This window comes from Coregonus lavaretus (assembly GCF_964263955.1).
Source record: "Coregonus lavaretus genome assembly, chromosome: 2".
Taxonomy (NCBI): Eukaryota; Metazoa; Chordata; class Actinopteri; order Salmoniformes; family Salmonidae; genus Coregonus; species Coregonus lavaretus.
This window is the reverse complement of record NC_139989.1, coordinates 33,584,554-33,656,642: the sequence shown is the minus strand read 5'-3', so window position 1 is coordinate 33,656,642 and position 72,089 is coordinate 33,584,554. Positions and strand designations below refer to the sequence as shown.

General features: G+C 44.6%; 2 protein-coding genes and 1 pseudogene across 5 annotated transcripts; 2 read left to right on the top strand and 1 right to left on the bottom strand.

Annotated features, from left to right (window-relative positions):
• The first annotated feature begins 24,672 nt into the window (after nt 1-24,672).
• Nucleotides 24,673-38,896, top strand: LOC311143597 (mitochondrial dynamics protein MID51-like). 2 transcript variants are annotated; one of them, XM_084179447.1, is made up of 5 exons: nt 24,673-24,761; nt 24,952-25,103; nt 28,374-28,551; nt 31,165-31,427; nt 31,618-38,896. In XM_084179447.1, exons 2-5 carry the CDS (start codon nt 24,957-24,959, stop codon nt 32,443-32,445), a joined length of 1,416 nt encoding a protein of 471 aa, XP_084035573.1. In that variant the 5' UTR covers nt 24,673-24,761; nt 24,952-24,956; the 3' UTR covers nt 32,446-38,896. The 2 variants fall into 2 exon arrangements, with proteins under 2 accessions (XP_084035573.1, XP_084035574.1); XM_084179448.1 differs by having other exon boundaries at nt 24,690-24,761; nt 24,956-25,103.
• Nucleotides 38,897-39,410: 514 nt separating this feature from the next.
• Nucleotides 39,411-46,997, bottom strand: LOC311143621 (cathepsin D-like). Of its 2 annotated transcripts, none has more exons than XM_084179480.1 (9): nt 46,465-46,997; nt 45,883-46,063; nt 45,492-45,615; nt 42,595-42,713; nt 42,121-42,320; nt 41,222-41,344; nt 40,753-40,897; nt 40,407-40,505; nt 39,411-40,158 (listed from the first exon to the last, which is right to left on the bottom strand). In XM_084179480.1, the coding sequence occupies exons 1-9, from the start codon at nt 46,530-46,532 to the stop codon at nt 39,997-39,999; spliced, it is 1,221 nt and encodes a 406-aa protein (XP_084035606.1). In that variant the 5' UTR covers nt 46,533-46,997; the 3' UTR covers nt 39,411-39,996. The 2 variants fall into 2 exon arrangements, with proteins under 2 accessions (XP_084035606.1, XP_084035605.1); XM_084179479.1 differs by having other exon boundaries at nt 40,753-40,915; nt 46,465-46,794.
• Nucleotides 46,998-64,390: 17,393 nt separating this feature from the next.
• LOC311143612 (cyclic AMP-dependent transcription factor ATF-4-like) lies at nt 64,391-67,394 on the top strand (annotated as a pseudogene). The gene is made up of 3 exons (XR_014615217.1): nt 64,391-64,535; nt 65,367-65,780; nt 66,038-67,394. The product of XR_014615217.1 is annotated as a cyclic AMP-dependent transcription factor ATF-4-like (transcript).
• Nucleotides 67,395-72,089: the final 4,695 nt, after the last annotated feature.

Genomic DNA, 72,089 nt, shown 5'->3' with positions numbered 1-72,089 from the left:
CGATGCAGGATGCCAAAGCACCGATGAGCTGGCAGGATTGCATGGTGAGGGAGTATGTCGGATCGCAGCGGCCATGCTTGTAGTGTCGCATATGGGTAGGGGTTACAAGAATGTGGCTGGCAGCAGATTCCCCAAGAGTCTGCCTCAGGGAGAGCTGCAAGGAAAAGTTGATCCAGGCATCGTACAGGCCCCTGTGACCCCGGAGGGTAGCAAAGACATCTGGGTAAGAGGGAACCTCAAATGTGATGATAGGATGAATTGCTTTAGGGGAGGACTTTGGAGGGTCTGTTTTAGTTATACCCTGTAGTGGGAATGCTAGGGGGCTTGGGGAGGAGGAATCAGCCTTGTTAAGATAGGCTGACCCATTGCTTCCTGTGTTGGCCTGGACTAGGTCTACATTAAGAGACTCAGAGAGATACCACACAGTCTCAGCCACTAACCCAGCCACCATTCCATCCAGTGCACTGTGCTCGAACACCATCCCTGCTGTGCTGTCTTTGAATACCACCAGGTTCACCACCTGTAGAAAAAGTATTAAAAAATAGTTTTTATTTTACTTGTGATACTTGTGATGTTTGCTTGTGATGTTGACCTAAAGAGGAAACTAGGTTTTCAAGTCTTGTGTCAGTGAGTTAATAAACTGAAGTTTGTTGGGTGTAATTACGTATGTCTGATGTGCAGTAAAGATCCACTTACAATTTGATTCAACATTGAAAAACTGATTTAACTCAATTATCTAGGGTATATTTTTGTCAACACAGAAATTCATGTTCCAGGTTTTAATGAGATGTATAATTTAAGACCATATCCTCATCCGGTAACCCGATGAATCCAGTTGATTCACTACAGCACCACTGTACTGTACTGTACTGTATTGTAGTAGTTGTCATCCACAATGACAGTACCACAAACATCCCATGCTGTACCTTGTCATAGTATCTCAGACAGGGCCCATCTCCTCCTCCCAGTCTGACAGCGTTGAGGGTGTCTGCCAGATCAGCTGGTGGATTGCAGTCTTCCAGGGAGAGAGCCACCACAGCACTCTCCATCAACCCCAGTGAGGCGGCCGCTGCCCCTCCTGCTCTCAGGATCTCCTCCCTCACGGCACTCCAGGCTTGCCGCTGCAGGGAAGAGAGGCCGCAGATGGCAGAGGGCTCGTTGTTCTTGGCAGCTCTATGTTGGCTCATCACATGAGCCACTTGACTGTAGATGTCAGGGAATGGTAGAGGAGACATAGGCCCTCCTGGGCTGGGACGCTGCAGTATGTTGACTGAAAATACCCCTCTAGCACAGATGACGATGGCATGGAGGCTGTCTGGGTATACCTGTAATACAAATAGCACATTAAGAAGTAGGAGATAATCACATTAGATGAAAATAAGACAAGGAAGTATGATGAACTGTTATCATTATCGTCAGAGATGGTGTATGAAAACACCCATAAACACTGAGTCAAAGTACTCTATTTATTTCCCAAAGCTTACTTTAATCTCATCTTGGGTCTTTCCAGGAATGCGGCTGGAAGCAAACACCTCTGATTGCTGTGTGCGCTCAGTTGGCCCCTCTCCCTCTACCAGCGAAGGCTCACTATACATCTTCGCCACAGCCCAGAGCAGAGCGGCAGCCCTCTCCAGTTGGGCACACTCCTTGGCTCTGGAGGGGGGCAGGACAGCGGGGATGGCTGTCGAGGTGGGCAGGGGGTCGGTACATGAGAGCAGCCGGCTCTTGAATTGCTCTGTCACCCAGTTCTCTAGACCAAAGGCGGCAGCTGCAAAGCACTTTTGGGCATCCTGCAGGACCTCCCTATGTTGGCTAAGGGTGTTTTTGTATTGAGGATAGAGCTCAGGGCTCAGGGTGAGCTGGAGCACACGGCCTGCCTCTTGTAAGGTGACATCCAGCTCTGGAATAGGGTAATCGAGAAGTGCCATCCTGTCCTGTCGATAGGGGGAACCTAATGCATTGAGAGAGAGAGGATGCACAATCAACTGAGTTACTGTAAAGACACTCAGGGAATTTGCCCCGATATTCCCTCTCAACCATAGTATGCAAAAACGTAACATACTGTATTAACCTGTATGATTACAAAGACTGTAATTCAATCAGGCTATTCATGTAATCTAGGAGAAGAGCTCATGAGACACACAGAGGACTCTTTATGGATTAATTTGGCTGACATGAATGGACAGTACCCTTAGTTTGTATGCCAGATCATCAGTAATACAATACCTCCTGTTAAGGTCAATGTATCCTTTTGAGATACAATGGGACTTCTCCTTTATCACACTGTGTGAGAGAGTGGCTACTCCCTCATCCCTTAATAATAAGAATAGCATGGTGTTTGTATTGCCAGTTGTCATGGGAATATGTCTCATGCTGCATGACCATGTTGGGGTAATTAGATTTGTGCTGATTCGCCTAGTCAGTCTCTCTTTACAATGCTGCCTGTTTTTCATTCTTCTAAGGCCAGATTCAAGTTCAGCTATGCCTCTGACCTTGTGATTACCAGGCAGTTACTAATGACTATAACTAAATTAAATTACAATTGATAGGTTTTATGTAATACCACCTTCATAAACCGCATAGGTAATATACACTACCAGTCAAAAGTTTGTACACACCTACTCATTCAAGGGTTTTTCTTTATTTGTACTATTTTCTACATTGTAGAATAATAGTGAAGACATCAAAACTATGAAATAACACATATGGAATCATGTAGTAACCAAAAAAAGTGTTAAACATATCAAAATATATTTCATATTTGAGATTCTTCAAATAGCCACCCTTTGCCTTGATGACAGCTTTGCACACTCTTGGCATTCTCTCAACCAGATTCATGAGGTAGTCACCTGAGTCACCTGGAATGCATTTAAATTAACAGGTGTGCCTTATTAAAAGTTAATTTGTGGAATTTCTTTCCTTCTTAATGCGTTTGAGCCAATCGGCTGTGTTGTGACAAGGTAGGGGGTGTATACAGAGGATAGCCCTATTTGGTAAAATACCTAGTCCATATTATGTCAAGAACAGCTCAAATAAGCAAAGAGAAATGACAGTCAATAATTACTTTAAGACATGAAGGTCAGTCGATACGGAAAATGTGAAGAACTTTTAAAGTTTCTTCAAGTGCAGTTGCAAAAACCATCAAGCACAATGATGAAACTGGCTCTCATGAGGACTGCCACAGGAATGGAAGACCCATATTTACCTCTGCTGCAGAGGATAAGTTCATTAGTTACCAGACTCAGAAATTGCAGCCCAAATAAATGTTTCACGTCACAGAAACATCTCAACATCAACTGTTCAGAGGGGACTGTGTAAATCAGGCCTTCTTGGTCGAATTGCTGCAAAGAAACCATTACTAAAGGACACCAATAAGAAGAAGAGACCTGCTTGGGCCAAGAAACACGAGCAATGGACATTAGACCGGTGGAAATGTGTCCTTTGGTCTGGAGTCCAAATTTGAGATTTTTGGTTCCAACCGCCTTGTCTTTGTGAGAAGCGGTGTGGGTGAACGGATGATCTTCACATGTTCAGTTCCCATCGTAAAGCATGGAGGAGGAGGTGTTATGATGCGGGGGTGCTTTGCTGGTGACACTGTCTGTGATTTATTTAGAATTCAAGGCACACTTAACCAGCGTGGCTGCCTGTCACGACTTCCGCCGAGGCTGCCTCCCCTCCTTATTCGGGCAGGTTTCGGCGTTCGTTGTCACCGGCTTACTAGCTACTGCCGATCCCATTCTCATCACTCCACTTGTCATGTCTTGTCTTGTCAATCATACACACCTGGTGCTCATTCCCCTAATTAGTATGTGTATAAATGTTCCCTCTGTTCCCTTTGTCTTTGTGAGTGATTGTTAATTGTGAGAGCGAGTAGCTCAGTTGATGTTGTTATTGCCAAGGTGGAATATTTCCCTTGTGATAGTTTCGTTTGACGCTGGGTGCGTTTTATTTATGTAAACGGAATAAACTTTGGACTTCGGTATTTTACCTCCTGCGCCTGACTCCTTCATTCACACCTCGTCACAGAATCACTCACCCGCTGAATGGAGTCAGTAGGAGAAGACCGCATGCCTGGAGTTGTGGCCAGGGTCCAGGAGCATTTCTCGATGCTGGCCAGCTTGGGTGAAGCGATGGAACGGGTTCTTCAGGTAGTACAATGCCTGGAGAGGAGAGGACCCGATCTATCGAGACCAGCTGGTCAACCGGATCCAGCCACCTACACCCCAGCCCCTGGAGGGATCAAGATATCCCGGCCACCGGCGTTTGAAGGAACGGCAGCGCGATGTTTGGGATTTCTGCTCGAACTAGAGCTGTATTTCTCCAGCATCAGGCCGGCGCCACTGGAGCGGGAGAAGGTATCCGTCCTCGATTCCTGCCTTTGTGGGAGAGCCCTGGAGTGGGCCAACGCAGTGTGGAACGAGGGAGGTGCCGCGTTGGAGGACTACGGGGAGTTTTCTCGCCTCTTTCGGGCCATTTTCGATCACCCGCCTGAGGGTCGAGAGGCGAGCGAACGACTGGTCCATCTGAGGCAGGGGACGAGGACCGCACAGGATTACGCGCTGGAGTTCCGGACGCTGGCAGCAGGGTCCGGGTGGAACGAGCGGGCCCTGATTGACCATTTCCGGTGCCACCTAAGGGAGGACGTCCGATGGGAGCTAGCCTGCCATGATGCCATGATATCGTTCTCCCAACTGGTGGACATGGCCATCCGGCTGGACAATCTGCTAGCAGCCAGAGGACGTCCTGGTATGGGTCTGCCCGTTCCCACTCCGGACGACTCTGACCCAGAGCAGATGGAGCTGGGGTGAGCCGCCGGTCGAGAGAGCGCAGGAGGACAGCGACCGTGCCACTCTGGTGGCACGAAGGGACAATCCACCTCACGTCGCAGTCAACGTTCCTTTGGGTCTGGAGGCGGTAGGCAGGGTACTCACGCATCACCCCAGGTGACGAACACCCAAACTTGTTCAGAGCCCTTTCCCGATCACCTGGTAGTTTCCCAGTGTAAGGCGCTAGTCGATTCAGGCGCAGCTGGGAACATTATGGACAGGGCATTTGCACACCATCAAGGCATTTCATTGGTTCCCCTATCCATTCCACTCCCCATCAGAGCACTTGATAGTCGACCATTAGGGTCTGGTTTGGTCACCATGATTACACAGGAGACGCATGTTGAGCAGATCACTTTTTTGATTATTGAGTCTCCTGCTTACCCTGTAGTCTTAGGTATTCCGTGGTTAGCCCTTCACAACCCCAAATTTTCATGGCCGCAGAGGGTTCTTACAGGGTGGTCGCGTGAGTGTCCGGGTAGGTGTCTAGGTGTTTCCGTTGGTGCGACCACGGTGGAAAGTCCAGACGGTACTCCCACCGTGCGCATTCCCTCCAAATACCTGATGATAATGATCTGGCGCCCGCGTTTTCCAAGACGCAAGCGACTAAATTACCACCTCATCGGGAGGGGGATTGCGCGATAAACCTTCGGGTAGACGCTGTACCTCCCAGGAGTCATGTGTATCCCCTGTCTCAGGTTGAAACGGAGGCTATGGAAACATACATCACCGAGTCCATGCGCCAGGGGTATATACGTCCCTCCGCTTCACCTGCTTCCTCAAGTTTCTTCTTTGTGAAGAAGAAAGATGGCGGTTTACGCCCGTGCATTGATTATCGACCACTGAATAAGGTGACGGTACGATTTAGTTATCCTCTTCCCCTCATCCCTTCAGTGATTGAGTCAATGCATTAGGCCCGTTTTTTTCACCAAATTAGACCTCAGGAGTGCCTACAACCTGGTGCGTATTCGGGAAGGGGATGAGTGGAAAACAGCATTCAGCACAACCTCGGGACATTATGAATACCTGGTGATGCCCTACGGTTTGATGAATGCTCCATCCATTTTCCAGTCCTTTGTGAACGAGGTGTTTCAGGACATGCTTGGTCGCGGTGTAGTGGTCTACATCGATGACATTCCGGTGTATTCCGCTACGCACGCCAAGCATGTGTCCCTGGTTCGCAGAGTGCTGGTCCGACTGTTGGAAAATGAACTTTATGCTAAGGCAGAGAAGTGTATGTTTTTCCAGCAGTCCGTCTCCTTCCTCGGATACTGCATTACTACCACAGGTGTGGAGATGGAGGGAGATCGCATTTCAGCCGTGCGTAATTGGCCGACTCCAACCACGGTGAAGGAGGTGCAGCGCTTCCTTGGCTTTGCCAACTACTATCGGAGGTTTATTCGGGGCTTTGGCAAGGTCGCAGCTCCCATTACCTCCTTGTTGAAGGGTGGGCCGTCCCGGCTCCGCTGGTCTGCTGAGGCTGATTTGGCCTTCAGTAGATTGCGGGGTCTGTTCACCTCAGCCCCGGTACTGGCTCACCCCGATTCATCACTACCGTTTGTAGTGGAGGTGGATGCGTCCGAGGTAGGGATAGGCGCTGTCTTATCCCAACGCTCGGGCACGCCACCCAAGCTCCGCCCCTGTGCCTTCTTTTCGAAGAAGCTCAGCTCGGCAGAGCAGAACTATGGCGTTGGTGATCGGGAGCTGCTGGCTGTTGTCCGAGCTTTGACGGTGTGGAGGCAATGGCTCGAAGGGGCAAAACACCCTTTCCTCGTCTGGACAGACAGCTGTAACCTCGAGTACATTCGGGCAGCGAGGAGGCTGAATCCTCGCCATGCCAGGTGGGCCCTCTTCTTCACCCGGTTTGATTTCACACTCTCATACTGTACATTCCGGGTACGAAGAACGTGAAGGCAGACGCACTGTCTCGGCTGTATGACACAGAGGAGAGGCCCAGAGACAACACCCCGATACTCCCAGCCTCATGCATTGTGGCGCCGGTAGAATGGGCGATGGACGCGGATATAGCGCAGGCATTACGCACAGCTCCATCTCCACTGCAGTGTCCAGCAGGAATGCAGTACGTGCCTGCGCTTATCCGTGTTCGTCTGATCTACTGGGCACACACAACACCCTCCTCTGGTCATCCAGGTATCGGTCGTACAATGCGCTGCCTGACTGAGAAGTACTGGTGGCCTACCTTGGCTAAGGACGTGAGGGTGTATGTTTCCTCCTGCTCAGTGAGCGCCCAGAGTAAGGCACCTAGGCACCTCCCAGCGGGTAAGCTACAACCTTTACCAGTTCCACAACGACCATGGTCTCACCTTAGTATTGATTTTCTTACTGCTCTTCCCCTCTCCCAAGGTAACACCACTCTCCTGGTCGTTGTGGATCGCTTTTTTCGAAGTCCTGCCACCTCCTTCCTCTGCCCGGTCTCCCCGAGGCCCTACAAACTGCGGAGGCTCTGTTTACTCACGTCTTCCGGCACTACGGGGTACCAGAGAATATAGTGTCCGACCGAGGTCCACAGTTCACGTCTAGAGTCTGGAAGGCGTTCATGGAACGTCTGGGGGTCTCGGTCAGCCTGACCTATGGATTTCACACCGAGAGTAATGGGCAGGTGGAAAGGATGAATCAAGATGTGGGTAGGTTCCTGCGGACCTACTGTCAGGACCGGCCGGGTAGTGGTCGGTGTTCCTGCCATGGGTAGAATACGCTCAGAACTCTCTCCGCCACTCCTCCACTAACCTAACACCCTTCCAATGTGTTTTGGGTTACCAACCGGTCCTGGCACCGTGGCACCAGAGCCAGACCAAGGCTGCTGCGGTGGATGACTGGTTTCGGCGCATGGAGGAGACATGGGACGCTGCCCAAGTTCGCCTCCAGCGCGCTGTGCGTCGTCAGAAGGCGAACGCTGATCGCCACCGCAGGGAGGCCCCGGTTTTCGGGTCTGGCTCTCGACCTGGAATCTACCCCTTCACCTGCCCTGCCGGAAGCTGAGCCTGTGGTTTGTGGGGCCGTTTTAAAGTCCTGAGGAGGATAAACAAGGTTATATACAGGTTGTTACTCCCCCTGAATACCGTATTAACCCCTCGTTTCATGTGTCTCTCCTCAGGCCGGTGGCAGCTGGTCCGCTCCAGGAGTCTGAGGTGCGTGAGGTTCCTCCACCTCCTCTGGACATTGAGGGGGCCCCGGCGTACTCGGTCCATTCCATACTGGATTCGAGGTGTCAGTATCTTGTGGAGTGGGAGGGGTACGGTCCGGAGGAACGGTGCTGGGTCCCAAGGAGGGACATCCTCGATCCCTCCCTGTTGAGGGATTTCCACCGTTGCCAGCCGACTCGCCCTGCTCCGTGTCCTCCTGGCCGTCCCCGAGGCCGGGGTCGGCACACTGCTGGAGCTGCGCGTCAAGGGTGGGGGGGTGGGGGGGGGTGGGGGGGGGTTACTGGCACGACTTCCGCCGAGGCTGCCTCCCCTCCTTGTTTGGGCAGGTTTCGCCGTTCATCGTCACCGGCTTACTAGCTACTGCCGATCTCATTCTCATCACTCCACTTGTCATGTCTTGTCTTGTCAATCACACACACCTGGGGCTCATTCCCCTAATTAGTATGTGTATACAGTGAGGGAAAAAAGTATTTGATCCCCTGCTGATTTTGTACGTTTACCCACTGACAAAGACATGATCAGTCTATAATTTTAATGGTAGGTTTATTTGAACAGTGAGAGACAGAATAACAACAAAAAAATCCAGAAAAACCCATGTCAAAAATGTTGTAAATTGATTTGCATTTTAATGAGGGAAATAAGTATTTGACCCCTCTGCAAAACATGACTTAGTATTTGGTGGCAAAACCCTTGGTGGCAAAACCCTCTTGTAGTTGGCCACCAGGTTTGCACACATCTCAGGAGGGATTTTGTCCCACTTCTCTTTGCAGATCTTCTCCAAGTCATTAAGGTTTCGAGGCTGACATTTGGCAACTCGAACCTTCAGCTCCCTCCACAGATTTTCTATGGGATTAAGGTCTGGAGACCGGCTAGGCCCCTCCAGGACCTTGATGTGCTTCTTCTTGAGCCACTCCTTTGTTGCCTTTGCCGTGTGTTTTGGGTCATTGTCATGCTGGAATACCCATCCACGTCCCATTTTCATGCCCTGGCTGAGGGAAGGAGGTTCTCACCCAAGATTTGACGGTACATGGCCCCGTCCTTCATCCCTTTGATGCGGTGAAGTTGTCCTGTCCCCTTAGCAGAAAAACACCCCCAAAGCATAATGTTTCCACCTCAATGTTTGACGGTGGAGATGGTGTTCTTGGGGTCATAGGCAGCATTCCTCCCCCTCCAAACACGGCGAATTGAGTTGATGCCAAAGACCTCAATTTTGGTCTCATCTGACCACAACACTTTCACCCAGTTCTCCTCTGAATCATTCAGATGTTCATTGGCAAACTTCAGACGGGCCTGTATATGTGCTTGCTTGAGCAGGGGGACCTTGCGGGCGCTGCAGGATTTCAGTCCTTCACGGCGTAGTGTGTCACCAATTGTTTTCATGGTGACTATGGTCCCAGCTGCCTTGAGATCATTGACAAGATCCTCCTGTGTAGTTCTGGGCTGATTCCTCATTGTTCTCATGATCATTGCAACTCCACAAGGTGAGATCTTGCATGGAGCCCCAGGCCGAGGGAGATTTGACAGTTCTTTTGTGTTTCTTCCATTTGCGAATAATCGCACCAACTGTTGTCACCTTCTCACCAAGCTGCTTGGCGATGGTCTTGTAGCCCATTCCAGCCTTGTGTAGGTCTACAATCTTGTCCATGACATCCCTGGAGAGCTCTTTGGTCTTGGCCATGGTGGAGAGTTTGGAATCTGATTGATTGATTCCTACTGTGGACAGGTATCTTTTATACAGGTAACAAGCTGAGATTAGGAGCACTCCTAATCTCAGCTCGTTACCTGTATAAAAGACACCTGGGAGCCAGAAATACTTTTTTCCCTCATTAAAATGCAAATCAATTTATAACATTTTTGACATGCTTTTTTCTGGATTTTTTTTATGTTATTCTGTCTCTCACTGTTAAAATAAACCTACCATTAAAATTATAGACTGATCATTTCTTTGTCAGTGGGCAAACGTACAAAATCAGCAGGGGATCAAATACTTTTTTCCCTTAATGGTAGGTTTATTTGAACAGTGAGAGACAGAATAACAACAAAAAAATCCAGAAAAACGCATGTCAAAAACGTTGTAAATTGATTTGCATTATAATGAGGGAAATAAGTATTTGACCCCCTCTCAATCAGAAAGATTTCTGGCTCCCAGGTGTCTTTTATACAGGTAATGAGCTGAGATTAGGAGCACACTCTTAAAGGGAGTGCTCCTAATCTCAGTTTGTTACCTGTATAAAAGACACCTGTCCACAGAAGCAATAAATCCATCAGATTCCAAACTCTCCACCATGGCCAAGACCAAAGATCTCGCCAAGGATGTCAGGGACAAGGTTGTAGACCTACACAAGGCTGGAATAGGCTACAAGACCATCGCCAAAACATCTGACCTCTGTGATTGCCAACAAGGGTTTTGCCACCAAGTACTAAGTCATGTTTTGCAGAGGGGTCAAATACTTATTTCCCTCATTAAAATGCTTATCAATTTATAAAAATGTTGACATGCATTTCTCTGGATTTTTTTGTTGTCATTTTGTCTCTCACTGTTCAAATAAACCTACCATTAAAATTATAGACTGATCATTTCTGTGTCCGTGGGCAAACTTACAAAATCAGCAGGGGATCAAATACTTTTTTCCCTCACTGTATGTAAACGGAATAAACTCTGGACATCGGTATTTTACCTCCTGTGCCTGACTACTTCATTCACACCTCATCACACTGCCACAGCATTCTGCAGTGATACACCATTCCATCTGGTTTGGGCTTAGTGGGACTATCATTTGTTTTTCAACAGGACAATGACCCAACACACCTCCAGGCTGTGTAAGGGCTATTTTACCAATAAGGAGAGTGATGGAGTGCTGGATCAGATGACCTGGCCTCCACAATCCCCCTACCTCAACCCAGTTGAGATGGTTTGGGATGAGTCAGACGGCAGAGTGAAGGAAAAGCAGCCAACAAGTGCTCAGCATATGTGGGAACTCCTTCAAGACTGTTGGAAAAGCCTTCCAGGTGAAGCTGGTTGAGAGAATGCCAAGAGTGTGCAAAGCTGTCATCAAGGCATAGGGTGGCTATTTGAAGAATCTCAAATCTCAAATATATTTTGATTTGTTTAACACTTTTTTGGTTACTACATGATTACAGCTTTGTTATTTCATAGTTTTGATGTCTTCACTATTATTATATAGTGTAGAAAATAGTAAAAATAAAGAAAAACCCTTGAATGAGTAGGTGTGTCCAAACTTTTGACTACTGTATAAGTTCAGAAATACATTAAACTGTAGAATTTAAGTACCAAATTGTCATATTTACCATAAAAAGAAACTAATAACACAGTTGTGTCACTTTTGTCAAAATAGAGCTTCATTAAAACCAGTTATCAGCAAACTAAACCAGCTTATTAGATCGTACTAATCATGTCACAGAATACATTTTTGGGAGAACAAGTGGGTATTTTGAATTTTCTCACTTGTATTATGGAAAAATAAATGTGTACAATTAACTTTTGAATGTAATATTAGCTCTCTTCAAGAGATCTATTCAAAATCTCAGGGCAACACAACCAAAAAGAGTATGGATTACAATGTGTAAGTTCCTCAAATGTGATTGTGACAACTCCACTGACAACCAATGCTATTATATTCTGCATGCCTAAAATACATGTAAAATAACAACACAGCTATTATATTAAAAACATTATGACCTCTGCCTAAGGCAACTTTGCAATCAATTGCAATGATTTAAACAATAAATAGTAGAGTAAATCATTTAAGTTTACATTGTCAGTGGTATGTCCTGAAGTCCCTACACCTCTCAACAGTATAAGCAAGGAGGCTGCCCTCCACTAAAGAATGTATCATACCACTATGACTCATTCAAGCGTGACTAACTTTAAAACATGCATTTCAAGGAAGACTAATATACTGGCTCAGCTTCATAGGTGAAAAACAAGGCAAATTTTAGGTACATAAAATAGCACGATGATCAACAACACAAGCACTCACAGATACATGGCTCTGGACATTACACTCTGGAATTAGGCTACACATAAGTAGATAAAGTTGTGTTATTCCTACAGCGATTGTTTCCACGTGTATAAGCTCATACAATGTAATTTATAAAAGTATAAACGAGTTTACCTCAATACCGAAAAGATATGCACGCTCCGTAAGATGCAGCGATATTCAGTGAACAGCAAGTTTTGTTGTACTACACAAACAAGGGTTGGCTATAATATGTACCTAGTGATTCCAATTAAGGAATTACATTTCCAGTCTCAATAGACGCTGGGTGAATCTGAGGCAGCCTCTCACTGCAAATACTCTCCCTAATGGAATGGCCAATGTCAATGTTCAACAAATGTTGGAACTCTTTTTAAAGGTTTTTCAGGTGCATCATTAGTTTGATGCTCTATGCTCTATTTCACCCAAACAGTCATTGACAGACAGTTTTCCACATTACATTTTAACCCTTGTGACTGAACATTAAATGCATTTTAACTGGTTTAGAAAATGTCTCCTGGAACATGCCTCCTGGTCTCCATAATTAGATTTGTAGCTACAGTAGAATAAGAGGCATGAGGCTGAATTAGTAATGACTGTCTCTCGCAATGTCTCGTGCCGTCTCCAGTTACAATAGTCTTAACGATTTAACACAATTTAGACCATATTCAAAAAAAAAGTTTACAAATATCACTGCTGCCAGTAACTTGGTTACCTGTGAAGTTCAGTTAGGTAGACTAACATTATCTGACTCACAAACATCATCCTTATGGCCGTAGGGCAAAATGTAATGTGAGAATTCTGTGGTTTATTTACTAATACAGACCACCATACATTCAATAATGTGACATAACTAAACTATAATATTTCCTTGGTGTTCTTGATTATGATCAATAGTATCCAATTGTGAAATATTGGAATAGCTCAGTGAATATTTTAGATATCTCATCCCTATTTCAGTAAATTAGCAAATTGCCAAAAAATGTCCATAAATCCAGTCAAAGTGTCAAAGAAGTGTGATGATCCTCCTGAGGTTTCACACCTATATTTATACTGATTAATGTTTTTTCTTATTGTGTACATAGTAAAACCCATGACTTGTTTCCCTTTCCCCTCCTTAGTGGTAACTGTTCTTAACATATTTCTCTGGTCAATGTAGTTTCACTTTCAAAACTGATGCTGTTCCCAAACCCCCCTGACCTCAGCTGCCCGAAACCCCCATGACCTCTGACCTCAGCTGCCCGAGACCCCCTGACCAAAGTAGGCCTCACCAGCCTTAGACAGACACACCTTAGACAGACCTGTGCTGTACATTTTTCTTGTAAATCAAATGTGATTCTTAGCCAGGTTTTTATCATTTAAAAAAAACTTTTAGACATATAGTAGATAAGGCATGAAATAAAACATTACTCCTTTCGTCAGTCTTTCTATTTGGAGTTGTGCTCTTGAAAAGACATCTAGCCGAAATGTGGGGCATTGGCTATGTTTCTGTTTGTTTAAGATTATGATTTTTTTAAAATAATATAATTAATTGTTAGCCTTTGGATAAGATTGATGACAACACAGATTATTGGGCCTTCTCATTTTCACTGAAGGTAATTTAGCAGACAAAGTACTCAGACATTCCTAATAGAGACAAACAGTATGTGATTGTTTGTGAGCTGTTTAGGTAAGCTAGTTGTGAGATTTCACCACTTAATGGTATTTGGTTCCCCAATTTCAGAAACCATTTTGCTTAGTTATGTGTAATTCCTAAGTAACTGTTTCTTCAATTACACAACAATAACAATGTAGATATTTATAAAAACAATAAAAACTAATTTTTATGTTTTGTTATTAGTTATATTATTTGATATTGAATACTGCACTGTTGGGTAGGGCTTGCGAGTTAAGCATTTCACTGTACTTGTGCATGTGACAAATGAAACTTGAAACTACCAGCAACACGGTGCCCAGCCTGTATAAGACACAATATCAAGTGTCAAGTATGTGTGCACAAAACAAAAATGTTACATTAAACAAATGAAATGCATTTAACACTTAAATGCATAATTAGCAATTATAACAAAGTACAGTTTTCACCTTGTCTCTCTACACAAACAATATTTAATAAACGCGATCGATAAAAGACAGTACTGCGCAGCCGTCTTCATTGACCTGGCCAAGGCTTTCGACTCTGTCAACCACCGCATTCTTATTGGCAGACTAAATAGCCTTGGTTTCTCTAATGACTGCCTCGCCTGGTTCACCAACTACTTCTCAGATAGAGTTCAATGTGTCAAATCGGAGGGCCTGTTGTCCGGACCTCTGGCCAACTCTATGGGCGTGCCACAGGGTTCAATTCTCGGGCCGACTCTATTCTCTGTGTATATCAATGATGTCGCTCTTGCTGCTGGTGACGCTCGGATCCACCTCTATGCGGACGACACCATTTTGTATACATCTGGCCTTTCATTGGACACTGTGTTAACAAACCTCCAAACGAGCTTCAATGCCATACAACACTCCGTAGCCTCGAACTGCTCTTAAACACTAGTAAAACTAAATGCATGCTCTTCAACCAAACGCTGCCCACCCGACTAGAATCACTACTCTCGGCGGGTCTGACCTAGAGTATGTGGACAACTACAAATACCTACGTGTCTGGTTAGACTGTAAACTCTCCTTCACATTAAGCATCTCCAATCATAAGTTAGATCTAGAATCTGCTTCCTATTTCGCAACAAAGCCTCCTTCACTCATGCTGCCAAACATGCCCTCGTAAATTTGACTATCCTACCGATCCTTGACTTCGGCGATGTCATTTACAAAATAGCCTCCAACACCCTACTCAGCAAATTGGATGTAGTCTATCACAGTGACATCTGTTTTGTCACCAAAGCCCCATATACTACCCACCATTGTGACCTGTACGCTCTTGTTGGCTGGCCCTCACTGCATATTCGTCGCCAAACCCACTGGCTCCAGGTCATCTATATATCACTGCTAGGCAAATCCCCATCTTATCTTAGCTCACTGGTCACCATAGCAACACCCACCCGTAGTCTGCGCTCCAGCAGGTATATCTCACTGGTCATCCCCAAAGCCAACACCTCCTTTGGCCACCATTCCTTCCAGTTCTCTGCTGCCAATGACTGGAACGAACTGCAAAAATCTCTGAAGCTGGAGACTCTTATCTCCCTCACTAACTTTAAGCATCAGTTGTCAGAGCACCTTACGGATCACTGCACCTGTACACAGCCCATCTGAAATTAGCCCACACAACTACCTCATCCCCAATTGTTATTTATTTTGCTAATTTGCACCCCAGTATCTCTATTTGCACATCATCTTTTGCACATCTATCATTCCAGTATTATACGAAATTGTAACTATTTTGCACTATGGCCTATTTATTGCCTTACCTCCATAACTTACTACATTCGCACACACTGTATATATATTTTCTGTTGTATTTTTGACTTTATGTTTTGTTTACCCCATATGTAACTCTGTGTTGTTGTTTTTATCGCACTGCTTTGCTTTATCTTGGCCAGGTCGCAGTTGTAAATGAAAACTTGTTCTCAACTGGCTTACCTGGTTAAATAAAGGTTAAATAAAAAAATAAAAAATTAACTTCTCCTTCTCCACCCCAGGAAAATAAATTGTGCAATGTCAAAAACTCGCTTTGTGAAAAAGAACTTCAGCCTGTGTTCATCCTGTAGTCGAACACTTCTTGAGTGAGCATCAACAATTTTACATTTATATTTACATCATTTAGCAGACGCTCTTATCCAGAGCGACTTACAAATTGGTGCATTTCACTTATGATTTTCTTTTGTTATGTGGGGGTGGGGGAGGGGAGGTAGAAGGATTACTTTATACTATTCCAGGTATTCCTTAAAGAGGTAGGATTTCAAGTGTCTCCGGAAGGTAGTCAGTGACTCCGCTGTCCTGGCGTCGTGGGGGAGCTTGTTCCACCATTGGGGTGCCAGAGCAGCGAATAGCTTTGACTGGGCTGAGCGGGAACTGTGCTTCTGTAGGGGTAGGGGAGCTAGCAGGCCAGAGGTGGATGAACGTAGTGCTGTTTGGGTGTAGGGTCTGATCAGAGCCTGAAGGTAAGGAGGTGCCGTTCCCCTCACAGCACCGTAGGCAAGCACCATGGTCTTGTAGTAGATGCAAGCCTCAACTGGAAGCCAGTGGAGTGTGCGGAGGAGCGGGGTGATATGAGAGAACTTGGGAAGGTTGAATACCAGACGGGCTGCAGCGTTCTGGATAAGTTGTAGGGGTATAATGGCACAGGCAGGGAGCCCAGCCAACAGCGAGTTGCAGTAATCCAGAAGGGAGATGACAAGTGCCTGGATTAGCACCTGTGCCGCTTTCTGTGTAAGGTAGGGTCGTACTCTGCGAATGTTGTAGAGCATGAACCTGCAGGATCGGGTCACCGCTTTGATGTTAGCGGAGAACGACAGGGTGTTGTCCAGGGTCACGCCATGGTTCTTTGCATTCTGGGAGGAGGACACAATGGTGTTGTCAACCGTGATGGCGAGATCATGGAGCGGGCAGTCCTTCCCTGGGAGGAAGAGCAGCTCCGTCTTGCCGAGGTTCAGCTTGAGGTGGTGATCCGACATCCACACTGATATGTCTGCCAGACATGCAGTGATGCGATTCGCCACCTGGTTATCAGAAGGGAGAAAGGAGAAAATTTATTTTGTGTTGTCTGCGTAGCAATGATAGGAGAGACCATGTGAGGATATGACAGAGCCAAGTGACTTGGTGTATAGAGAGAATAGGAGAGGGCCTAGAACTGAGCCCTGGGGGACACCAGTGGTGAGAGCACGTGGTGCGGAGACAGATACTCGCCCTGCCACCTGGTAGGAGCGACCTGTCAGGTAGGACGCAATCCAAGAGTGAGCAGCGCCGGAGATGCCCAACTCGGAGAGGGTGGAGAGGAGGATCTGATGGTTCACAGTATCAAAGGCAGCGGATAGGTCTAGAAGGATAAGAGCAGAGGAGAGAGAGTTAGCTTTAGCAGTGCGGAGAGCCTCCGTGACACAGAGAAGAGCAGTCTCAGTTGAATGACCAGTCTTGAAACCTGACTGGTTTGGATCAAGAAGGTCATTCTGAGAGAGAGAGCAGGAGAGTTGGCTAGAGACGGCACGCTCAAGAGTTTTGGAGAGAAAAGAAAGAAGGGATACTGGTCTGTAGTTGTTGACCTCGGAGGGATCGAGTGTTGTTTTTTTGAGGAGGGGTGCAACTCTCGCCCTCTTGAAGACGGAAGGGACATGGCCAGCGGTCAAGGATGAGTTGATGAGCGAGGTGAGGTAAGGGAGAAGGTCTCCGGAAATGGTCTGGAGAAGAGAGGAGGGGATAGGGTCAAGTGGGCAGGTTGTTGGGCGGCCGGCCGTCACAAGTCGCAAGATTTCATCTGGAGAGAGAGTGGAGAAAGAAGTCAAAGAATAGGGTAGGGCAGTGTGAGCAGGACCAGTGGTATCATTTTACTTAATAAATGAGGATTGGATGTCGTCAGCCTTCTTTTCAAAATGGTTGACAAAGTCATCCACAGAGAGGGAGGAGGAGGAGGATTCAGCAGGGAGGAGAAGGTGGCAAAGAGATTCCTAGGGTTAGAGGCAGAGGCTTGAAATTTAGAGTGGTAGAAAGTGGCTTTCGCAGCGGAAACAGAGGAAGAGAATGTAGAGAGGAGGGAGTGAAAAGATGACAGGTCCGCAGGGAGACTAGTTTTCATCCATTTCCGCTCGGCTGCCCGGAGACCTCTTCTGTGAGCTCGCAATGAGTCGTCAAGCCACGTAGCAGGAGGGGAGGACCGAGCCGGCCGGGAGGATAGGGTACATAGAGAGTCAAAAGATGCAGAAAGGGAGGAGAGGAGGGTTGAGGAGGCAGAATCAGGAGATCGGAGGGAGAAGGATTTAGCAGAGGGAAGAGATGATAGGATGGAAGAGGAGAGAGTAGCGGGAGAGAGAGCGAAGGTTGCGTTGGCACATTACCATCTGAGTAGGGGCAGAGTGAGTAGTGTTGGAGGAGAGCGAGAGAGAAAAGGATACAAAGTAGTGGTCGGAGACTTGGAGGGGAGTTGCAGTGAGATTAGTAGAAGAACAGCATCTAGTAAAGATGAGGTCAATGTCACGGATTCTGCCGAGGGTGCCCCTCCTCCTTGCTCGGGCAGGTTGCGGCGTTCGTCGTCACCGGAATACTAGCAACTGCCGATCTATGTTATATGAGTCTATGTTGCACCTGTTGTCTATGTCACACACCTGTTTCCCATTTGTGTAATCACGCCTACCCTATTTAACCCAGGTGCTCCCAATGTGTCTTGTGCGTGGTTGTTTTTCGTCTCGTGTGTCGTTTGGTGAGCGGGTTATTTCCTTCCTGTGTGAAGGTACTGCTGTGTTGTTTTCTTTAATCAAGTTCAGTAAAGTACGTTTCCTCGAGTTCTGTGTCCTGCGCCTGACTTCGATCCACCGCATTACACTGACACTCGTTACAGAACCACGCACCATCTATGGAGTCAGCAGGTACAGCTCGTCAGTCTGAATCTATGGAGGAACGTTTTCAACGACAGGAGAGTGTCATCCAGGCGCTCGGCACCGCCATGGAGATGGTAATGAACACGATGGACCGTTGGGAGAGAGGTGGCCTTCCCACACCTCCTCCAACCACTCTACCACCCATACCACAGTCCACCTCTTCTCCACCTGGGCCCAGTGGGATTCGGCTCTCGCTCCCGAGGGCATATGACGGTACACCAGCCGGGTGTCATGGTTTCCTGTTTCAGGTAGAGCTCTACCTGGCAACCATCCACCCGGCGCCCTCGGGGTACGACAGCGTGTCCGCCCTCATCTCCTGTCGGGCTGACGACGCGCACCACTGGCTTGGTGCGGGGAGCAGGAACGGGCCGGACCGGGCTGACGACGCGCACCACTGGCTTGGTGCGGGGAGCAGGAACGGGCTGGACCGGGCTGATGACGCGCACCATTGGCTTGGTGCGGGGAGCAGGAACGGGCCGGACCGGGCTGGCGACGCGCACCACTGGCTTGGTGCGGGGAGCAGGAACGGGCCGGACCGGGCTGACGACGCGCACCACTGGCTAGGTGCGGGGAGCAGGAATGGGCCGGACCGGGCTGATGACGCGCACCATTGGCTTGGTGCGGGGAGCAGGAACGGGCCGGACCGGGCTGGCGACGCACACCATTGGCTTGGTGCGGGGAGCAGGAACAGGCCGGACTGGGCTGGCGACGCGCACCACAGGCTTAGTGCGGGGAGCAGGAACGGGCCTGACCGTACTGGGAACACACACCACTGGCCTTGTGCGGGAATCAGGAACGGGCCGGACCGGACTGGTGACACACACCACTTGCTTGGTGCGAGGAGGTGGACTGGGTTTCCTCATAAACCTCTGCTCCCTCTGCTTCCTACTCTGTTCCTCTCGCCGTGCCTTCACACTCTCCTTCTCCCTCGTGACCAGTGGCCCCCGTAACCTAGCGGCCTCCTCTGCTAACCGGCTGAACCGCTCTATCGCGGCCTCCTGCTGCCTCGTCGTCCACGGCGTGAGCCCCCCCCTAAAATTGTTTTGGGCTTGTCTCTCCCCCGTGCTCATGGCCTCCATCCCTCTTGCCAGACTCTCACTCAACTCCTCCCAAGTCCATCCTCTCTCCTCGTCACGCTGCTTGATCCAGTCATGGTGTGATCTTCTGTCACGATCGTTACACGATGAAGAAGCGGACCAAGGCGCAGCGCGATAAGCGTACATCTTTATTACTTGTACACACAACGAACCAAAACAATTAACGATATGTGAAGTCCTAGGTTAAAGACACAAACCTTCCGGAACAAGATCCCACAAATAACTAGTGCCAACAGGCTGCCTAAGTATCGTCCCCTAATCAGAGACAACGAGAATCAGCTGCCTCTGATTGGGAACCACCCTGGCCAACATAGAAAACACGAACTAGAACACAACATAGAAAATCACACATAGAAAATCCACACCCTGGCTCAACATATAAGAGTCCCCAGAGCCAGGGCGTGACAGCTGCACTTCCCCGGAGTCACGTGTATCCTCTGTCACAGGCGGAGAAGGCGGCTATGGAAACATATGTCTCCGAATCGCTGAGACAGGGATCCATTCGACCTTCCACTTCACCTGTTTCCTCAAGTTTCTTTTTCGTGAAGAAGAAGGATGGTGGGTTACGCCCGTGCATTGATTACCGTGGGCTTAATCAGATCACTGTCAAGTACAGCTATCCCTTACCTCTGATAGCATGTATGACGGAATCACTGCACGGAGCGCGCTTCTTCACGAAATTGGATCTCAGGAGCGCGTACAATCTGGTGTGTATTCGGGAGGGAGATGAGTGGAAGACGACTTTCAGCACTACCTCAGGACACTATGAGTACCTCGTCATGCCATACGGATTGATGAATGCTCCATCAGTCTTCCAAGCCTTCGTCGATTAGATTTTCAGGGATCTGCACGGACAGGGTGTAGTGGTGTATATTGATGACATCCTCATATACTCCGCTACACGGGCCGAGCATGTGTCCCTGGTGCATAAGGTACTTGGACGACTGTTGAAGCATGACCTGAATGCCAAGGTGGAGAAATGCTTGTTCTTTCAGGAGTCCATCTCCTTCCTAGGGTACCACATGTCCGCGTCTGGGGTGAAAATGTAGAGTGACCGCATTTCGGCCGTGCGTAATTGGCCGACTCCAACCACGGTGAAGGAGGTGCTGCAATTTTTGGGATTTGCCAATTACTACCGGAGGTTTATCCGGGGCTTTGGTCAGGTAGCGGCTCCCATTACCTCATTGCTGAAGGGGGGACCAGTGCATTTGCGGTGGTCAGCTGAGGCGGACAGGGCTTTCAATCGTCTGAAGAGCCTGTTTACCTCGGCTCCAGTGCTGGCTCTTCCGGATCCCTCCTTGTCCTTCACGGTTGAGGTGGACACTTCGGAAGCTGGGATAGGTGCTGTACTTTCCCAGCGCTCGGGCACACCACACAAGCTCCGCCCCTGTGCGTTCTTTTCTAAGAAGCTCAGTCCGGCGGAGCGCAACTATGATGTGGGGGACCGAGAGCTGTTGGCCGTGGTCCAAGCCCTGAAAATGTGGAGACATTGGCTTGAGGGGGCTAACCACCCTTTTCTCATTTTAACTGACCACCGCAATCTGGAGTACATCAGAGCGGTGAAGAGATTAAACCCTCGCCAGGCAAGGTGGTCAATGTTTCTCACCCCTTTTTGTTTCACCCTTTCGTACAGGCCAGGCTCCCAGAATGCTAAGGCAGATGCTCTGTCCCGACTGTATGACATGGAGGAGAGTTCCGTGGAGCCCACTCCCATACTTCCGGCGTCGTGTCTGGTGGCACCGGTGGTGTGGAAAGTGGACGCGGACATCGAGTGGGCGTTGCGTAACGAACCCACTCCTCCCCAGTGTCCAGAGGGTCGTGTGTACGTCCCGCTGGAGGTCCGCAATCGGTTGATCTATTGGGCTCACACGTCACCCTCCTCTGGTCATCCTGGTATCGGTCAGACAGTGCATTGTCTTAGTGGGAAGTACTGGTGGCCCACCTAAGCTAAGGACGTGAGGGTTTATGTTTCTTCCTGCTCGGTGTGCATCCAGTGTAAGGCTCCTAGACACCTGCCCAGAGGGAAATTGCAACTCCTACCCGTTCCACAATGACCGTGGTCCCACCTATCGGTGGATTTCATGACGGATCTTCCTCCCTCACAAGGGAATACCACGATCCTGGTCGTTGTGGATCGGTTTTCGAAGTCCTGCTGCCTCATTCCTCTGCCCGGTCTCCCTACGGCCCTACAGACTGCTCAGGCCCTATTTACACACGTCTTTCGGCACTATGGGATACCTGAGGATATAGTGTCTGATCGGGGTTCCCAGTTCACCTTGAGGGTTTGGAGGGCGTTCATGGAACGTCTGGGAGTCTCGGTCAGCCTTACCTCAGGGTTTCACCCCGAAAGTAACGGGCAGGTGGAGAGAGTCAACCAGGAGGTGGGTAGGTTTCTGAGGTTGTATTGCCAGGACCGGCGGGGGGAGTGGTCGGCGTTCCTCCCCTGGGCAGAGATAGCCCAAAACTCACTCCGCCACTCCTCCACTAACCTTACTCCATTCCAGTGTGTATTAGGTTATCAGCCGGTTCTGGCACCTTGGCATCAGAGCCAGATCGAGGCACCTGCGGTGGATGAATGGTGTCTGCGCTCGCAGGAGACCTGGAACGCTGCCCATGTGCGCCTGCAGCGGACCATCGGGCGGCAGAAGGCGAGCGCAGAAGGTGAGGCTCCGGTGTATGCACCGGGGGACCGGGTCTGGCTCTCGACCCGAAACCTGCACCTTCGCCTGCCCTGCCGGAAGCTGGGTCGGCAGTTTGTGGGGCCTTTCAAAGTCCTGAGGAGATTGAACGAGGTATGTTATAGGTTACAGCTTCCTCCTGAGTATCGTATTAACCCCTCGTTCCATGTGTCTCTCCTCAGGCCGGTGGTAGCTGGTCCACTCCAGGATGGTAATCCATGTTTCCGTCAGCGCCAAGAAGTCGAGGGACTGGAGGGTAGCATAGGCTGAGATGAACTCTGCCTTGTTGGCCTCAGAATGGCAGTTCCAGAGGCTCCCAGAGACCTGGAACTCCACGTGGGTCGTGCGCGCAGGGACCACCAGATTAGAGTGGCAACAGCCATGTGGTGTGAAGCGTTTGTATGGCCTGTGCAGAGAGGAGAGAACAGGGATAGACAGACACATAGTTGACAGGTTACAGAAAAAGGCTACAATAATGCAAAGGAGATCGGAATGAAATGAACTAAACATCTGGGAAAGCGAGAGAGCGGGGCCTCCCTCACTTACGTTTCACTGAAACACTCAAATATAACTCTCCCAACTTCCACTTTAGAAATTATAATTGTTGTAAACTACAGCGGTTCAATGTTTTCTAGGAATAGACTCTAACTTAGTTTATTCAGCTAGCCAACAGAACATGTTACCAAACAGAACATGTCTCAAGTCATCATACAGAGGGAAATAAAACACAAAATGGGCTTGACTTTCTATTAACCCAAGATCACACAATACACACATCTTTCCTCTTGAGGGACTCTGTTGAATCTACCCATCTCAAGTGCCAGAGGGATCTTAGCTGCTCACAAACTGACCAATACATTACATATTAATATGAGTTTATTTTATTATATGTGTTACATGTATCCTTGTCTTGTCCTTGTAATCAGTGATGAAGCAAGAGGTGATTAAACAATTTCTCAAATTGGGATCAATAAAGTAATACTCTACTCTCCTCTGGCCTACTCTAGTCTACTCTACTAATATAGTCCTATTATTACATTGGATTAACATCATATTCATATATGTTTTCTCATAAGATTTTTTTTATAAAATGCTTTATTCCAAAAGATGTATAGGTTTGTAGGCTAAATAAGATTGAGTGCTGTAATGTCGCATTTCTCAACCATAAAAATAGTTACAACCGGATGTAGTAACCAGTGCCAAAATAAGTAGCCAATAGCTTCCGGTCTATCATTCTAACCCCGGCGTGAGGGGGAACTGTGTCTCTTGTTCTTATAAGGATACATCTTTGAAATAGTTTCTCAAAGGTAACTTCCGCGTTCTCTCTTGACAATGTAAAATGTTGTTCTGTCAATATCCTATATTTTTATTAAATTGACTGTGAGAATCAGCTCCTCAGTGCGTAAGGTCAGAATCGTTCAGAGGCTACTGTAGCAAGCTAACTAACGGTAGCTCGCAAGCTAGTCTAACCTTAAGTCATTTTTTAAAACTCGTAGCTACTAGCCAATCAAAGGGAACAATGTTCATGATACTGGTTTTGCTATTCTAGTGTCTAGCTAATTGTGAACTCACTTTTATCGTACAGTCTACACGGACAACAGCAGCTAACGTTTGCTAGCTAAATTGCTAAGGGGTGTTCTGCTTGACGAGTGCTAACGTAAACTATATAGCTAGCTAACGTTAGTTCAGTATCTTTGGTGTATCTTATGTGTTGCTCTGGTCTGACAAGGCTGACTAAACTCAACTCACGATTTCGAGTTGAGTTTAATCAGCTAGGCTGCATGCAGACTAGACAGGCGTAACATAGATACTGTTAGCTAGTTAGCAAATTAACTTGATGACTTGCTGCTAGCTAGTAGTGACAATAAACGGTATACTGACCACCGAATCTACAGCAGCAAATGACCATTCAGTGACACCAGTCTCATCTCTCATCTAATCACCCAAAATGGTTATCTAGCTAAATATGCCAAATCATATCACATAGTTAAGTTACTGTTCAGGATTATTATAGCCTAACTTGGTCCATGTTGTCCCTCTGCTTCACCAGTGGCAGATGCCTAGGTGACGGTGTTCGAAAATCAAAGCTAATACTTTCTTTTGCATAATGATGAGTACCTATTCTATTGAAAGCCACAAATAAACGTCCTCCTGTCTCTCTCTCCTCACAGGAGTCCTCCCCTCTCCATGTGCATCCCTAATGGGCGGCTGGACTCGTAGTGCGGTGCTGGAGCTGTACCGAGCACTGCTCCGTGCAGGGCGCCACCTTCAGTACACAGACCGCAACTACTACCGGTGCGCAGTGGCCCGTGAGTTCCGCCGCTGCCAGGCCCTGACCGTGCCGAGCGACAAGGAGGACGCGCTGAAGAGGGGCCAGTTCTTCCTCAGCAGTAGACTGGGGGGATTGATGTAGGTGTCGGTCAACCATCCAACACCACCTTTAGCAAGACGTGCTTGTGTCAGACCACTAACAGGTAAACTATTAAGCTATTTAAATGACCACCTATCCTATCGCTCTTTATAAGTTCATAATACATGTTTTGATAATAAAAGGTACACAGTCCTTGAGTTATGGTAATAGAACGTAAGACTCCTCACATCTGAATCAGTACTTTCTTTGTTCTTCTCTCATTACTTTTCCCTTCTAACTCTACGTTCACCTAGACAGAATGGCGGGAGTGAACGGTGAGCGTAAAGGAAAGAAGGATGACAACGGGATGGGCACAGCCGTTGACTTTTTGCTATCTAATGCCAAGCTTGTTCTTGGGGTCGGAGGAGCTGCCATGCTTGGCATTGCAACACTAGCAGTCAAAAGAGTAAGTGGGATATTCTCTAAGTTAGATCATAGCAATTATATTCTTGAAAGAATTCAATCCCCTTGACTTTTTCCACATTTTGTTACGTTACAGCCTTATTCTAAAATTGATTAAATAAAACAATTTCCTCATCAATCTACACACAATACCCCATAATGACAAATGTTTTAATACTTTTTTGCAAATGTATTAAAAAACTAAACCAGAAATACCTTTACATAAGTATTCAGACCATTTGCTATGAGACTCGAAATTGAGCTCAGGTGCATCCTGTTTCCATTGATCATCCTTGAGATATTTCTACAACTTGATTGGAGTCCACCTGTGGTAAATTCTATTGAAAGCCTCTGTAGCTCAACTGGTAGAGCACGGCGCTTGTAACGCCAAGGTAGCGGGTTCGATCCCCGGGACCACCCATACACAAAAATGTATGCACGCATCACTGTAAGTCGCTTTGGATAAAAGCGTCTGCTAAATGGCATATTATTATTATTATTATTATTATTATTTTATTATTATAAATTCAATTGATTGGACATGATTTGGAAAGGCACACAGCTGTCTATATAAGGTCCCACAGTTGACAGTGCATGTCAGAGCAAAAACCAAGCCATGAGGTCGACGGAATTGTCTGTAGAGCTCCGAGAGGATTGTGCCGAGGCACAGATCTGGGGAAGGGTACCAAAACATTTCTACAGCATTGAAGGTCCCCAAGAACACAGTGGCCTCCATTATTCTTGGAACCACCAAGACTCTTCCTACAGCTGGCCGCCTGGCCAAACTGAGCAATCGGGGGAGAAGGGCCTTGGTCAGGGAGGTGACTAAGAACCTGATGATCACTGACAAGCTCCAGAGTTCCTCTGTGAAGATGGGATAATCTTCCAGAAGAACAACCATCTCTGCAGCACTCCACCAATCAGGCCTTTATGGTAGTGGCCAGACGGAAGCCACTCCTCAGTAAAAGGCACGACAGCCGCTTGGAGTTTGCAAAAAGGCACTTAAAGACTCTCAGACCATGAGAAACAAGATTCTCTGGTCTGATGAAACTAAGATTGAACTCTTGGCCTGAACGCAAAGCGTCACATCTGGAGGAAACCTGGCACCATCCCTACGGTGAAGCATGGTGGTGGCAGCACATGCTGTGGGGATGTTTTTCAGCGGCAGGGACTGAGAGACTAGTCAGGATCGGGGGAAAGATGTACATAGAGATCCTTGATGAAAACCTGCTCCAGAGTGCTCAGGACCTCAGACTGGGGCTAATGTTCACCTTCCAACAGGACAACAACCCTAAGCACACAGCCAAGACAGCGCAGGAGTGGCTTCGGGACAAGTCTCTGAATGTCCTTGAGTGGCCCAGCCAAAGCCTGGACTTGAACCTGATTGAACATCTCTGGAGAGACCCGAAAATTGCTGTGCAGCGACGCTCCCCGTCCAACCTGACAGAGCTTAAGAGAATCTGCAGAGATTAATGGGAGAAACTCCCCAAATACAGGTGTGCCAAGCTTGTAGCATCATACCCAAGAAGACTCGAGACTGTAATCGCTGCCAAAGGTGCTTGAACAATGTACTGAGTAAAGGTTCTGAATACTTACAGTACCAGTCTAAAGTTTGGACACAGCTACTCATTCAAGGGTTTTCCTTATTTTTATTATTTTCTACATTGTAGAATAATAGTGAAGACATCAAAACAATGAAATAACACATATGGAATCATGTAGTAACCAAAAAAGTGTTAAACTAATCAAAATATATTTGAAATTCTTCAAATAGCCACCCTTTGCCTTGATGACAGATCGGCACACTCTTGGCATTCTCTCAACCAGCTTCATGAGGTAGTCACCTGGAATGCATTTCAATTAACAGGTGTGCCTTGTTAAAAGTTAATTTGTGGAATTTATTTCCTTCTGAATGCGTTTGAGCCAATCAGTTGTGTTGTGACAAGGTAGGGGGGTATACAGAAGAGAGCCCTATTTGGTAAAATTATGTCAAGAACAGCTCAAATAAGCAAAGAGAAACAACAGTCCATCATTACTTTAAGACATGAAGGTCAACATCAACTGTTCAGAGGGGACTTTGTGAATCAGGCCTTCATGGTCGAATTGCTGCAAAGAAACCAATACTAAAGGACACCAATAATAAGAAGAGAACTGCTTGGGCCAAGAAACACAAGCAATGGACATTAGACTGGTGGAAATGTGTCCTTTGGTCTGGAGTCCAAATTGGAGATTTTTTGTTCCAACCGCCTTGTCTTTGTGAGACGTGGTGTGGGTGAACGGATCTCTGCATGTGTAGTTCCCACCGTAAAGCCTGGAGGAGGAGGTGTGATGGTGTTGGGGTGCTTTGCTGGTGACACTTTCTGTGAATTATTTAGAATTCAAGGCACACTTAATCAGCATGGCTACCACAGCATTCTGCAGCGATACGCCATCCCATCTGTTTTGGGCTTAGTTGGACTATCATTTGGTTTTCAACAGACAATGACCCAACACACCCCCAGGCTGAGTAAGGGCTATTTTACCCAGAAGGAGAGTGATTGGGTGCTGCATCAGATGACCTGGCCTCCACAATCCCCCGACCTCAACCCAATTGAGATGGTTTGGGATGAGTCGGACGGCAGAGTGAAGGAAAAGCAGCCAACAAGTGCTCAGCATATGTGGGAACTCCTTCAAGACTGTTGGAAAAGCATTCCAGGTGAAGCTGGTTGAGAGAATGCCAAGAGTGTGCAAAGCTGTCATCAAGGCAAAGGGTGGCTATTTGAAGAATCTCAAATATAAAATAATTTACTACATGATTCCAGATGTGTTATTTCATAGTTTTGATGTCTTCACTATTATTCTACAATGTAAAAAATAAAGAAAAACCCTTGAATGAGTAGGTGTGTCCAAACTTTTGACTGGTAGTGTATGTAAATGTAACTTCAGTTTTTTTTATACATTGGCAAGAAATTATAAAACCCGTTTGGCTTTTTCATTATGGGATATTGTGTGTAGATGAGGGGGGGAAAAAACAATTTAATTAATTTTAGAATAAGGCTGTAATGTAACAATGTGGAAAAAGTAAAGGGGTCTGAATACTTTCCGAATGCACTGTATGTACATTATTTGTCCATTGTGCCAGTTCAGTTGTAGGCTAAATGTGATCACCTCTCACTATTTGGCTTCTGATCTCTATATCAGTAATTGTACTGTTTTTAACCACGAGTGGAAAACATGACCATTTCATGAAACATTCTAATGGACAATAAAGATGTTCAATTCAATCTCCTTTCAGATGTATGACCGTGCCATAAGTGCTCCGACCAGCCCTACTAAGATGGAACCATCAGGGAAAAGGAGCTGGGAGGAACCCAGCTGGATGGGCTCGACACCACGGGTACTTAACCATGACATGAAGTCAACAGTGAGCAGGTCACTGCAGACTCTACCCACCTCCAACTCCTTTGAACCAGGTAAGGTACACTAATGTATTTAGGGTGTCACACACGATAATGTTATTCCGCATTACAACTATTAAACATTGCTCATATAAGAGTTATGATCGTGCCGTTAGCTCACCCCACAGTGTGAAACGTTGCCAATAGCGCTGCTGAATTGTTACTTTTTCGGTGGAGCGACTGGTTAGTACGTTGTCAAGCAGGGCGGTTACGTGTGTTGGCAAGGCAGAGGATGCGAGATCAAGTACCGGTAAGGACTGGTGAGCTAGGAAGCTATACTGCTAAGCAGTACACTCACACTCGCACACATTGCCTATCTGTGTTCAGAGTGAGGCCTGAGCAGTAACACTTGGGATTGATGGAGCAGGTTAGTAGTGTGTTTCAGATGGTTTGACCTCATCTCTGTGCAGTGTTTTCTAATCCTTGGCTGTGTCTATTGATGACAGGATGGCTGATGGCAGGATGGCTGTACTTCCTGTATTGTGGGTGATACCACTGACTCTTAGTGCTTGTTGTATGAAGCTATAGGGTCGTTCCATTTGATTTCAATCCGTTTTTGACCGCATCTCTTTTGATTTGAACTAAACTTTCCATACATATTTGGCCATGGTAGAAGTGATCAGAAAATGACTTTTTGGACCTGAATGCCAAAACATTCAGGAGATAGAGGTGCTCGAAGTTGACCCAATTTTGCATGCCATACCATGAGACGTCCATGGTATTCATCACTTGAAAAGATTAACGGTTAAGCTTGATATCATTTTAAAAGCTTGAAAACAGGGTTGTCAAGCTATATTTATTATTATTTTTTGGAAAAAAATTAATTTCAATTATCTAAAAACATAAACTCAGATTTATTTTAATTTTCGCATATGTTGTAGTTTTATACCGTAATGTACATAATCTGAGGTGTATGTGTTGTGCCTGCCATTGGTTGAGACACAGCATACTCTTGAATACATTTTTACATTTACATTTTAGTCATTTAGCAGACGCTCTTATCCAGAGCGACTTACAGGAGCAATTAGGGTTAAGTGCCTTGCTCAAGGGCACATCGACAGATTTTTCACCTAGTCGGCTCTGGGATTAGAACCAGCGACCTTTCGGTTACTGGCACAACGCTCTTAACCACTAAGCTACCTGCCGAATACAGGGTGGGTGTCTTTTTAATCATAGAAATATAATTCATAGAATGGACCTATCCCTTCAGACCACTGCAATTTAGCTGGTACACCATTTAAATTATTTTAATTGACATTTTACATTCCAATTACTACCACAAAGATTGCCGCTGGTCCACCCACTGTCGAATGTCAACTTAAATGGGAATGTATATTCTATTATCTATATTTATATGGTTTTAATAGGTTTCCTATGGAAGACATTGTAATTGACATTGTAATTTAAAACAACTGATATTCCCATTCAAGTCAATGTTCTCCAATCATCTTCGTGGTACAATTGGAAAGTTGAAATGTCAATGTTATTCCCATTTTAGTAAATGTATCAGCCAAAACATTACACCCACTCTGTATTCAAGTGCATGCTGTGTCTCAACCGATGGCAGTCTCAACATAAACCTGTAAAATAGGATCTAAGCTACAACATATGTGAAAATCTGAGGTTTTTTTATTTACTTTTTTGTTTTCAAGAAATTACCAAATAGTTTGACAATCCTGTTTGTAAGCTTTTAAATTATATCAAATTGAGCCATTTATCTTTTCAAGAGATAAAGACATATAGTGGCTGTCTCATGGTATGGTGGGGTATGCAACATGGAGGTGCCCAAAATGTGATACGTCTCCTGAATGTTTTGGCATTCAGGTCCAAAAAATCACTTTCTGATCACTTCTACCATGGGCAGATATGGAAAGTTTTGCTCAAATGAAAAATGGGGTGGTGAAAGCTATTGAAATCGATTGGAACGACTCTACAGTTTTGTTAGTAGAAACCCCACTAAATATACTCCGATGGCTAGTTTCAATTGAGCTCCATTAGATATTTGTTATAAAGTTTAAGAAAATACCTCAACCAAAGTCTGGTATTTTGGATGGTTCTCTTATGCCGGGTGTACACTACTCAACTTTCAAAGTCCTAACATCGCTCAGCCGCTCACATTTAACGACTGTCTTTCGTGTTTTTTTGTTTGTCTTCCCAACGTATTGGTGCTCGTTCTGAACGATATGGCACAAACGTAGGGGGGGGGGGTCACACACAAGATTCTTCACTTGGTCGTGAGGATTCTCAATACCACACTGTCTCGCAAAAATGAAACTTGTCTGATCTCAACTAAAAACATTGTGTAGTGTACGCCCGGCTTTAGTGTTTAGGATACTCTCTGTAGGAGAGGATAGTCCGTAAAGCAACCTCTCTCGTGGTACTTGTTCCCATTAGTTGGGTTTGATTTCCTGTTGTCACCCCATAAATATCCTTCTTACTTTCGTTCTTATTTACCTCCCATTACCTTTCAACATATTTGTTTGATTTATTTCATTAGTGTAGTGTCTTGCATCATCAGGATGCTCAGCCCACATGGGCTTATAAAACACTGTATATGCCAATTTTAGTATTATTTTACCCATACCTGCACATTCCTAACCTCTGCCTGTCGTGGCTGTATCCCCTCAGACTGCATGCGGAAGGCGATGGGGCGGGGACGTAGTGCTGCAGGGCAGACCGACCTCCTCCAGGCCAGGATGCGCCTCTCCTTACAGGAGAAACTGTGGGAGTTCTACCAGGAGCGAGTGGCCATCCCTGCTGAGGAGCAGGCCACAGCCCGCCGGGCCGCCCTGGACATCTGCGCTGAGCTGAGGATCTTCCTGCACGCCAAGCTGCCCGACATGCCGCTCCGAGAGATGTACCTCAGCGGCAGCCTCTACGACGACCTGCAGGTAATAAGAGGGTGGTAGTAGTAAACTTGATTATCTTTTTACTTCGGTGCCCGTCTCTGGGTTTGAAATGTTATGGTTTCATAAGAATAACATCAATGTGCTCTAACGCTCCCTCTCTGACTCTGTTTCTGACTCTCGCTCCCTCGCTCCCCCCCCCCCCCCCCCCACCCTTTCTCCCACTTTTTCTCAGGTGGTGACAGCGGATCACGCTCAGCTCATGGTCCCTCTGACCCTGGAGAAGAACCTGTGGTCGTCAGTCCCTGGCGAGGACACCATCATGAACATGCCGGGTTTCTGGCTGATTCGCAGGGAAAACCTGGAGTACTTCCCCCGAGGCAGCAGCTACTGGGACCGCTGCATGGTAGGAGGCTACCTCTCCCCCAAGTCTGTCCTGGAGGTGTTCGAGAAGCTGGTGGCGGGCTCCATCAACTGGCCGGCCATTGGCAGCGTTCTGGACTACGTGATCCGGCCGGTGGTTCCCTCTGAGACTCTCACACTGGAGGTCCAGTACGAGATGGACCGCCATCTTTACGTGGACTTCCTGCCTCTGCTGGTGATGGACGACGGTGCCTCGCTGATTGCCAAGCCACACAGGCTGGCCGCCGAGCGCCACGAAAACCTGTGGCGGCAGAGCTTCCGCGTGGCGGAGACGGCGCGCCTGCGGGCCCTGGACCAGGAGGACGGTGGCTGCCGCTGCGCCTGCCTCAAGGTGACTAAAGCAGTGTGCAAGCTGAACCCGGCCCTGGCGCGCCTGTCGGCCAGTCAGCTCACCAACGCCATACTGCTGCTGAGCGGGAAGGAGGGCGACTGGACCCAGGAGGCGCTGGCCGACCGCTTCCTGCAGCTGCTTCGCTCGCTAGTGGGACACCTAGAGGCCGGGAGGCTCCCCTGCGCCCTGGTCCCCAAAGTCAACTTGTTCTGTGAGCTGACGCCAGTGGAGGTGGATGAGCTAGGATACACCCTCTACTGTTCCCTCTCTGACCCAGAGGGACTCCTAAGGACTCCTGAGTCTGACTGAGTCTGGTCACGGGTTCTAGGGTTTAGGACGGATGGTATAGAATTCTAACTAAGGCTCCATAGAGTCCATACTGCAGAAGAGGATATTTAATTTATATGTGCTTCAGACATGGACCATGTCCCCTGTGACCACGTCGCTGTGTGATTGATTCAACATCACGTCTCTGGAGTCCCTGTTTCATCGATCAATACGTTTCTCTTGTACTTTTTTTTTGGCGTAATTATGTGTGATAAAGTAGAAATGCAAAATCAACATTTTTGACATGCAGGCCATATCTGCTGAACTCAAATACAGGATCATCCAAATACCAGTTAAACCTCAGATGATGAAACCAGTCTCTTCATATGGTGCAGGTAAGCTGTTATAAATAGTACTGTTCAGAAGGGTATACTACAAAGCATGATCAAGGAGTTAGCCAGCTAACTTGCCTAGATATCCTGAAATAACTGTAGAATAATGGGCTTGGTCTAATTGGCTTAACCAAAAACACATACAGTTGAAGTCAGAAGTTTACATACACCTTAGCCAAATACATTTAAACTCAGTTTTTCACAATTCCTGACATTTAATCCTGGTAAAAAAAATCCCTGTCTTAGGTCAGTTAGGATCACCACTTTATTTTAAGAATGTGAAATGTCAGAATAATAGTAGAGTGATTTATTTCAGCTTTTATTTCTTTCATCACATTCCCAGTGGGTCAGAAGTTTACATACACTCAATTAGTATTTGGTAGCATTGACTTGGGTGAAACGTTTTGGGTAGCCTTCCACAAGCTTCCCACAATAAGTTGGGTGAATTTTGGCCCATTCCTCCTGACAGAGCTAGTGTAACTGAGTCAGGTTTGTAGGCCTCCTTGCTCGCACACGCCTTTTCAGTTCTGCCCACAAATTTTCTATAGGATTGAGGTCAGGGCTTTGTGATGGCCACTCCAATACCTTGACTTTGTTGTCCTTAAGCCATTTTGCCACAACTTTGGAAGCATACTTTGGGTCATTGTCCATTTGGAAGACTCATTTGCAACCAAGCTTTAACTTCCTGACTGATGTCTTGAGATGTTGCTTCAATATATCCACATAATTTTCCTTCCTCATGATGCCATCTATTTTGTGAAGTGCATCAGTCCCTCCTGCAGCAAAGCACCCCCACAGCATGATGCTGCCACCCCCCCGTGCTTCACAGTTGTGATGGTGTTCTTGGGCTTGCAAGCAACCCCATTTTTCCTCCAAACATAACAATGGTCATTATGGCCAAACAGTTCTATTTTTGTTTCATCAGACCAGAGGACATTTCTCCAAAAAGTATGATCGTTGTCCCCATGTGCAGTTGCAAACCGGAGCCTGGCTTTTTTATGGCGGTTTTGGAGCAGTGGCTTCTTCTTTGCTGAGCGGCCTTTCCGGTTATGTCAATTTAGGACTTGTTTTACTGTGGATATAGATACTTTTGTACCTGTGTCCTCCAACATCTTCACAAGGTCCTTTGCTGTTGTTCTGGGATTGATTTGCACTTTTCACACCAAAGTACGTTAATCTCTAGGAGACAGAACGCGTCTTCTTCCTGAGCGGTATGATGGCTGCGTGGTCCTGTGGTGTTTATACTTGCGTACTATTGTTTGTACAGATGAACGTGGTACCTTCAGGCGTTTGTAAATTGCTCCCAAGGATGAACCAGACTTGTGGAGGTCTACAAAAAATGTTTGAGGTCTTGGCTGATTTCTTTTGATTTTCCCATGATGTCAAGCAAAGCACTGAGTTTGAAGGGAGGCCTTGAAATACATCCACGGGTACACCTCCAATTGACTCAAATGATGTCAATTAGCCTATCAGAAGCTTCTAAAGCCATGACATTGTTTTCTGGAATTTTCCAAGCTGTTTAAAGGCATAGTCAACTTAGTGTATGTAAACTTCTGACCCACTGGAATTGTGAACAGTGAATTATAAGTGAAATAACCTGTCTGTAAACAATTGTTGGAAAATGACTTGTGTCAAGCACAAAGTAGATGTCCTAACCGACATGCCAAACCTATAGTTTGTTAACAAGATATTTGTGGTGTGGTTGAAAAACAAGTTTTAATGACTCCAACCTAAGTGTATGTAAACTTCCAACTTAAACTGTAAGTTTAGCTGTCTTAATGAACCAAAAAAATTGACAGTTATTTCTTGTTTATCAAAGTTGAACCTGCTTTGTAGTATACTTGGGTTAGGGCTCAGTGTTTGTTGAAGTGGTGATTGCTTCATTGGCTAATAATATGTAACCAATTTGGATTGAATGGTGTGGAATAAAGATGATATTTATTCATTCTAATTTGTGGGAATGGAAATTGGTCTATTTGAAAAATATTTTGGTTGCTCCATCCTCAGATTGCAGGTCTTTCAAACAGTGAGATTATGATGGGTAACATTAGTCTAATGCTAGTTAATATCATGTCTGAACAGGGGCATGAAAGAGAGATCTTAGTAGTCAAATGAACAAGCAATAAATAATCGGTTCTAGCCATGCATTATTGGTCTCTACATATGTAGCTTACTATTTAGCTGAGACTTGGATGCAGGGTGCTTATTGCACTCTGACATGAGATGCCAGTTCAGATGGACAGATAGTTTGGTGACACCGTCAATACAGCCACCCCTAACAAGGTAAATTGCCTTAAGCACTGTTGTGGTCCACTAGGAAAGAAGACCAGTGATTGGGACATGGCAGGGGGTTGTAGTACTCTAGCACTTATAGTACTGTAGCCTGGTATCGTACGGTTTGTGCTATAGCCAACTCTTCTCATTGTGATGTATGGCATTGGCATGGCAAGGCTAGAAGAGTTATATGGGACCTGGCTACACTTTGCCTACTCTACCACTCAAACTGTGTAAATGGATAGAATGTAATGTTGACAATGTGAGCCGCCCTGAAAGCAAATAAATTGTGTTAAGACTGAAATCTTGACATTCTTGAGTTTAAAAAAGAACATGTTGGAGCAGTTATTTGCCCCACTGGGTTTTAAAAAAAAAATGGTAAAGAGTTGACATTTTGGTTGAATTCCGTTCAAGTTGCAGTTATATTTCAGAAATTGTAGCAATCTTTGCAAGGGTGGAAGCACCCACTATAAGGCCTGAGGTAAAAATCACATAGAAACCTCGTATCTTCATGGTATTTAAGTTGCGGATGATATGTGTTTTCTAGGACTCCTCCCACAAGTTGTTGCCTGTTGAATTAAAGAATGAATGTTGAGAAATAACTATATACTTTTATGTTAGGAATGTGTGCTGTTTGCATGAGAAAATTAATCCTACATTGGGTTATTGTTACACACCCGTGTAGTGTCTGTTTATGACGTCAAATATGTCTTGTGACATTTTAAGATGAAATACTTGACCTATGTGTTCATTCATCGGTCTGTGTTATGTAAAACTGGTTGTTGCATACCTTGTATGAAACACATCTGCCATGACATTCTCCCACTCATAACACAAAATGGATGGTGTGCATTTGCAAATTAAACTTTGTGATAGTTGGGATGTTATGCTGAGAGCAAATTGATCAAAAACAGAGCAGCTCGGTTGCTGTGGAAAACTAACTTGTTTCCAGTTGAACATAAAGTATTTGTCAATTTGGCATTCAGGTCTGATCTTGCTTCAGCAGCCCCTTCTGGTATAAAGGTAACTGTTTCTCAGTCATGATACAATCATGATACATTGCCTTCAGAAAGCATTCATACCGCTTGACTTCCACATTTTGTTGTGTTCCAGCCTGAATTCAAAATGGATTACAGTGCTATAAAAAAGTATTTGCCCCCTTTCTAATTTTCTCTACTTTTGCATATTTGTGATACTGAATGTTATCAGATCTTCAACCAAAACCTAATATTAGATAAAGGGAACATACGTGAACAAATAACACAACAATTACATACTTAATTCATTTATTTAGTATGTAATTGTGTTATTTGTTCACTTATGTTCCCTTTATCTAATATTAGGTTTTGGTTGAAGATCTGATAACATTCAGTATCACAAATATGCAAAAGTAGAGAAAATTAGAAAGGGGGAAAATACTTTTTCATAGCACTGTACATATATTTTGTTCTCACCCATTTACAGACAATACCCCATAAATGACAAAGTGAAAACATGTTTTTAGAAAAAGAAATTGGTGAATTTATTGAAAATGAAATACAGAAATATGTAATTTACATAAGTATTCACACCCCTTAGTCAATACATCTTAGAATCACTTGGCAGCGACTATAACTGTGAGTCTTTCTGGGTAAGTCACTAGGAGCTTTGCACAACTGGATTGTACAATATTTGGACATTCTTTTTTTAAATTCTTCAAGCTCTGTCAAGTTGGTTGTTGATCATTGCTAGACAGCCATTTTCAAGTCTTGCCATAGATTTCCAAGCCAATATAAGTCAAAACTAACTAGACCACTCCGTAACATTCGATGTCGTCTTGGTAAGCAACTCCAGTGTATATTTGGCTTTGTGTTTTAGGTTATTGTTCTGCTGAAAGGTGTATTTGTCTCCCAGTGTATGGTGGAAAGCAGACTGAACCAGGTTTTCCTCTAGGATTTTGCCTGTGCTTTGCTCTATTCCGTTTCTTTTTTATCCTAAATAAAACTCCCTAGTCCTTGCCAGTGACAAGCAGACCCATAACACGACGCAGCCACTACCATGCTTGAAAATATGAAGAGTGGTACTCGGCGACGTGTTGTTGGATTTGCGCCAAACATAACGCTTTGTATTCAGGACATCAAGGTCATTTTATTTTCAAATTTTTTTGCAGTTTTACTTCAATGCCTTATTGCAAACAGGATGCATGTTTTGAAATATTTGTATTCTGTACAGGCTTCCTTCTTTTCACTCTGTGCCTCATGGTGAAATCCCTGAGCGGTTTCCTTCCTCTCCGGCAACTGAGTTAGGAAGGACACCTGTATCTTTGTAGTGACTGGGTATATTGATACACCATCCAAAGTATAATAACTTCACCATGCTCAAAAGGGATATTCAATGTCTGCTTAAAAAAAAATCCATCTACCAATAGGTGCCCTTTGCGAGGTATTGGAAAACCTCCCTGGTCTTTGTGGTTGAATCTGTTTGAAATTCACATCTTGACTGAGGGACCTTGCAAATAATTGTATGTGTGGGGTACAGAGATGAGGTCATTAAAAAATAATGTTAAACACTATTATTGTACACAGTGAGTACATGCAACTTATGTGACTTGTTAAGCACATTTTTACTCCTTTACTTATTTAGGCTTGCCATAACTAAGGGGTTGAGTACTTATTGACTCAAGACATTTCAGCTTTTCATTTTTAATTCGGGCTGTAACACAAAATGTGGAAAAAGTCGAGCGGTGTGAATACTTTCTCAAGGCACTGTATATCGTCTTCTGTCTTGTCATGGTGCGGCTCATTTCTCAAAGAGCTTCTTTGGCAGAGGAGAACCTGTGGGCTACGTTCCGATATCCACTTCATCAGACCACTTAGTTAGAATGCATGCCCAGCCCTATACATTGCTTCATTCTTAGTGGTATGTTAGTATGGATATGGGAACAAAGGTGTGTTTCCCTTTATTATTTATGATAGTTCCATTAACTTTACTCTTACAGACACGGGTGGGTAGGTATTTATTGGGTATTCAACTTGGTGCTCACTGTATGCATTTGTTAAGGGCTCTGGTCAACTCCATTGACATACAAGATCAACCCACATTGAAAGACAGCCAGGGTTAATCTGGTGTTGACCGAGTTGATGTCCAGCAGACAGGCAGGGATTTAAACCAGGTCAGGTGGCAGCTATAACCATCCCATGCAAAGATATCCAGTTTCAATCACAAGCCGCCTTCTTCAAGAGTGTTATACAAAGATAATGCATCTTTATTCCTAAATCATCACTTTTCTCATCAGTGATTGATTTTATTTTCCCAATTACCACAATATTGTCTCACACAGGTAGGTAGTGTATTCTGGTAGAAGTGGAGGGTGTGCTTGGTACAGTAGTGCATTATACAAGAAAATCTTCGACATGTAATGGAGACAGTTTAGTATTTTTGTATTTATTGTACATTTGTAACCAAAAAAGCAGAGTATTTATGTTTGCAATGCTACCACCACAACCATACGTAGTGTTCTGAATAAGTGCTTCATTCTGGATGTACTGATATTAATGGCTCAATCCATGATGGGACTTCCTATAAATAGAGGATATTTTTGTGTGCAGATTTGTCTTACTTTATTTGCAGACCTGACTTAAGCTACAAACATTTCTGTGCGGTTGTTGGTCATTTTGCCACGGAAGTTATGAAGCCCAAAGTAGACAACTACCTCTACCTTGTGGATTTCAGCCTAGTGACGATGTGCTTGCATGCAATGTATGTTTTTTTTCTTCTATTTAATTGTAGCTTTGGAACCGAATGGTACACAGCCCTTTGTATACTCCAATAATAAATGTTGCAGCAGATGTTTCTCGTGGTTGTTTTTCTGTGTACATTTAAAAAAGAGTAAGTCATTTCAAATCATGAGGCTTGTAGGGAAAATAATCTTTGGGTAGGATACAGCAGCAGGTGCAGCAACAGGTAGCTGGCTGCTGGCAGAGATGGAAATTAAGCTAGCCTGAGGCTAGTACTTTACAGACCAAGCTAGTAGAAATTGTTCCAACTAGTCGGTAAGTGACATTTCGTCAAGTTAAAAATGGCTTGCAATAGATTGAAACCGGCTAGTAAATCTGGTCTACTAACCCAGATGACCAGTGCCTAAAATCCTTAAATTCAATCCCTACACCTGTAAGAGTTAAACATGAAAGGGTGGGGTTGTGACGTTTGGTTGGGTCAATTTCCTTCCCTGCACTTGTATAGCTTCTTTGAGGGCACTTAACTCTAAGGGTGTCTGCAGAAGCATACAACTACTACCATATGTTTCATCCTGGATAAGAATGAAATTTAATAAAATGTAAATCAGTTAGAATCACTTGATGCTGTAATGCATGAACATTTTATTTAGGCAATAACAGAAGCATCATGGTATACTGTACCCTGGTCCGTAGTTACTCACTGGACATCATTGTTTTTGTTAAATCAACCTGAGTTTAATTTACATTGATATGCATTCAGTAATCTGCTTTCCAAAAACAAAAAAGTAATACAACAGTGCAGAAAAGAGACAGTATCACTTTGTCATCATACAAAACACCAAGCTGAAATGCCTACAGCAGCTCATATCACAGTTTCGATCTGCAACCATTTATTAATTATTCGCCAAACTCACATGGCAACACTTAGTCTTCAAATAAAATTTTTAAAACACAGCCCCCAAAAAAGTCACAAAAAGCAAAACAGGCAAAGACAAGGAACCAATCAAAGGTGCCCCTTTGGAGTTTCTTTTTGGGGGGTTTGTTCATTTTGGTGGTGTTTTTCCTCTTATAATTCAGCATGATCTGTGGGGATTTGAGAGGTACTAGCTCCACCTTGGTTTGGTAGGACCACTATATTGCTTATACCTATCAAATCTTTTCAGATCTCCACAAGTGGCTATGGGGTGGGGAATAGGGGTTGTTTCTCCCCTCTACTGGGCGGGGGCGAACCCCAAGCGGTCTGAGTCTCTGTCAAACACGCTGTAGTAGCGTCCAATGAACACATCTCCCAGGATCCACAGCGGTCCAGCCGGAGGAGGGATGTCCATGGCCATGAAGCCTGACAGACAGATTTTCAGACCCATCTGGGACTCCTGCAGCACATATGGGAGAAGCTTTGAATGATTTGTCACACTTCAACTTAACTACAACCTCTATTCAACTCATCTAGAGGTATGTCCACAGAATTAAATAGATAATACATTTCAAGATATAGTAAAATATATCTATGCATGCGAACTGATTAACTGTTTAATTCATGCTGATTGAAGTTGTCAAATTTCAGACTATTTTCTACTGGCAAGCAGGCCACAGTGAACACTGGTCAGGAGGTGTAATTTACCTTCAGGATATAGTCGTCTCCAGTCAAGTTGAACATCTTCCCTCCCAGGTTGAATGCGATGACGGGAAGAGATGGAACCTTCTTGCAGTCAATCCAATACTGAGAGGGAGTAAAGGGAAAAAAACAAGGGAAAAAGTTACAAATAACTGCATGTACTTCACAAAACGTAACTTCTGTCACTACAATACAAATGAACACGACTGAGATTACAAGAAAATAGAGCCTTACTGTGCATGATCGAAATCTTTTGTTGACCATTCAGGAGAACTAAAAGAGGTTGGAACTGAAAGAATGTACTTGTATGCTACAACAGGTAGACATTTAGTCTACAGACTCCTCTACCTACCTCTCCCATCAGTAGAGGCAAGGCTCCGATGGCTTTGTGCAGTGCCCGGACCTCCTCCACAGGCCCGGTGATGAGGGACGTTCCCGTGTCAACAATCGCCTGGCAACTGGCCTTGCACAGCGTCAGTTGGTTGCCCACTTCCACACTGCAGAGCACCAATTTGCTGTGATCACTCAAGAAATAATTATCCTTAACTACTTCTGTGTGCGATTTAAAAAAAATGATTGGTTCAAGGACATGCATCTGATGTAATAGAAGCAATTACTGGTACCATGAATGTCTTTGATTTTTTTTATTTACATGAAGATTGCCATTTTTCCATTCACTATAATGGGGGATCCTGTTTTCTGGAAACCGCATGCTATACTCCGTCGGCCTTGAACTTCATGGCTTCAATGAGGGGGCAGTCGTTCTCCCCTGGTATGGATATTATAATAGAGCATGTGTAGATGAGAACCAAGTTGCTTACCTGCTCATCTCGATCTGCCAATAAGCCTTGCGTGTGACATTGACATAGTGCAGGTCTCCAGTGTAGTGCAGTGGGTCCGTGCCGCCCAGCATCAGCTCTCCTCCTACAGCAGCTAATGGATCTCTGAGGAACAGGATATCAAAGGGGTTACAAGTTATAGATAAATATACTAGGGTGCACTGGAAGAGGGTCTTGATCGTCAATCTAATATCAGATGAGAAAATGTATCATTGCCTCAACCCCATTGAAGCTAGTGACGACACAAGAATACAAGGTTGTACAAATTATGAAAATGAATTTAATTAACCTGTGGTTTATGTTCATAGATTTTGCCCAAAAAAAAGGAAGCAATTTTAAAGCTGCAATATGTAACCTTTTGGGTGAGCCGACCAAATTCACAGAAATGTGAGTTATAGATGTCATTCTTATTGAAAACAAGTCTAAGAAGCAGTAGATATGTTCTGTGTGCGCTATTTTTTGCTTCCCATTCTTGTTTTTGCGTCTTTTACTTTCAGTTTTGTACACCAGCGTCAAACAGCTGAAAATACTATATTTGGGGTAAAATTGAAAATATATTTCACAGCAGTTTAGAATTGTACAATGATTCTCTACACTATAACGTGCTTGTTGTCACAAACTGAAATAAGGGTAACTATTTCAGTTTCTTGTTTCTGAGGAAATATGACAGCAAATGTAGTTAAAGAATTTCAGGATAACAGGAGCTCAAAATATCCCAGTTCAAATACAAGAAACTCCTTTCAGTTGACCTCCACCAACAGTAAACAGGACTGTTTAAAACATTTTTTTTAAACAAATCACAAGTCAACAAACCACACATTGACCTACGGCCCTCAGTAGGAATGTATTCAAAAAAGGTAAAATCCCTAAAACCAACCAACCTGCTAATATAGAAGGAAAATATGTTCTGAGGCAACAGTTTGGCAGCCATGGCGGTGTCAAACACAGGGGTTATCTTGTCGACAGATATGGTAGGGTAGCCCATGCCCAGCACCCCATCAAAGCGTGCCACTGCAAACGTGATGCCAGGTTGCTTCACGGCCTCACCAAACTGTTGACCAGCGACCTGCATGCCAGCCAACTGAGAGAGGGATGGAATGAAGAACAGGAAGTGTGAGGTACAAATCAGACTGTTCTTGAACACTAAAACAGTGAGGTTTACAGACAATAGACAGAGTAAGGAATGGTATGCAGACTATGCTCCACATTCCATCACGTAAAATGGACAGTGGTAAAATTACACAACAATGCTGTGGATTTGCCCACTTAAATTAGGAATGCAAATGAACAATGGAAAACGTGTGTGTGTGTGTGTGTGTGTGTGTGTGTGTACACACACAGAACAGTCCACTTACAGAGACAGTGTCCCCACTGATGAACCCAGACAAGCTGCCTCTGCCATACTGGATGGAGAACGTTGTGCCATTCTGAACGTATGTGCTCGACTTCTTGGAGTTATAACGATGGTGGAGCCCTAAGCAGAGGTGTACATAAAGTTGACAACTTTATCTCAGGTTTGATAAATGGCATTCATTTTCATACAAAACAAACATCTCTCATGATGCCTTAAAAATATGATTATGACTTCGAGTACAGCATGCCAAAACATGGAAGAGCAAAAAGGTATTTGCAACTTTGGCTTTTGCACCCATCTCATGATTATATGATAGGAGACTCAGCAGATAGTAAAACCATATAATGTTATGAGTGAAGCCACGGGAAGTAGTTTGGGGAGGAGGGGGGGTTGGGGGCGATACAAAAATAATAATATGGCCGCGCTGAAGACATCCATATTGCTGGCTAATACAGGACTAGTAAAGGCCCAATGCACTTGTGCGGAAAAAAAAAAAAAGCATACTTTTTCGTATTGGTGCCCCGTGGGAATCGAACCCACAACCCTAGTGTTGCAAGCACCATGCTCTACCAACTGCGCCACATTATCACAAACCACTTGATGTCTCAATGTACTCAATTACTGTATTGTGCATTGTTTTTCGTGATGGAAAGTCTACAGGTACAAACCTAGATGACCAGCCAATGTACAATACATTAATGTACATTTACATTAAAGTGGTTCGTAAGGATGGTAAATTAATACTGCACAAAAAGTGGTTGTTTTCCATGTTACTTGATCAAGAAAAATATTTAAAATGTATGTGGATGTTTTGAGTCTTTGCCCATAACGTTGCATCTTTTGATGTACAGTACCAGTCAAACGTTTGGACACACCTACTCATGCAAGGGTTTTTCTTTATTTTTACTATTTTCTAGAAAATAGTAAAAATGGTCCCGCAGATGAAGAAGCTGGATGTGGAGGTCCTGGGCTGGCGTGGTTTCACGTGGCTATTTTTACTATTAAAGAAAAACCCTTGAATGAGTAGGTGTGTCCAAACTTTTTACCAGTAGTGTAAGTATTCAGACCCTTTACTCAGTACTTTGTTGAAGCACCTTTGACAGTGATTACAGCCTTGAGTCTTCTTGGGTATGAAGCTACAAGCTTGGCACACCTGTATTTGGGGAGTTTCTCACATTCTTCAGTGCAGATCCTCTCGAGCTCTGTCAGGTTGGATGGGGAGCGTTGCTGCACAGCTATTTTCATGTCTCTCCAGAGATGTTTGATCGGGTTCAAGTCCGGGCTCTGGCTGGGCCACTCAAGGACATTCAGAGACTTGTCCCGAAGCCACTCCTACGTTGTCTTGGCTGTGTGCTTAGGGTCATTGTCCTGTTGGAAGGTGAACCTTCGCCCCAGTCTGAGGTCCTGGGCAGGTTTTCATCAAGGATCTCTTTACTTTGCTCTGTTCATCTTTGCCTCGATCCTGACTAGTCTCCCAGTCCCTGCCGCTGAAAAATATCCCCACAGCATGATGCTTCACCGTAGGGATTACATTTTAGTCATTTAGCAGATGCTCTTATCCAGAGCAACTTACAGTTAGTGCATACATTTTTCATACTGGCCCCCCGTGGGAATCAAACCCACAACCCTGGCGTTGCAAGCGCCATGCTCTACCAACTGAGCTACAGGACGTGAGGATTATGCCACTAAAATGTGTAGTTGCGTCAAGTTTTGAAGGAGCGTGCAATTGGCATTCTGACTGCAGGAATTAATGTTAATTTCTCTACCATAAGCCACCTCCACGTCCTTTTATAGAATTTGGCAGTACATCCAACCAGCTTCACAACAGCAGGCCACGTGAAACCACGCCAGCCCAGGACCTCCACATCCAGCTTCTTCATCTGCGGGACCATCTGAGACCAGCCACCCGGACAACTGATGAAACTGTGGGTTTGCACAAAAAGAATTCCTGCACAAACTGTCAGAAACCGTCTCAGGGAAGTTAATCTGCGTGGTTGCCGTCCTCACCAGGGTCTTGACCTGACTGCAGTTCGGCGTTGTAACCGACTTCAGTGGGCAAATGTTGACCTTCGATGGCCACTGGCACGCTGGAGAATTGTGCTCTTCACAGATGAATCCCAGTTTCAACTGTACCGGGTAGACGGCAGATAGTGTGTATGGCATCGTGTAGGTGAGCGGTTTGCTGATATCAACGTTGTGAACAGAGTTCCCCATGGTGGCGGTGGGGTTATGGTCTGGGCAGGCATAAGCTACGGACAACAAATACATTTCATCAATGGTAGTTTGAATGCACAGAGATACCGTGACGAGATCCTGAGGCCCATTGTCGTGCCATTCATCCAACGCCATCACCTCACGTTTCAGCATGATAATGCATGGCCCTATGTCGCAAGGATCTGTACACAATTCCTGGAAGCTGAAAATGTCCCAGTTCTTCCATGGCCTGCACACTCAGACATGTCACCCATTGAGCATGTTTGGGATGCTCTGGATCAACAATGTGTTCCAGTTCCTGCCAATATCCAGCAACTTGGCACAGCCATTGAAGAGGTGTGGGACAACGTTCCACAGGCCACAATCAACTCAATGCGCTGTATGAGGCAAATGGTGGTCACACCAGATACTGACTGGTTTTCTGATCCACGTCCCTACCTTTTAAGGTATCTGTGACCAACAGATGCACTGTGATGTGAAATCCATAGATTAGGGTTTAATTTATTTAACTTGACTGATTTCCTTATATGAACTGTAATACAGTAAAATCGTTAAGTTTATATTTTTGTTCAGTGTGTATTTTTTATTATTCATATATTATTATTTTATTTTTTATTACTCTCAGCACCCCTACTTCCCGTGGCTATGTTGAAGTGCAGTGAAGGCAATAATAGACTGACTCACAGCATGCAATATCCAGGAAGGAGCAGTGAATGGAGGGCACCCATAGGTTGGAGGAGCCGGTGTCAAACAGCACAGTAAAGTCCTGGGGTGGTGTGCCTATGCTGATCACCCCATAGTACTGAGCCTGTAGAGAGATTTGATACCAACACCACATTCATATGATAAATACATAGGCCTAAGTCTATACTACAGTTCTCTTCTAACTCCTGGGGAGAGAGATACACTGAACGTGCAAGCTTTTATTCAACCAAATCACACACCTGAAAAAACTAAGTGTGATTATATATATATATATATATATATATATATATATATATCTTTACTTATTATTGCTTCAGTCAGCCTAGAACAAGATAGAGTTAACCCAAACCTAGTGACAATATCCACTTACATCCATGAAGTTGGTGAGTCTCTCAACTGGCACTTTCGGTCTCTGAGTGGTTGCTGGTACGGATGGTGGTGTGACAGCTCCTGCAACACCAACGGTCTTGGCCATGTCCTGGAGTTGTTCAAAGCTCATCCCATTGTCACTCATCAGGCGGCGCATACTGCGCGTCTTGTGGAGGGGAATTCTAAGGCCAATTTTGTATGATAACGAAAAGAGAGTCTATCTGTGATAATTTGTTTAACGAATAATTTAGAACTGGTGCGCTCTGTGTTCTACTGATGTTCCCATACATTTACGAGCAGCTTGGTTCTATTTTACTACAGAAATGCTTCGTTATTATGTACAATCTATGTTAACTCGAATGCAAACTTTAGGAGATAGGTGTGTGCACCAAAATTGGAACTACGTGCCTAAACAAACATGCATGTAAAATTGGCAATAATAATAATAACCTAATGTCAGGAAATTAAACTACCTCAGAGAACGGTTACAGCCTAGCCTATTCGATACTGATCACGGGATAGCGCAAGAATAAATACTCGCGTTATTCAAAACCTTCCCAAGCAACTGACGAAAATATTTTACCTTATAATAGCAGAGGTGTGCGCTATCAACAGCGCGATGGTTATAGACAATATTTGAAGACACTTCATATTCTTCTTTGATAAACCAACTGGATGGTGAGTTCTTTCACTTTAGGAATTAATCTTGGATGTCCAAATTGTTCGTTCACAGAAGACGGAACACTCAATCAAATCTACGCACTAAACTCAGTTATATCCGTACACCTTTCGGTGATTTCCGTACACACTCGCTTTTCTTCACTCGGTCCAATCCTGATTGGTGACAGTACATAAATTAGATGGATTTATTTGCTTGAATAGTATCCATCATTTTAACTGGTCAGTGCAATCTCGAAAAACTTTGGACGTCTGGGGTGAACGTTTTGTTTTTTTGTCCAAACACTCCACGGTTGATTCAAATTATATAAGCTTGTTGACTGATTATTTGAATCAGCTGTGTAGTGCTAGGGCAAAAACCAAAACTTGCACCCCTTGGGGTCCAGATGACTGAGTTTGGGAATCCCTGCCCTAACCATGTTAAAATTCGACTTCAATGGGGAATGGACGTTCCAAGGACCCCAGATTGCACGGACAATTTAAAATCAGACATCGTACTATATGCACATGACAAGTAGCTGTCGCAGGATCACGAGATACATGGAGAAGGGTCTGATTGCGGCCCCCAATTCCGGGCGTTGCTGCATCTGCAGGAACTCCTCTTAAAGAGCGACTGCCTTTAAAAAGCAACGAATCCCTTTGAAAACGGACTCAGGCATCGATATGAGTCAGAAAAAGTTTGGAACATCCGTGTGTCACAACTGGTAAATTAAGGTTGGGTTTTTATTTGACATTTTCAATTTGCCCACTAACAACAATAATAATAATAATAATAAGGTGCATTAAAAAATAAAAAGAAGAAGAATAAAAACAATCCAAAACACATTACATAGAGCGCACACAACAATCAAAGCTATAGGTGTCGCCAGATCCGGAGGACATGAGAACATAATTAGCAGAGGTCCTTGAGCTGTGCCTTAAAGGAGGACAGCTGCAGGAGGACAGAGACTCTGTAGCCCTAATAGTGTCTGTAAGTGCGTTCCAACAACTGCGGAGCGGCGCAACTGAAAGCTCTGTCACCCATAGTTTTTAGTCTGCTGCAGGGCTACTGAAGGGAGACGAACCTGGAGGAGCGAAGGGTGCGTTTTTGAGGCAGGAGCTCAGACAGGTACTTCGGTCCAGACTTGTGGATAGCTTGGTAGGTGCAAACCAGGATTTTGTAATCGATGCGTGAGCATATGGGGAGCCAGTGGAGATTGAACAGCACTGGAGTGATGTGCTGGCGGGGGGAGGTGTGGGCGAGGACACGTGCAGCACAGTTCTAGACATATTGTAGCCTGTTTAGGTACTTGGCAGATGCACCAACAAAAAGGGCATTACAATAGTTCAGACGGGATGAAATAAAGGCGTGGATAAGTCACTCAGCTGCAGGTTGTGATTGCATAGGTCGTCACCAGGATAACATGGGGTGAACAGTTGCGGTGATCGCGCTCTCTATCCAATAGCATAGACAGTGACAGACCTGCCCAGCAGCTCTGACTTTGTTTACATAATACAACACGTCACACATTTTTTTACTTGAGACATACTGCACCAAACCCCGTAGTTAGATGTACAATTGCGCAACTAAAACAGCCTCGGCAAAAACGTCTAGATTAATTACAGATTTCTTGAGTTATCTTAGATTCATTCTGGGGATTTTGAGGAAGTGAAATAGGCTTCCACATCTACAGTGTCTCATGGGAGACAAACATCATTAACCAAACGCTGAACGGTCAGGAGACCCGGTCTGTGTGCTTATGGATAATTCCTATTTCCTTTCATCTCGTCAAGGCCAAAAAGAGGAAATTCATAGTTTTATCATTTTTCTAGTTAAAAATCAAAACGGAAATTGTATATCAACTCGTTTTCAAGTTTATGGTGTCCAAATTGGGTATTTAGTAACAGAAAAAAAAATTAAGACAACATTTATTTTTCGTTTTGTTCATACCTGGAAGTACAAGCCCCCTAATAAAAAATTTATGGCGCATAGCTGGTGTTTGTTTACAGTCTGGGTTGAGCTGCAGTGTAGGCAGCACAGAGAAAGGGTTATACATTTGTGTGACAGCCAGGAAGATAAAAATAGTAATGTTAGCTAAGATGCTTAACTTGACATGAAGTTAGCATGCCAATAGGATGAACTCAACAACAATTGAACAAAGTTGTCTTGCACCACCTGGCTAGCTGTCTGTGGCAGTAACTCTGAAAAACATATTTATTTTATAGCAGAGAGAACAAATGGGAACATTTATGCAATCAAAAGGCAATATTCACAAGGTACAGACCACACCTTCAACTGTATATGTTTAATATATTTAATGGAGTGAGTGACAGACAGGAGTTGGGGGCTCAACAGTACTTATGACACTTGAACTGTACATGTCACATGTGTCTGGATCACAACCAGTCATATCTAGTATCCATTAAAGCAACAATCGCAATGCAAATTCAGGGAATTTCATTAATTTGGACATTTGCTCAGTAATTGAAGGGTAGTGGCCAGTAGTAAATAGATGTGTAAAGACAAAGTAATATCATGAAATCTAATTTTGTATTAGCTTGTAACTTATAAAATATTCAATTTGATTTGATTTTGGGTCACAGGTAAAATGCAGCAATTACATATACTTGTATTACTTATCAAGAGAAGGGGGGAGGTAGGGGGAGAGGGGGTTTCTTCAACCAAACCCAACTACACACATCTATCCACTCTCTCTCCCCACACCCACATCCCTCCATGCATGTGCCATCTGTCAACTTTCAGTAAAAACCAAACTTGAAGCAAATTTAAACATTGAATTCAACCAACTTAATCAAAGGGCAGTTGAATAAGAGTGAGCAAGGTTTAGTATGAGAGGGATAAAGTAGTTGATTTGGCAGTCTGGCAGCATGGGATTGGTGCCGACAGCAAAACAACTTCCCCTAATGAGAGAGAGAGAGAGAAAGCGAGAACGCATGGGGAAGTTGAGGGATCATTAACATTTTGAGAGGAACGCAATTTAAACACACAGGTAAGAAGTAAATAGCATGATGATGTGAACAACTAGGCAAACAATTTGAAAGTGTCTAGGGGTGATCTACATGTAATACCACACAACATGAGAGAAATGGAGAGACACACCTTGAGAGCATCATGCCTAACAGGGTAGGGGAGGGAATGGCCGGCAGGGATGTAGCTCAGTTGGTAGAGCATGGCGTTTGCAACGCCAGGGTTGTGGGTTCGATTCCCACGGGGGGCCAGTATGCAAAATAAAAAATAAAAATGTATGCACTCACTAACTGTAAGTCGCTCTGGATAAGAGCGTCTGCTAAATAACTAAAATGTAAATGTAAAATGTAACAGGAAGTGTAAAGAAGGGGCTTTCCTTCAAGGACGGGGAAGGAGAGGAGGGTCTCAGCTGAAGTCCAAGAATTCCAGTTGTCCCTCAAACAGGCCTGCAGCTAGAGATGCGTCGGATGCGTTGGATTGCATTGGATGCGTCTCAGTCCACCGCATCCACCGATGTCACACTTCTGGATCTGCGGTGAATGGTGGCAGAGCTAGAGCGGTGTTTGTCAGACCATGAGACATCCTGAAAATTGCTCTTCTCGCTAAAACGTCTGTAGCGTCTGAACCGTTTGGCCTTTCATAGAGTGGTCACAACTATTATGACCACTCTATGGAAAGGAGAGACTCTCATGAACATCGATGGTGTTCTACGTTTTCCTCTACGATCCCCAGGGGACTCGTCTGAAGTCGGTACCATCGGTGTGCCAACTTCTGTTTGGTACCGCCCAAACCGTTTGGGCTACAAACTAATGGGACCCCACTGTGGAAAGGGTAGCCATGAAAAACAGCCCAGACCATTATTCCTCCTTCACCAAACTTTACAGTTGGCACTATGCATTGGGGCAGGTAGCGTTCTCCTGGCATCCGCCAAACCCAGATTCGTCCGCCTGACTGCCAGATGGTGAAGCGTTATTCATCACTCCAGAGAACGCGATTCCACTGCTCCAGAGTCCAATGGCGGCGAGCTTTACACCACTCCAGCCAATGCTTGGCATTGCGCATGGTGATCTTAGGCTTGTGTGCGGCTGCTCGGCCATGGAAACCCATTTAATGAAGCTCCTGACGAGGGATAACTCTAGCTAAGTTATCTACAGAAAGTAATGGAGAAATCTGACTTTTCTGCAGCAGGTAGCTCTGGCCGGGCAGCTTAATCTTGTAGCAGGTTGAGGGACTAACTTACTTCCACTAGCTACTACTAGCTAGCATGACTATTGTCAGTAACCAGCTAGTACAAGCCACCTTTTGTTAAGTTGTTGTTGAGTTTGTTATATAGGCATGCTAACTTCATAATAAGTTCTGCGGACTCGTCTGAAGTCGGTACTGTCGATGTGGGGCAAAGGTTCACCTTCCAACAGGACAACGACCCTAAGCACACAGCCAAGACAACCCAGGAGTGGCTACGGGACAAGTCTCTGAATGTCCTTGAGTGACCCAGCCAGAGCCTGGACTTGAACCCGATCAAACATCTCTGGAGAGACCTGGAAATAGCTGTGCAGTGACGCTCCCCATCCAACTTGACAGAGCTTGAGAGGATCTGCAGAGAAGAATGGGAGAAACTCACCAAATACAGGTGTGCCAAGCTTGTAGCGTCATACCCAAGAAGACTCGAGGCTGTAATCGCTGCCAAAGGTGCTTCAACAAAATACAGAGTAAAGGATCTGAAAACTTATGTAAATGTGATATTTCAGTTGTTGTTTTTTTATATACATTTGTAAAAAAAATTGAAAAACCTGTTTTCGCTTTGTCATCAAGGGGTATTGTGTGTAGATTGATGAGGCAAAAAACAATTTCATCAAGTTTAGAATAAGGCTGTAACGTAACAAAATGTGGAAAAAGTGAAGGGGTCTGAATACTTTCCGAATGCACTGTAAATTACATACAGAATACGTAATCTCAGCAGAACTTTTAACAGTGACTTGTTGCTGGGGATCGGAAGTGTCCGGTGCAAGAGAGGCAGGTTGAGGCGGCCAGGGTCAGGTGTCGTACGCTGAGGCAGTGAGGAAAGTAGAGGAGGATGGGTCAAGGGTGAGGGATCCTGAGAGGATCCCTGTGAGTAGTAGATCTGTACCAGAACAGAGGGAGGCCAATGACTGATATACAGTATGCTTCAGTAAGGTTGGATTCTTAGTGTTCATAGCTATGGTTATCAATTATACTGCAGGGATGTAACGTAAGTCACAGAAAATAGATGTTGTGGTGGCAGCGGCAGAGAAGTGCTTGGGTGTACAAGATTTGACTTCAGAAGAGTTACAGGGTGTGCTGAGTGGTGGTGTTCTGTCCTCCCAGGCCGTAGGGTTCAATAGTGGAATGGGGTGGTGGGTTTTTAATGAGTGTATGGTTAGTCCCTTTTTCCCATTTTGTATCACAAAGTATAATGGGTATATACCCCAGTCTAGTTGGTGGCGGTAATGCAACATATATTGGATGCCAACCGCCGTTAAACCTCACAGAAGAAGACGTCTCTTGGCCACTTGAAACCAGTTGCGTCTGGTTTGGGTAGTGAGTCACTGTGCCAAAATGGCTGAACGGATTTTCAAGCCTGACTTCTTAAAATGACGTAAGCAATCAGGGCTTTCAAGTTATGGAGTAAAAAAAAAGACAGACAGGTGAGGAAACTTCAAACTCCCATTCACTTTTCCTATTATAAATGATGAGCTAGATCAACGGCATATGTGGAGGATGCATACAAGGGAATGTGGATGGAGAAGGAAATGCTTTATTTACAATATACCTTTTCCATGCATACTACATGTTTGCACTTACATTGTATACTCTATGAATATGACCATAGCGCATGACTTAAACATACGGTTTATTTAACCTGGGGGTATCTGTTTGCTATTCTTTATGTGTTTAAGACACAAATAGAGGGCAGCCACAGGCTATTGGGTGCGTTCAAGGAGAAAGGTTGTATGCAGCCATATTGTTTGTGAGGCCCTGCTGATACGGTTGAATTGCAAGGTCAAGCACACTTTCTGCATATCATTGCGATGAGTTTCTAGGAGGATGGATAAAAAGATTGGAAAATAGAGGTTAACAAATGTGCAGATGGGTAATAGTGAGTAAGGTCATACAAAGGCAAATGGCAACCCATTCCCTACATAGTGCACTACCTTTGACCAGAGCCCTATATGGTACACTACTTTTGACCAGAGTAGTGCACCAAATAGTGAATAGGGTGCCATTTGGGTCACAGACGTCTGTCTGAGAGAAGTGATGCAAAGAGATCCACCCTAGCAGTTTTTTCTGTTCCCAAGCAGCAGTGAGAGCACAGCTATTTGACATCACAAAGTCATAGGTGACAGAGATAGAGGCACAGACATCATTATCATCCATGCCGCAACAGGTGTAAGAGCATAAACATGCATAATAGAGAAGTGTAAGGGGAGAGACTCAAAGAGAGGGAAAGACTGAAAGCATGACAACGGTAAGGTCCTACATTGACTTTGGGGCAAACATTCTGATTTGAAGGGGCAACATACAAATTAGCATTATTGATACATCTAATTGAGGGTGCAATCCATAACCTAACCCTAACCAGAGTGACCATTTTCTCTAGCCTTACAAATAACAGTGGCTTTTAGAGGCGAATATGATATTCAAATCTAATGAAACAATAAAAGGATTGTAAAATAATGTAAAATGGTTCAGATTATGAAGACGTAAACCACTACAATATGCCAACCTCAAACCTGCAGTGCAAAAATACCTATGACATGCAGAGTTGCATAATTTAAATGCCATAGACACAAAAGAAGAGGATAGTCCCGTAAAGGCTAAAGAAAGAAAGAACAGTTCAAACCAGTGATATATTCATTAGATGAACTTAGCACATGTCAAAGCAATTTGATGTCTTTGACAGATTTGACAATTTGCACATTAAAAGCAGGCTTTTCAACATAATATGCAGTCAGAGAGACACAGTAGTGATTAGTTATAGAAAACAAACAATCTTTCCATCTAAAGACAAGTCAGTAACATAAATGTTTTGCAAGATTTGTTTTGGGTGTTATGTTACTGATAGTCTGACAGTGGTGATGGCCAAAGTCAAGTGCTTTTGAGGTTTCCCAGACCCAGATAACTTTTAATATCCTTCCTAGTCCAGGAGTAGACTTAATGTGGGTCTGCTGGGAAAACAGCCCTCAGTTACTCTCAACAAACTATCTGCCAACAATTTAAAAAAAATATATCGCCCTACCATTTCCAAGAACTAAAAGGGAATGTTGTGAAAATGATATGGTCGGATATCCTTTTCATTGGTTGGTTGTTGTGTCATCATTAAAACAGCACCAACTTTCAGTGTGAAACTAAAGCCTTAACCCAACACCATGGCTAACAGTATTTGTCATTGCTCATAGTTAGATGTATCTTGTATTTCTGAGTCTTGGATGTTCCTCACACAGTATACTTGATATCAGGGGGAAAGTGCAACATTTCAAAACAAAGCTCTCACTGAAGATTTGCCATGTAAAAAGACATGCGAATGTTTGATGTAGTGGTTTCCCATCATTCTGCCCCCAGCCTCATATACCCCACAGGAAGTCATTCTTGGTCAAGTCGTCCACGGCCATCGGGTCCTATGACCTCCCATCCTTACATGTGGATTCAGACAACCAAGAGGAAAACGCATCAACAGTAAGGATAATGCCAGAAGAAAAATTGACAGTTTTTCAAATGCTTCTTTGACAGTGTTAAATATGTTTTAATTGTGTTTGTTATAATTATAGGGACAATGGAAGCCCATGTAATAGCCAGACACCAGGGGCTGCAAGGACAAGGAGCCAGTCTCCCTTTTCGGCCAAACTTTGGGACTGCTAGTGACCGACGGCCTCAGATGTCAGAGCCCCAGGTGAGTAGTAGCCAAGTGAGATCAAATAGAGGACAGCACTAACCTCTTCCCCAGGCTCAATTGCTATGACAGCACTAACCTCTTCCCCAGGCTCAATTGCTATGACAGCACTAACCTCTTCCCCAGGCTCAATTGCTATGACAGCACTAACCTCTTCCCCAGGCTCAATTGCTATGACAGCACTAACCTCTTCCCCAGGCTCAATTGCTATGACAGCACTAAAAGGTATGATTTAAAGACATTAAGAAATGCACCTTAGACCTGGGTTTCAAAACTCTGGTTGGTCACAATAGCTACATTATAATTTCATTAATCCTAATCCGCTGTAACTGTAATGTACTTACTATTAATGTAATAATAATAACAATAATAATTTGGGGGGGGGGGTGCTTATACAGTGGGGAGAACAAGTATTTGATACACTGCTGATTTTGCAGGTTTTCCTAATTACAAAGCATGTAGAGGTCTGTAATATTTATCATAGGTACACTTCAACTGTGAGAGACGGAATCTAAAACAAAAATCCAGAAAATCACATTGTATGATTTTTAAGTAATTCATTTGCATTTTATTGCATGACATAAGTATTTGATACATCAGAAAAGCAGAACTTAATATTTGGTACAGAAACCTTTGTTTGCAATTACAGAGAACATACGTTTCCTGTAGGTCTTGACCAGGTTTGCACACACTGCAGCAGGGATTTTGGGCCACTCCCCCATACAGACCTTCTCCAGATCCTTCAGGTTTCGGGGCTGTCGCTGGGCAATATGGACTTTCAGCTCCCTCCAAAGATTTACAATTGGGTTCAGGTCTGGAGACTGGCTAGGCCACTCCAGGACCTTGAGATGCTTCTTACGGAGCCACTCCTTAGTTGCCCTGGCTGTGTGTTTCGGGTCGTTGTCATGCTGGAAGACCCAGCCACGACCCATCTTCAATGCTCTTACTGAGGGAAGGAGGTTGTTGGCCAAGATCTCGCGATACATGGCCCCATCCATCCTCCCCTCAATACGGTGCAGTCGTCCTGTCCCCTTTGCAGAAAAGCATCCCCAAAGAATGATGTTTCCACCTCCATGCTTCACGGTTGGGATGGTGTTCTTGGGGTTGTACTCATCCTTCTTCTTCCTCCAAACACGGCGAGTGGAGTTTAGACCAAAAAGCTCTATTTTTGTCTCATCAGACCACATGACCTTCTCCCATACCTCCTCTGGATCATCCAGATGGTCATTGGCAAACTTCAGACGGGCCTGGACATGCGCTGGCTTGAGCAGGGGGACCTTGCGTGCGCTGCAGGATTTTAATCCATGACGGCGTAGTGTGTTACTAATGGTTTTCTCTGAGACTGTGGTCCCACCTCTCTTCAGGTCATTGACCAGGTCCTGCCGTGTAGTTCTGGGCTGATTCCTCACCTTCCTCATGATCATTGATGCCCCACGAGGTGAGATCTTGCATGGAGCCCCAGACCGAGGGTGATTGACCGTCATCTTGAACTTCTTCCATTTTCTAATAAAGCGCCAACAGTTGTTGCCTTCTCACCAAGCTGCTTGCCTATTGTCCTGTAGCACATCCCAGCCTTGTGCAGGTCTACAATTTTATCCCTGATGTCCTTACACAGCTCTCTGGTCTTGGCCATTGTGGAGAGGTTGGAGTCTGTTTGATTGAGTGTGTGGACAGGTGTTTTTTGTACAGGTAACGAGTTCAAACAGGTGCAGTTAATACAGGTAATGAGTGGAGAACAGGAGGGCTTCTTAAAGAAAAACTAACAGGTCTGTGAGAGCTGGAATTCTTACTGGTTGGTAGGTGATCAAATACTTATGTCATGCAATAAAATGCAAATTAATTACTTAGAAATCATACAATGTGATTTTCTGGATTTTTGTTTTAGATTCCGTCTCTCACAGTTGAAGTGTACCTATGATAGAAATTACAGACCTCTACATACTTTGTAAGTAGGAAAACCTGCAAAATCGGCAGTGTATCAAATACTTGTTCTCCCCACTGTATTTGTCCAGTTACACAAAAGTGTGTAATGGAAATGTATACTTTTTTTTTGGCATATCCCAACTTTGGCATATCCCCTGAGACCCACTAGGGAATAGGGTCACCATTGTACAGCGCCCCTGGAGCAATTAGGGTTAAGTGTCTTGCTCAAGGGCACTGCGACAAATTGTTTTATTTTTGCTTTACCTTGTTGGCTCCGGTATTCAAACCAGCAACGTTTCGGTTACTGGCCCAATGCTCTATGACACCACAACAGTCTATATACAGTTTAACTGCACATCAACTTGACTTTGTGATTTGTATCTCAGCTGTCTAACAGGAAGAAGCCAAACTGTGTACCAAATCAAGACTCAGCCGGCATTACCCCGGAGTATGTCCCACTCAGAGCCCCTGGACAAGAGACAGAACCCAGGCCTCCCAGGCCTCTCCCCAAGCTACGGCAATGTGATGGATACCCAGGTGAGTCAACTACACTCTCTCTTCTCTTGTGTTTCATTATATCTAGGTTCTTCTAATCAGTTTTCCTGTCAGAACCAGCATAGGAGATGCACACACTGCTGTGCAGAGGTCGGGGCCGCTTCCTCTTTTTCCCTTTCTAGTCTCTCTCACTGTATTTTGCAGTTAATGTTCCAATTATTGTTGCTAAATGATTAATGAACTGTTTTGACAGACCTCCAACCAGACTTGCTCCCCAACGGACTATCAGAGCCCCCATCCTGTTCGCCGCCCTCCAGTTCCTCCCAAGACATATGACACTCTTCTGAGCCCCTCTCCAAATGCAAGCGGGGACTATGACAATGTTGATAGATCTAAACTTGGAATGACTGAGAAGGTAAACCAAGAGAACCACTGAATAAACCAGCATATAGTGTATACAGTAAGACAGGTTGAATAAAACAAATCAACCCTCTACTCTTCTCTGTGGTTTAACACAGGCCTTAGACATTTATGGCAAAAATAAGCCCTCCCCTCCTCTCCCATGGCCTGTGAGACCCCCTCAGTCCCCCATGATGTCCTGCTCCTCTTCAGCCTCTTCAGAGTATGAGAGGATGCTACCTGAAATGCACCTACTACAACCTCAGGTGAGAGAGTACTTCATATTCATTGCAATTAAGAAAATACCATAACATTCACTGTTTAATCAGTATAACTTTAGTTTCTGTCAATAAGATATCTTTGCATTGGTATAGGATTCCATAGAACGAAAGTGCAGTCAGTCCCATTGTCCTGTTCGACCCCCAGCTCCACCCAAATCTGAACCACTGTCCTTGTATGGGGGCTATGACATTTTTACATTTTACATTTTTAGTCATTTAGCAGACGCTCTTATCCAGAGCGACTTACAGGAGCAATTAGGGTTAAGTGCCTTGCTCAAGGGCACATCGACAGATTTTTCACCTAGTCGGCTCTGGGATTAGAACCAGCGACCTTTCGGTTACTGGCACAACGCTCTTACCCACTAAGCTACCTGCCGCCCATGACGTCAATTGAGCCCAGAGTCCGAGGGTAAGCACCACTCAATATCAGCATCACTCCGGAGTTACTTTTTAGGCCCTTATATCAAGTCACTACTAACATCGCCTCTGGGGTTTTTCATGTTCAATAGCCCTCAGACACAGACAATGAGAGGTCGCCTCACCCTTCACGGCCCCCACCACGGCCGGGAAGGCCCCCCTCCCACACCCTGTCCCATTCCCCCTCAGGAATTGAAACAACAGCCACACAACTTCAACCACTGCTGCAGGTGAGAGCCGTACATACCCGTCTCCAACTGGTGCTGACAGAAGCACAAACGCAGCTCACGACTATACATACACACATGGTGCCGTTCAAAGGATATAGTACAACATTTATTTACTGTGATATGCTTTCATTGTTTTCATCTGAGGTGAAACAGATGCTGTATGTGTGTGATAGAGACAGGGAAGTGTTCAGTGTAATCTATCTCTCTTTATGTTCCTTCCTTCCTGAAACTCAAAAGTCCCCTTAAGGTTGTGAAATGTACTTGTGTCTTGTTGATTTGTTGTTATTGTTCACATGTGAAAACATGTGTTTTTGGAACACTTCACTTGTGACATTTCACATGTGAAAACGTGTTTTTGGAACACTTCACCTGTGACATTTCATAAGTGAAATCATGTGCAAGTGAAAACGTGTTTTTGGAACATTTCACATGAGATCACGTTTTCACATGTGCTTACATGTTGTCACGTGTTTAGTTTCATGTTATTACATGTTGCTTTACATGTTGTCACATTAACTTAACTTAAACACATGTGATCACGTGAAATTCATGTGGTTTTTCCGTAAGGGGTGAGGACCATGTTAGGATGTTTGTAAGATGTTCTCAAGACATTTGTTTTACCAGTCGTCAGGATGTGATGTGATGGTCCCAGATGGTCCCAAACCCTTATAATAAACCATTATAATTACGTTAACCAAGAGGTTGTGTGTTCAAATCACAGGTGAGGACATGCTGAATAATAATTACAGAAAAATATGAAATGCATGCACTCACAGCATGCACTCACAGTCGCTCTGGATAAAAGTGACTGCCAAATGACTAAAATGTAATTTAACATACACAATGTGTGTCAAAGATGTAAGTTAAAAACTCTATATTAAAAGCACTATGTGTGTATCATAATGACTCATGTTTGTTTTCACAAAAATTAGATTTTCCACATGTGAAATCATGTGGTTTTTCGGTAAGGGAAGGCTATGATACAGTGTCAGATATTGAAGTTGCAGCAATAGAGTTGCTTGTGTCTGTAAAACAAAACAAAATTCATTCCATAGCCCACCAACGCAAAAGGAGGCTCCCTGCCTGCATGTCCTCAACTCCCGCCCCCACCCTCGTTCACCCCCCCCCCCCCCCCCCCCCCATTATTAAGACAGATGTATATCGTATTATTTGACACTACATTACATTGTATTTAATTCATTTTTAGACCGTTAAGTGTTCTTCTGTAATTGTTGTACTGTTCTCAGCTGTTATGATTCAATAGATGACCATTGATTACTGAGGGATAATATACTTGGGTTGTAATTGTGTATGTGTTTCTCTTTCAGGCTGGGAAAACATGGCTCCTTCATTTTATGGCCTCAGTCTAGAGGATGAAACCAGGTGAGACCTGACTAACCTCTTACTGTACGCATGTGGTTAATACACCATTTCAGGGATAGAGCTTTGATCTTACATCTAATACAGGCAAGCATACCATTTAATCAGCACCCTGTCTCTTATTAAATCTGTCTTTCCATCCCACCAGGGAGTTCAGCCAGAGGTGCCTCCATGTGAAAAATGGCGTCCGTCTGTTCAACTGCCTGATAATGAAGTGTAACGATACCTTGCGAGGCCACATCACAGAGCTCAACGACCTCGCAGAGAAGCTGGACAAAGTGCAGAAGAAAACCAAAACCATGGGCATCGCAGGGGGCAACACGGGCGCCGTGGGAGGGGCGGTGGCCGTTGTGGGCATCGTCCTCGCCCCCATGACCATGAGTGCCTCCTTCATAGCCACGGCAGTTGGGGTGGGCATGGTGTCATCGTGTAGTGGGATGGGCATCAAAGCGGCCATGGACAACAACAAAAGCAACTCTGTGTACAGGAAGAGGCTGGAGGAGGTTGTGCAGAAGTACAAAGCCAAGATAGCAGACGTGGAGTGGTCTCTTTGCTTCATCCACAGTGGGATGGCTGAGCTGAGGCGGTACAACTTCCACAGGCTCCAGCATGCTGAGCCTGAGGCCCTGCGGATAGCCAGGGTGGCAGAGTCAGTGCATCCTGGGTGTAAAAAATCCCAATAGTTGGGCATAAAGAGATTATCCTGCAAGGGTTTGCCAGACATGGACCTGTATTATACTGACAAGGACGGCTAGAGGCTGAAAAATGCCTCTGAGACTAAGTTTGCCACCAGGATCTGTGGTGTGACCCAGGAGCTACAGGAGGAGCTCAATGAACTGCACCAAGTGTGGCAGACTTTCTCACTAGCGGCCAGTAGATTTTGAGGTGTGTGTGTGTGTGCCGTCATTAATGCAGTAAAGGTCTGGCAATGTTTTGGACACATGCCAGATATTGTTGTTGTGGGGGAGGCCAGAGGGAGGTGCTCATTTTGCAAGTGGGTTGCCCTATTGAAGCCTACATCAAGACAACCTTTGCTGACAAGTTGCTGAAATTTCAGCCCCCGTGAACAGCCTTGGTTATCAGTGCAAACTTGTAATGCTAATATTTGGGAGTCTCAGACATGTACATACAGTGGGGAGAACAAGTATTTGATACACTGCCGATTTTGCAGGTTTTCCTACTTACAAAGCATGTAGAGGTCTGTAATTTTTATCATAGGTACACTTCAACTGTGAGAGACGGAATCTAAAACAAAAATCCAGAAAATCACATTGTATGATTTTTAAGTAATTAATTTGCATTTTATTGCATGACATAAGTATTTGATCACCTACCAACCAGTAAGAATTCCGGCTCTCACAGACCTGTTAGTTTTTCTTTAAGAAGTCCTCCTGTTCTCCACTCATTACCTGTATTAACTGCACCTGTTTGAACTCGTTACCTGTATAAAAGACACCTGTCCACACACTCAATCAAACAGACTCCAACCTCTCCACAATGGCCAGGACCAGAGAGCCGTGTAAGGACATCAGGGATAAAATTGTAGACCTGCACAAGGCTGGGATGAGCTACAGGACAATAGGCTTGGTGAGAAGGCAACAACTGTTGGCGCAATTATTAGAAAATGGAAGAAGTCCAAGATGACGGTCAATCACCCTCGGTCTGGGGCTCCATGCAAGATCTCACCTCGTGGGGCATCAATGATCATGAGGAAGGTGAGGGATCAGCCCAGAACTACACGGCAGGACCTGGTCAATGACCTGAAGAGAGCTGGGACCACAGTCTCAAAGAAAACCATTAGTAACACACTATGCCATCATGGATTAAAATCCTGCAGCCCACGCAAGGTCCCCCTGCTCAAGCCAGCGCATGTCCAGGCCCGTCTGAAGTTTGCCAATGACCATCTGGATGATCCAGAGGAGGAATGGGAGAAGGTCATGTGGTCTGATGAGACAAAAATATAGCTTTTTGGTCTAAACTCCACTCGCCATGTTTGGAGCAAGAAGAAGGATGAGTACAACCCCAAGAACACCATCCCAACCGTGAAGCATGGAGGTGGAAACATCATTCTTTGGGGATGCTTTTCTGCAAAGGGGACAGGACGACTGCACCGTATTGAGGGGAGGATGGATGGGGCCATGTATCGCGAGATCTTGGCCAACAACCTCCTTCCCTCTGTAAGAGCATTGAAGATGGGTCGTGGCTGGGTCTTCCAGCATGACAACGACCCGAAACACACAGCCAGGGCAACTAAGGAGTGGCTCCGTAAGAAGCATCTCAAGGTCCTGGAGTGGCCTAGCCAGTCTCTTTGGAGGGAGCTGAAAGTCTGTATTGCCCAGCGACAGCCCCGAAACCTGAAGGATCTGGAGAAGGTCTGTATGGAGGAGTGGGCCAAAATCCCTGCTGCAGTGTGTGCAAACCTGGTCAAGACCTACAGGAAACGTATGATCTCTGTAATTGCAAACAAAGGTTTCTGTACCAAATATTAAGTTCTGCTTTTCTGATGTATCAAATACTTATGTCATGCAATAAAATGCAAATTAATTACTTAAAAATCATACAATGTGATTTTCTGGATTTTTGTTTTAGATTCCGTCTCTCACAGTTGAAGTGTACCTATGATAAAAATTACAGACCTCTACATGCTTTGTAAGTAGGAAAACCAGCAAAATTGGCAGTGTATCAAATACTTGTTCTCCCCACTGTAGGCTGACTGTACGCAGGCCTGCATAGGACAAAGGCAAAGCAGCTGTAGTGCTCTGTGTCAGCTGTTATGGGCAGCCTTGCTGTATGGAGAAGAAGGTGTTTTCTGTATCCATAAGTCTCCATATATCCATGAACTTTGAAATGTTTGAATCCTCTCGACTGTAATGCGATTTGTGGATTCAAATAAAGTATTTAAAATGTAAGAGTATGAATGTGAAATGTTTTACTATTCAATGTGTACTGCTGAGAATGTCCACAGGACATGTTATCTATATCCTATTTGTGAATTATCAAAATACTAAAAAGGATGTGCAATACACTTTATTGAAAAGTTGTTGGCTTGCATAAATTATGTGTTATGTGATTAGTATAAGGCATCACAGGATGATTTCTAAAACTGGCCCATGTTAACCCCCAATGTGTGGAATGATACAGTTTCCACTAGCTTCTATAGCCACAAAGTCAGATTCCATAGCCACAAAGTCAGATTCCACAGCCACCAAGTCAAAATTGGCTAAACATTTTTAATTTCGTTCTTAATTTAAATTTAGGGGTTAGGCATAAGGTTAGCAGTGTGGTTAGGTTTAATATAAACTTTTAAGAAGATAATTTGTAGAAATGGGTGGGGTTTATGACTTGGTGGCTATAGAAGCTAGCTAGGGCCTGTGGAAGGATATCCTAGCTCTAGATCAACGGTGTATATAAACCCTTGATTGCAAATGCTATGTGTTGGCCATTTAGAAGCTTTGAAGCCATTGCTCGGCCACATTGGCACTACCCAGTAGGATCAGTCCTCCATAGGAATGAATTGAATTCTATTTAAATGCAATGTTTCAAGGACAAAATTACATGTATTTAAGGATTTTTTGTTGTAGTGGGGCCAGTAACATTAGGAACCTCTAACAATGTGACTAAGGAAAATGTTATATGTATTTATTGACTTTTTATCTGTATGTTTATCTCACATAATATAATTTAAAAGTATGCATTAAGGTGTGTGTAATGGAATAAACGTGACAAAAATGAATGTAGACATTAACAAATGCTTTTCTATAGCTTCCAAAATATGTTTTACAACGGTGGAGGGGTGCCAAGATGGAGGCACGGTGGCTTCAACACAGCGCCCCTTATAAGTCAACTAGTGTGTATATATAAATCATTGGTCTTTTTGGAGTTGTATATTATGCTGGGGATCAGAAATGTCCCATGTGAGAGAGGCAGGTTGAGGTTTCCAGGATTAGAGTAGTGCAGAAGTTGTCATATGCTGAGACAGTGAAGAACGTAGAGGAAGATGCGTGAGTGGTCTAAGGCACTGCATCGCAGTGCTAGCTGTGCCACTAGAGATCCTGGTTCGAATCCAGGCTCTGTCGCAGCCGGCCACGACCGGGAGACTCATGGGCAGCGCACAATTGGCCTAGCGTTGTCCAGGGTAGGGGAGGGAATGGCCGGCAGGTTGATAGAGCTCAGTTGATAGAGCATGGCGTTTGCAACGCCAGGGTTGTGGGTTCATTTCCCACGGGGGACCAGTATTTTAAAAAAAAAGTATATATATATATATGTATTCACTAACTGTAAGTCGCTCTGGATAAGAGCGTCTGCTAAATGACTAAAATGTAAATGTAAATGTAAGATGGGTCAAGGGGGAGGGATCCTGAGAGGAGTGGTGTGAGTAGTAGATCTGTACCAGTACAAGGAATATGCCAACAAGTGATATATGCTTCAGTAAGATTGGATTTTTAGCATTTATAGCAATGGTTATCAACTGTACTGCAGCGATGGAACGTAAATCGCAGAAAATTGAGGTTGTGGTGACAGCTGCAGAGAGGTATTTGGGTGTGCGAGACTTGACATCAGACGAGTTACAGGGTGTGTTAAGTGGTGGAGTCCCATCCTTTCAGGTTGTTGACCTGAGGTAGGACTAAATAGATTTAAATAGTGGAGTAAGGTCGTGTAGGGTATTTCATTTTTTTAATAATATTTTTTAAAGAAAAGTATAAGGGAGTGGTACTCCAGTCTAGTAGGTGGCGGTAATGCAATATTTATTGGATGCCAACCGCCGTTAAAGCTCATCAAATAAGAAGAAGAGTTGTGTATATTACGCAGAGCCCTCAACAGGCGCCATTTTCAACCAGCACCCAACGATATTCAACTGACACCGCTCTCTTGGGCGAAATGGCAGTTTAACGGCTTGCGGCGGTCCTAGCAGCAGCAAATCCAACAGTGCATCAACCCAGTGCACTGCTTCAACTTCATATTTGTCAAAATGACGTAAGTGTATATTTGTAAGCAAGTGGCTAACTAACGTGAATCCGTGACAGCTCAATGACGTCAACGAGCTCTAACCTCAATTTGTGAAACTATTAGCTAATTGCCTGCTTATGTTGTGTAGCGAAGTATTTTATAAATACATATAGTTTATACTAATAACTTGCCATAAGGTCGCCATTCGCCAGACAAATCCTTGGAATGACATTGGATACAGACATCACGAGTCAAATCAGAGAATGTTACGTTGTATCTCTTTCGGGCTAAATGGTCAGTGAGCTGTTAACGTTCCATAATAACAGCGCGCGATATTGTCACCAAATTGCTAAAAAATAAAATAATAAAGGTGCTAAGATTTTATGGCGTTTTCCAGGAATGCCAACGTGGCAAACAAAATGGTTCGTGATCTTTTTCGAACAAAATGGCGATATAATCAGTGTTTTTTAAGGCGGGAGGGTGAACACAAGTGTGGCTGTTCATTCGATAGACACACTTCCATTCTGACGATGGTTGCTGTGGAAACTGACTGACCTCATTTGGCGCCTGTGTGAGTCACAAGACAAAGGCAGGGAGGGTATTCAGTGCCAGTGGAAGGAGGTGCATTGTGCACAAAACACATTATAGATATAAACATAAGCTTAGACTTAATGTTTTTCCAAAACAATTAAAAATGTGTGCAGCCAAATATTACTTTACTCAATCGCAACATAACATGGCTGACCATTACATAATATAAAATCAACATGAAGGAGATAAAGGCAATTTGCCTACATTATGAGCTACGGTTTATTTTATTACATGAACTCACCATGTCTTCTGGCGTCTCTTTCCCAGGTCCCTTGTGGAAACCCTCAGCACTGCTGTAGTTGACAGCATAAAAGAACCGCTCGACCTCTTACTGCTGTACCTACCGTCTCAGATCCTAGTGACTGAACAACAGAGCTATGACCATGATGAGCACCCAGTTTGGCCTGGACGATATGGAGGCCCTACTCTGCGGGCCTTCCTCTCTCATGGCTGACCCCATGGGGTCACTGCTCCACCAAGATAAAGTTACCTCGATAGAGGGGGGGGCTTCTTCCCTCTCGTCATCTTCCTCTTCTCCACTTCCCTTTCTCTCCCCTCCTCCCTCTCCGCCTTCGCTGCTCCTCCAGGAAGAGAAGGCTGAGGCAGACTTGCTGTCCTTCCCTTGGCTATCTGCTGACGAGCAAGGCCACACCCATCACATTGTTGCAGTTGATGGCAAAGGTAAGGACCACAACATACTGTCCTCCACACGTATGTTCATGCTGGTCGACAGTGTGCAGAAATCCATAGCAATTTATATTTTATTCCCATGATCTGTTTTTTGCAGTGTAGAAAAGGTAATAGGTTTAATCATTAAAATAGAAACTTAGATTTCCACTCTGACATTTATAATCACTAATTGTAATTCGAGTATTTGTATTTTCATATTAATTTAGCTATTGAGCAGTTGATTAACCCTCTTTCTTTGTCCTCCACAGAGGATGCCTTTTCTGGCATGGACTGGATGGCCGAGCGGGTCGACCTGAGTGAGTTTGACCTGGACTCCCTTATAGGTTCCTGCAGCCCAGACGGTTCCCCCAGCGCCCCTGAAGACCTCATCGCTTCCTTTGAGTGTCCCATGGAGCTGGACTCACTCCCCCTCCCTACTCTCACGGACCTCCCCACCACCACTGATCCACTCCTCCCCCTGACCGTTTCAGAGCCCCAGGAAGACCCTCAGGAGGAGGTCCATTCACCTCACCCCTTCGTCCCCGATGCCCAGGAGAAGCTGGAGATCAAATCGGAGCCCCAGTCCCCAGCCCCCTCTCTTCCATCCCCCACCTTCACCTTAGACCTTGGCAGTGAGGTGGATGTCTCGGCGAACGTCAGCGAGAAGCTGCGTCTCCTGGATGTTTCCCAGCCGGTCCCCAGCATCGTGCTGCCTTTCTTCAAGACCCGCATCGTCCTCCTCCTGGCCCCTAAACAGGAGGTCGGCGTCACAACCACCACAGTCACCATCCCAGAGATCTTCTCCTCTGACAGTGACAGAAGCTTCAGCTCCTCCAGTCAGCTCAACCGGCCCTCCATGGCCACAGCTCCGTCAAGGTCCCAAACCAGGAGCAAACTGTACCCAACAACCCCCAAGTCTAGACCACAACATCCAGACCATCCATCTCCCACCACTACATCGAGTGGGAAACTGAAGTCCTCCACTGGAGGACCCCCGAAGGAGAAGCTCAAGAAGATGGCACAGAACAAGACGGCGGCCACGCGCTACCGCCAGAAGAAGAATGAGCAGGAGGTCCTGAGCGCCGAGTGCGACGAGCTGGAGCAAAGGAACCACAAGCTGGTGGAGAAGGCAGACTCCATCGCCAATGAGATCCGGTACCTCAAGGACCTCATGGAGGAGGTGCGCCATGCGAAGAGTAGAAGGGCCTCGGTGACCTCTAACCGTAACGTGTAGTGTATAACCCACCAAGTATCCCACTATCTAAGATCTATAATGCTATTCGAAATGCATGTATTGTATTGAGACTCCCAAAGCCCAAGTTCTATTGACTTTTTGACTTTCATGCCTGTCTATTCCTTTAAGAGTTTTTAAAGAGACTATTTTTCTTGTTGCTTGAGTTTGATGTAGTCCCTGATCTCTTGTATGAAAACCTTGGAAGTATTTTCCGAACAGTAAAACAGTATATTGACTTATGTAATTAGTCTGATATTTTGTAGTCTTTTGTCATAATTTATTCTTATCAATAGACGTGTCTATATTGCTGTGTAGTCTTAAATAGGTTTGGAAGCCTCTTCATATGTATTTTTACTGTAGTCTGAATCGTATCTATTAAAAAATCAAATCCATTTGGTTTTGTGCTATTCATTTAGTAAACTCTGGGAATGTGAATATACAGTGATCATAATACAGTGACAAAGTATATTAATGGGACCAATTGACAATTTACTGCATCTCTCAAAAGTATTGAGATTTTGAAATTGCCCTTGGCCTGCTTTTTAATTTAGCTAACACAGGTGTGAATTTGTTTGTGTTCGCAAGTGCGAAGGCCAGTTGTTTAAATATAGCCCAGATTTGACCTACTCCAGTGCCCTGAGTCATGCGAAAGCCGGTTCAATAGAGGAACATTATCAGTATGTTCTGGGCCAACATAAAACCCTTTACCCAGATAAGGGTCAGGTTAAGTCCCTTGTATGCACTCCCAACAGTAGCAGAAAGGTCTACAGTCCCATGAGACATTACAATAAGCCTGTGATGGTTCTTTCTAGAGAGAACAAAGGCTCTGTTCTAAATTGCACCCTATCCCCTATATAGTTCATTTCTTTTGACCAGAACACTATTGGTCCTGATCAAAAGTAGTTCACTGTATAGGGAATAGGGTGACATTTGAACCTCACTCAAGGTGAAGATAATGGGGCAAGCCTGACTGGCATGCTGTAGTACACGAGTGTCTAATCAACTGACAGTCGTGAAGTCTCCAAACTGTCTGTTTCCTCATCTTAGTTCTAGTTCGTTGTGGGGTACTACAGGAACCAGGATACATCTCCTCATTTTGTATTTTCTGATCATCCAGGGTTGGACACAGTTTACATCTACCTCACTGACCTGTTCTGTATATTGTGTGAGAGACAGGTCAGCGCACGAAGCACTGCTTAAGTCATGGCGGTTGACCACAGTGACACTGCCCTGTATTCAACCTAAAACTGGGACTAGGGATTCTCGCACACTGTTTTTGCTCTAGGGATTTTGTCCAGATAGCTTGGGGGAAATTCTCTATTTGGGCCTGTGCCAAATCTAAAGTGGTGCTGAGGCACAATGTATGGCTCTCAAACACCAGCTCCCTAAAGATCCTGTGTGGGCTGTGACAAGCACAACCAGTTCCATTTGACAATTAAATGTAATTTACCACACCTTCTCCTGCTTACTCTTGATGGTACAACTCTGGTCTGTCTGATAGCAAACATTTAATTCCAACCCTTTTGTTGCACAATTTAATAATGGATAATAACCCCCACCGCAAAGCAGGAAGTCTCCTGGCTCCAGGAGTGTCATGCGATTCAGTCTTTTCTAAAAATCTTGTGAGATCCATAAGGGACATGTGACTGACCAATCTTGAGCAATCCGTTCTTGACCCTTGACTGAGACAGTAAGCTTTGACTAGCTGTGGGTTCTGTCGATTCCTTAGTTGCGGTTGGTGCCAGCAACACAGTTGAAGTTTGTATGTTCAGTTCACAGACATCTTTTTCAATATGGGAAGATATGCAATAGGCCTACAGTCGTGGTCAAAAGTTTTGGCACAAGTATTGGTCTTCACAAAGTTTGCTGCTTCAGTGTTTTTAGATATTTTTGTCAGATGTTACTATGGTATACTGAAGTATAATTACAAGCATTCCATAAGTGTCAAATACTTTTATTGACAATTACATTAAGTTTATGCAAAGAGTCAATATTTGCAGTGTTGACCCTTCTTTTTTAAGACCTCTGCAATCCACCCTGGCATGCTGTCAATTAACTTCTGGGCCACATCCTGACTGATGGCAGCCCATTCTTGCATAATCAATGCTTGGAGTTTGTCAGAATTTGTGGGTTTTTGTTTGTCCACCCGCCTCTTGAGGATTGACCACAAGTTCTTAATGGGATTAAGGTCTGGGGAGTTTCCTGGCCATGGACCCAAAATGTCGATGTTTTGTTCACCGAGCCACTTAGTTATCACTTTTGCCTTATAGCAAGGTGCTCCATCATGCTGGAAAAGGCGTTGTTCGTCACCAAACTGTTTTTGGATGGTTGGGAGAAGTTGCTCTCGGAGGATGTGTTGGTACCATTCTTTATTCATGGCTGTGTTCATGAGTGAGCCCACTCCCTTGGCTGAGAAGCAACCCCACACATGAATGGTCTCAGGATGCTTTACTGTTGGCATGACACCTTATCTTCTCCGGACAAGCTTTTTTCCGGATGCCCCAAACAATTGGAAAGGGGATTCATCAGAGAAAATGACTTTACCCCAGTCCTCAGCAGTCCCATCCCTGTACCTTTTGCAGAATATCAGTCTGTCCCTGATGTTTTTCCTGGAGAGAAGTGGCTTCCTCGCTGCCCTTCTTGACACCAGGCCATCCTCCAAAAGTCTTCGCCTCACTGTGCGTGCAGATGCACTCACACCTGCCTGCTGCCATTCCTGAGCAAGCTCTGCACTGGTGGTGCCCCGATCCCGCAGCTGAATCAACTTTAGGAGACGGTCCTGGCGCTTGCTGGACTTTCTTGGGCGCCCTGAAGCCTTCTTCACAACAATTGAACCTCTCTCCTTGAAGTTTTTGATGATCCGATAAATGGAATCTTACTAGCAGCAATATCCTTGCCTGTGAAGCCCTTCTTGTGCAAAGCAATAATGACGGCACGTGTTTCCTTGCAGGTAACCATGGTTAACAGAGGAAGAACAATGATTTCAAGCACCACCCTCCTTTTAAAACTTCCAGTCTGTTATTCTAACTCAATCAGCATGACAGAGTGATCTCCAGCCTTGTCCTCGTCAACACTCTCACCTGTGTTAACGAGAGAATCACTGACATGATGTCAGGGCTGAAATGCAGTGGAAATGTTTTTTTGGGATTAAGTTCATTTTCATGGCAAAGAGGGACTTAATTAATTGCAATTCATCTGATCACTATTCATAACATTCTGGAGTATATGCAAATTGCCATCAAAAAAACTGAGGCAGCAGACTTTGTGAAAATTAATATTTGTGTCATTCTCAAAACTTTGGACATATAGACCTATAAAATATATTTGAATGCTATTGCAAAAAGCTGTGAATGTTTGTTAAACACAGTTCAGTGGGCTAAGCTCTTCACTTCTTTTTTCTTCTAAGATTTCCATATTTAACATCTGAGAAAGAATAGAAAAGTAAATTATTTCCTTGATTCATTCCTAATAACTTGGTAAGAGTTCGTTTGACTGGACCTCCAGGATCAAGTCCTCCAACACAAAGCAGGATTCACAGAGAAGGTCCCCATCAGAGGCCTCGCTGCTACAGGCCCCATCAATATCAACATCATCATCAACACCTCCACACTCTGGTGCCTCCCCAGTGAGACTGAGATGAGAATCATCCCCAAAATGTCCAGCTTCCTTACAGGCCAGGGTGAAGCTACTGGTCGCCTTCTGGGGGGGCAGCCCCTTGGATCCCTGTTATAAAAAAAGGAATGAATAGGAATGGTCTGTTGGTAGAGCATGGCGCTTGCAATGCCAGGGTTGTGGGTTCGATTCCCACAGGGGGCCAGTATGAAAAATGTATGCACTCACTAACTGTAAGTCGCTCTGGATAAGAGCGTCTGCTAAATGACTAAAATGTAAATGTAAGTGTCTGAAAACTGTCCCTTATGGCGCTGCTGTGTTTATGATGCTTAGCTGGAATGTAATAAGGGATGTTGTGTGACAGCATTGCTCTGTATTATTAGAATGCAACATTCCCTTTTTTAAATAATCGCAACTCTGACACTTCTAATGCTTTACTGACTGTTCATCTAATAGTGTATTGCAGTACACATACTCATAAAAACATTAGCAGGTGCGTAAGAAGGTTTAGCAACTTTGTCATTTCTATCTCTCATCTGCACTATTCTAACTGTGGATATAATATTATAGCTAACATGTATGTATAAAATATATCAATAAAAGACTAACAGAGAATGCAAGCCAAATGTTCGTTTATTGCTTTTTTTTGTGTTGCTTATTTATTTGTTTCATTTTTTATCCAGTGTGGAAATGTGTCTGGTGTTAACCTTTGTGGATGATATGATTCTCTACTGTCTGATTTTCTTCTTGCTACCACAGCATCCACAAAATAACCTGGCGAAGGCAGCGGACAAGCGGGAGCCAAAGGAGGGCTTCTTGTGTTTCTCTGCAGCAGGAACATCAGCTGAAACTACAGATCAACAAGAGATCAGTATCCAGGCAGCCAGGCCTCCATGAGCTGATGGTATCGGTATTGAAAGGGGTCACAGCTCTACACAATTTCCCACAACGAATTTAAAGACATGCTCTGGAACTTTGGCGACTACTAAGTATTTTTTAAACCTCCCGCTTTGGGCTGGTCGGTCAATATGTAGTTCATACATGTAAATCTATTAGAATTACTGTTTTACCTCAATTAGCCACGAAATCCCTAGTTTGAAAGCGACTGTTTTTCTGGAAGCTGTGCTGTGCCCTTTTTCCTATACATTTCCCCCCACATGGGCTAGCCCCCTAGCAATTCAAATTCAAGCCAATGAACTTCAGCCCCTCACCATTTGAGTGACAGCTAGCAAAATTCACACACAGCAGAGCGAGAGAGAGCAATGACGTGGCGCACATATCTGCACATATGTGACGTAGTAAGCAATTTTCAGGGACCACGTTTGGCTTGTGAGCACTACTTTCAGAACTACTGGCTAAAAAGTATAGAAAAGTACCAGATAATCATTTTAACTGATTTCCACACACATTTGAAAGGTAACCTCCCAGCTAGCACATAACGTTCTGAGAACCATATGTTTCTTAGAGCTTGGTGA

Excerpts from the sequence above, each read along its gene's own strand:
- LOC311143597 (XM_084179447.1), top strand. The coding sequence starts at position 24,957 with ATGGCGGGAGTGAACGGTGAGCGTAAAGGAAAGAAGGATGACAACGGG. Across the intron at positions 25,104-28,373 it reads CAACACTAGCAGTCAAAAGA|ATGTATGACCGTGCCATAAG; the intron begins GTAAGTGGGATA and ends ATCTCCTTTCAG. Across the intron at positions 31,428-31,617 it reads GCCTCTACGACGACCTGCAG|GTGGTGACAGCGGATCACGC; the intron begins GTAATAAGAGGG and ends ACTTTTTCTCAG.
- LOC311143621 (XM_084179479.1), bottom strand. The coding sequence starts at position 46,532 with ATGAAGTGTCTTCAAATATTGTCTATAACCATCGCGCTGTTGATAGCG. Across the intron at positions 46,064-46,464 it reads CACACCTCTGCTATTATAAG|AATTCCCCTCCACAAGACGC; the intron begins GTAAAATATTTT and ends AATTGGCCTTAG. Across the intron at positions 42,321-42,594 it reads TCAGTGGGGACACTGTCTCT|TTGGCTGGCATGCAGGTCGC; the intron begins GTAAGTGGACTG and ends TCCCTCTCTCAG.